Source organism: Liolophura sinensis, chromosome 1 (assembly GCF_032854445.1).
Source record: "Liolophura sinensis isolate JHLJ2023 chromosome 1, CUHK_Ljap_v2, whole genome shotgun sequence".
Classification (NCBI taxonomy): Eukaryota; Metazoa; Mollusca; class Polyplacophora; order Chitonida; family Chitonidae; genus Liolophura; species Liolophura sinensis.
This window is the reverse complement of record NC_088295.1, coordinates 58,314,851-58,385,847: the sequence shown is the minus strand read 5'-3', so window position 1 is coordinate 58,385,847 and position 70,997 is coordinate 58,314,851. Positions and strand designations below refer to the sequence as shown.

At 40.2% G+C, this 70,997-nt stretch overlaps 6 protein-coding genes across 12 annotated transcripts in view; 2 read left to right on the top strand and 4 right to left on the bottom strand.

The window, feature by feature from the left end:
• The window catches only part of LOC135462636 (calcium-activated chloride channel regulator 1-like), a 21,976-nt gene extending 18,531 nt beyond the window's left edge, over positions 1–3,445 (top strand). Inside the window, exons 14-15 of the mRNA XM_064739863.1 lie at positions 1,288–1,428; positions 3,141–3,445. Coding sequence (XP_064595933.1) covers positions 1,288–1,428; positions 3,141–3,445 — 446 coding nt within the window. The remainder of the gene's footprint in view (positions 1–1,287; positions 1,429–3,140) is intronic.
• Positions 3,446–10,678: 7,233 nt separating this feature from the next.
• LOC135462625 (neural cell adhesion molecule 2-like) lies at positions 10,679–16,362 on the top strand. Its single transcript, XM_064739852.1, has 5 exons — positions 10,679–10,988; positions 11,976–12,257; positions 12,528–12,815; positions 13,091–13,222; positions 14,474–16,362. Exons 1-4 carry the CDS (start codon positions 10,679–10,681, stop codon positions 13,219–13,221), a joined length of 1,011 nt encoding a protein of 336 aa, XP_064595922.1. The 3' UTR covers position 13,222; positions 14,474–16,362.
• Positions 16,363–18,441: 2,079 nt separating this feature from the next.
• Positions 18,442–37,840, bottom strand: LOC135462615 (calcium-activated chloride channel regulator 1-like). Its single transcript, XM_064739841.1, has 14 exons — positions 37,553–37,840; positions 35,621–35,873; positions 32,254–32,380; positions 31,548–31,768; positions 31,089–31,253; positions 29,649–29,823; positions 28,603–28,721; positions 28,164–28,332; positions 27,093–27,343; positions 26,565–26,742; positions 24,985–25,092; positions 21,540–21,797; positions 20,291–20,407; positions 18,442–18,621 (listed from the first exon to the last, which is right to left on the bottom strand). The coding sequence occupies exons 1-14, from the start codon at positions 37,801–37,803 to the stop codon at positions 18,464–18,466; spliced, it is 2,550 nt and encodes an 849-aa protein (XP_064595911.1). The 5' UTR covers positions 37,804–37,840; the 3' UTR covers positions 18,442–18,463.
• A 4,905-nt stretch (positions 37,841–42,745) lies between these two features.
• Positions 42,746–49,971, bottom strand: LOC135481793 (uncharacterized). Of its 3 annotated transcripts, XM_064761505.1 has the most exons (6): positions 49,794–49,971; positions 48,722–49,066; positions 47,639–47,983; positions 45,038–45,382; positions 43,954–44,298; positions 42,746–43,213 (listed from the first exon to the last, which is right to left on the bottom strand). In XM_064761505.1, the coding sequence occupies exons 1-6, from the start codon at positions 49,888–49,890 to the stop codon at positions 42,855–42,857; spliced, it is 1,836 nt and encodes a 611-aa protein (XP_064617575.1). In that variant the 5' UTR covers positions 49,891–49,971; the 3' UTR covers positions 42,746–42,854. The 3 variants fall into 3 exon arrangements, with proteins under 3 accessions (XP_064617575.1, XP_064617577.1, XP_064617576.1); XM_064761507.1 differs by lacking the exon at positions 43,954–44,298; XM_064761506.1 differs by lacking the exon at positions 47,639–47,983.
• Positions 49,972–52,944: 2,973 nt separating this feature from the next.
• Positions 52,945–61,373, bottom strand: LOC135477055 (nephrin-like). 3 transcript variants are annotated; one of them, XM_064757210.1, is made up of 11 exons: positions 61,121–61,373; positions 60,647–60,982; positions 59,852–60,163; positions 57,686–57,952; positions 56,854–57,144; positions 55,753–56,040; positions 54,986–55,147; positions 54,411–54,450; positions 54,101–54,171; positions 53,791–53,826; positions 52,945–53,346 (listed from the first exon to the last, which is right to left on the bottom strand). In XM_064757210.1, the coding sequence occupies exons 1-11, from the start codon at positions 61,158–61,160 to the stop codon at positions 53,258–53,260; spliced, it is 1,932 nt and encodes a 643-aa protein (XP_064613280.1). In that variant the 5' UTR covers positions 61,161–61,373; the 3' UTR covers positions 52,945–53,257. The 3 variants fall into 3 exon arrangements, with proteins under 3 accessions (XP_064613280.1, XP_064613288.1, XP_064613296.1); XM_064757218.1 differs by having other exon boundaries at positions 52,945–53,343; XM_064757226.1 differs by lacking the exon at positions 57,686–57,952.
• Positions 61,374–63,777: 2,404 nt separating this feature from the next.
• On the bottom strand, positions 63,778–70,071 carry LOC135461278 (cell adhesion molecule 4-like). 3 transcript variants are annotated; one of them, XM_064738286.1, is made up of 8 exons: positions 69,713–69,849; positions 69,192–69,524; positions 66,185–67,511; positions 65,886–66,047; positions 65,591–65,630; positions 65,286–65,386; positions 65,064–65,099; positions 63,778–64,579 (listed from the first exon to the last, which is right to left on the bottom strand). In XM_064738286.1, the coding sequence occupies exons 3-8, from the start codon at positions 66,441–66,443 to the stop codon at positions 64,494–64,496; spliced, it is 684 nt and encodes a 227-aa protein (XP_064594356.1). In that variant the 5' UTR covers positions 66,444–67,511; positions 69,192–69,524; positions 69,713–69,849; the 3' UTR covers positions 63,778–64,493. The 3 variants fall into 3 exon arrangements, with proteins under 3 accessions (XP_064594356.1, XP_064594355.1, XP_064594354.1); XM_064738285.1 differs by lacking the exons at positions 63,778–64,579; positions 65,064–65,099; positions 65,286–65,386; ... (1 more) ...; positions 65,886–66,047; positions 69,713–69,849 and adding an exon at positions 69,960–70,071 and having other exon boundaries at positions 66,450–66,931; positions 67,176–67,511; XM_064738284.1 differs by lacking the exons at positions 63,778–64,579; positions 65,064–65,099; positions 65,286–65,386; positions 65,591–65,630; positions 65,886–66,047 and having other exon boundaries at positions 66,450–66,931; positions 67,176–67,511.
• Between the last annotated feature and the right edge of the window lie 926 nt (positions 70,072–70,997).

Here is a 70,997-nt window from a genome sequence, read left to right as displayed (position 1 = left end):
CAGCAACTACTGTCCACCACATCTGAGTTATCATGCGCGTAGTGACAACCGTCCAATACAAACATAGAATTGTCCTCTATGGCGTGTTAACATGTATGTGCTACTATATGAACTAAATTCCATAGCATGACCATTATGATCCACGATAATGTAATTAGCATGGTACAGTTGATACCGGTGCATGTATCCTCGTTTATATCGTGCTGTCCACTTGGCAATTATCATTCCGATTTGATAGCTAATCTCAACGACATGACAATTGCCCTCCAAGAATTGGCAATTGCACACGTTAATATCTGCGTTTCTTAAAGAAAAACATTATTTACGATGAAGTACAAAATACTTTTAATCCCATTCTTTAATGGTTTGTCGGGGCTTCCGTGGCCGAGATGGTTAGCACGCCAGCGTGGCGCAGTGACCCAGGAGCCCTCACCAATACGGTCGCTATGAGTAAAAGGCCAGCTCATGCTGGCTTCCTCTCCGGCTATACCTGGGAAGGTATGTTCAGCAACCTGCAGATGGTCTTTCTCCGCGCACTGCCCGTTTTCCTTACCCTATAATGCTAACCGCCGTCGCATAAGTGAAATTCTTGAGTACGGCCTAAAATATCAGTCAAATAAATAAATAAATAAACAAATAACAGTTTTTGCTGGCTTCCTACCCAGTCGTACTCTCCGTGGGAAAATCTGCCAGCGCCCAGCGCATAAGTGGTGGGTTTATCATGGACTCTCACCATAAATGCTGGTAACCGTCGTATAATTCGTGAGTAAAATGTAAAACGCATGTAAAATTTTTTCAGTGACGACCTCATTCTTGGTTGGTCAAGCCATCTGGACAATAAAACCCTAGTCACTTTGGGGCTACGGATTATCTTGGATCGACCCAGCACTCTTAGGACATGTGCAATAGTCTTACTCCAACTCTCGGTCCTCTATTTAGGCTCCCGGATACAGTACTGACCGACTCGGTGGCCTTTATCAGACCACTTCGGATGGCCAGAAATTTATCATGGAGTCTGTCCGTGGTCTTATTATAAAACAACCGCACTGGCACCGTGTTTGGCTGTATCCATGACAAATCCCTGACGTTCCGGGGACATTTCTTATCATCCGTAGTTCATTCTTATCATATGTTGAATATAACACGGCTCAACAAATTGATGAGTGCGAAATTTAGAAGGTCTCGTGACGGAACGTGGTGGAATATATGAAACTGCAGAGTTAACATATTTATTTCCCTTCATGTCCGTTATACCGATTTACAGTATTGAACGATTTTATTTCGCAGTATCTTCTTATGTGTTGTGGAAATCCAAAGATTTTGAGACAGTCTACTCTAACCATTGGAATGCCACAAAGGTACAGGTTAATATAACACCAGAGGCTGCTGGTAAAGAAGAAAACTACACGATTACTGTCGAGGAAACAGGTATGATTGACGATATGGCAAAAGGCAGTGAGCCCTCACTCTCACCTATTGGTTGTAATTAGGCTTCCACGGTATATGCGGTTGGAAAGCCTTTTGTTATCACACGGATAGTTATTCTGTATTATATATAGTTTTCTCTCGTAACTATACTGAAATCGGAACCGTAACACACTTAACAAACCACTTAACTTAAGGTGTCGTGCACTGGGAACTTTTAATGCGCCATTTTGAACTTTCAACCTGACGTAGTCTTTTCCCGCCTTATTGTTATCTACTGAAATCGTTTAAACGTCTTCTTCTCGAGAACAACTGACTTGATTGAACACATTTGTGATAGGTACATAGACCATGGCCAGAAAATGTTTACAAAAATGACGCGTATATGTATATCTTAAAGGTCTGTAGAAACCCATTTGCATATTTAGTCACTAGACACAGTTTCGAATTAAAACATGAAAGAAAATCTGTATGGTGTAATTTAAGCTGGTGATTACGAATTTGTTAACATATTTCCTATAGTTTTTCTACAATTAATGATATTAGCCAAAAACCGAGTAAACGTTTTTCTTGAGGGGCGAAAAAGGGTTTAAATGTTCATATCTTAATACCGGAAGAAATGAACCAATATTGAATGTACAATACCAAGCCGCTTATTATTGGCTGCTACAAAAATTGCAATGTGCAGGGAGTGAATGAGTAATTGAGTGCTTCGGGTTTCACGTCGTACTCAACAATTTTTCAGTCATATGACAACGAAGGAATCCTAAGAGTGCATGTAATGTGCCTCGGATTTCCACCGCTCTTTTATCTAGTGCTGCTTCACTGAGACGCCTTACCGAAGGCGAGTAAGCCGCCCCGCCCGAGCGATTATACTGATACGGGTCAACCAGTCGTTGCACTATCCCCTTCATGCTGAACGTGAAGCGAGGAAATTACAACTTCGTCTTTTAAGGTCTTAAGAGTGACTCGATCCAGGATTGACCCTGGATCTACCGCTCCCGAAGCGGACGCTCTACTAAATGTGTATCGGGGGCCGGTCGCAATGTCCAGGGACAGCCTTACGCTCAGGCAGAAGCTGCTAACAATGTGTGAAGACATCTTGTAATGTCTTGATAGACAGCCGTAAAACTGCGGGCAGTTATATTTCTTAATTCTCCGTATTTGACTGTAAATATTCAATCGGTTATAGCACGTAAACAGAATTTGGAAAACGATTCTTTGTTTTATAGGCGCAATGAGATTAAAACGAGTGACTACGACATTGGTCAGAATTTTGGGTGACAAAATTTGATAGCCTGGTAATTTGTGACTGTTTTTAAGTCATTATTTCTTGAATGAGAGAAAACTGATTTTCCTATGATGAGAAAAGATTACAGGGCCCTTATCTCATTTATAGATTTTGTCAGGCTAAAGGCTAACCGTTGGATGTGCAATCTGCATATCGAAACTCATGTAGTAAAAGTGAATTTGCATAGTTTATGAAAATGATCATTGACATCCTAAGAATGTGTTGATAAAACCTAAGGTGGAGCCGTCTTCCCCAAAATAAATAAATAAATTACTGATTATGGCTTGACGCCACATTGTTTCCCAGAATACGAAGAAAGAGACGTAACTTTCCAGAATTTTTCCTCTTTATGTGTTGTTTTTGTGCCACTACGCATTCTTAGTGCTTTTTTTGTATGTTTTTGTTTTGTATGTTTTTTCAACAGGAAACGTGACCTATTATTTTGCCCTGGAGGCCGTGGACAATAGCGGTAACGTCAGCCCGCGCTCTAACATCGTCTCCGTGTCGCTGAAGTACCTGAATGACGGAGTAACTCATAGTCGTATTGTGCCTGAGCCCACCCTGAACTTACCCTTAATAGTCGGCTGTGTAGTCGGAAGCTTCGTTCTCATCACTCTCATCATTGCCGGAATTATTATCTACATATACGGGCGAAAAAAGGGACACTGGAGTGTCAACTCTGGAGTGGAGCTTCAGCAAAATGATAAGGGGCAGCAGATGAAGTATTAGAAAACACACTCGCGCTCAGTCACTGCTGAAAAATATTGAGCGAGTTAGGAGTTTTTCTATTTTATCTATGTCATTCACGTCACGAGCAAAGCAGAATTCTTTTCATTTATAAGGAATTTGTTTCCCTGAACATACGAATACAAGTATACACCTGTAGCACTGTACGTACACATTCGGTTTCAAAACGATTAAGCGTTGTGCACTTTGGATAAATACAGCGAGCGAAGTATTTCAAATCACAGCGCAGGTCTTTAACTGGTAAAACAATATACAAAGTCCAGTGTAACGAAAAAAATCAGTCTTAATATTAAAATTAGCATCACATTTTCTGAAAATTATATATAGATTTAGATTAAGCCGTGATTTGTACAAGAGCTGTCTTTATATTCTGTATGCGTATTAATGGTGCCTTATTTTTGTTATTCCATAAACACTATGAAAATATACTAATAAACATATTTGTATAAAGTACATTGACTTTTATATTTTGATAGAACTATTGTATTCGCTCACACATTTTTACTCGTACACTTTTCTTTGTGTTTTATATTCAGTATGCTGCAGTTAATACTTTGCTTATAGACTCTTTTATTCTCATATTAGTTCGTTAAAAATGATGTTAATAGTAAAAATAATTGCTTTAGAATGTAACTTTTTGATCTCTGCACTATTCATATAAGGATATGTTTTCATCAAGGCAACAAATGTTTAATAAAAGCATCATGGATGAAAAATGCCACAAATGAATTTTTCTCCTATGTACAGCAACAGAAAAAGAATCCAAATGCACCAACTTCCTTATGACATCTTCAGGGGGCAGGTCGGGGGAGTATACACTATAGATCAGTGATACGTCATCTTCGCGTGTCGTATCATCGTTGTTATCGCAAGTACCATTTATCGTTTATACGTTAGTATACCACATCATGGCATATGTACTCACGATGCGGTCAGTGTAAGTTATCGCGGAAGTTCACGATATAGATTTACGATACAAACACAAAATGTTGGATTTTTTTCTCAGTGATAAGGTCCAAGACAAGCATATTTACATCGCAGGCACGATGCCTCCTCTGGTGTATACACACCTCCCGATAAAACTATTCACGACAGAGAAAGAGAGTGAGGCATATGCAAGTCTGGGCGTTATCCTGTTTTTATCGATTTTAATTTGACAAGATATACATCAAGTCATCCAACACTTTGGTCACGAGTTTAAGGAGGTAAACAAACGTATCTTGGGGAAAAAACAGAAGGAAGACCAGATCTAGTATGATAGCTGTTTGAAAAAGAGTGGCTTCGTAAACTATACATCGAAGAAACCAACAGGGGGCCTCAGTGGCTCAGTTGGTTAGCGCGCAAGCGCGGCGTAATGATCCAGGAGTCTCTCACCAATGCGGTCGCTGTGAGTTCAAGTCCAGCTCATGCTGGCTTCCTCTCCGGCCGTACGTTGGAAGGTCTATCAGCAACCTGCGGATGGTCGTGGGTTTTCCCCGGGCTCTGCCAAGTTTCCACCCACCATAATGCTGACCGCCGTCGTATAAGTGAAATATTCTTGAGTACGGCGTAAAACACCAATCAAATAAAATAAATCAAATAAAGAAACCAACACCTTCTTCGAGCTGAAGTCGCAGTTTAATCAAAATGAGTAGGGATTTTAACTTAAATAAGCACAGGGTAGTCAAACTACGATGTACATGTGAGTAGTGTGCTTAAATGAACATGTCATCTCATACATGACAAAAAGGGCTGTTTCTTTCCGATTCCGAATACACTTTTCAAGATTATTTAACAGTGTCATCAATGAATGAAGTGCACATAAAAACTGACGTTGTAAGGTTGACGTTTTCGATCGTATTTAGCGAACTCAAGCACAGTGACTTCACCAATTATTCTTAAACTAAAAACGAGCTATATAATAATATAATCGCCTTTCTGGTTTTACTTTCCATTCTGTCGTCTTTAATAGTCGCACAAGAAGTTAAAATACAGCTGTGCCGATAAGAATGCATTTCCACTCAGAAGTATACCTTGGTAAAATGTTTCTGTGTTTTTTGAGCGCATATCCAGGTATATCGCTATCCTCGCATAACTCATATCATGTTATGTGTTTTGTGGCACGTCTGTCACTGGTTTCCACTGTTAACTATATGGCTGACGAACTTATATGTCTACTTGTGACGTCATAAAGGCCGAGGCAAAGTTGACATCTTCAAAAACGCAACTTTCTAAACTACTCATTTCAAAGACAATGTACCAAACTTTTACTTTTTGATGACATGTGATTTCGCTGGACTAGGACTTTGCACTGGCTATCGCGGGAGGTTTTCCATTTGGCCAGTCTGTTGTCTGTGTATACCAGGGCTGTCCTGTCAAGGGACGTACTCTGATGTGTGACAATATGTACTAGCTATCCGAGGTTAAGCCATTTGGCCAGCCTGTTGCCTGTTTGCAGTAGGCCAGTCCTGTGAAGGACGTTCTCTGATGTGTGACAATATGTATTGGCTATCCGAGGTTCCGTCATTTGGCCAGTCTGTTGTCTGTGTATACAAGGACAGTCCTGTCAAAGGACGTTCTTTGATGTGTGACACCATGTACTGGCTATCCGAGGTTACGCCATTTGGCCAGCCTGTTGTCTGTTTGCTCTAGGCCAGCCCTGTCAGAGGACGTTCTCTGATGTGTGACACTATGTATTGGCTATCCGAGGTTACGCCATTTGGCCAGTCTGTTGTCTGTGTATAGCAGGGCTGTCCTGTCCAGTCTGTTGTCTGTCTACACAAAAGCTTTCCTGTCAAGAGACGTACTCTGATGTGTGACGCTATGAGCATAACGTAATTGAGAAGAATAATGACAAAAAAACGATATCATCTTCACATGATTGTTGGAAAAATGTTATCTGTAGATAAAATGTACATTATTTATTCTGATTTTCTTTTAAAGGGAAAAGACCCTTGAGAACGAAACACGAATAATGTAATATCGCGACTACCCCTTGTTATGATGGAAGTGCGGCACATACATGCATAAAGCACCTTTATTCATCTTATTTATGTTAGAATATGGTATTTTCGTCAAGCAAATCTGCCAAACCAGTTGAATTATATTTATCATTTTTATATATTCATAAATACAGTCATAATTCAGACTTAACATGTGTGGATATAAAATGTTGCATTAAAATAAATTTATTACACGTGGATTGCATCCCTTTAGAGTATATTTACGCATAGCTGTGTCGGGCTCCCATTATACCAAAGGTTGTCCCAAATACCCAACATATACAGAAATCACTGTCAGATGTCATTTCACCCTGAAAGAAAGTAGATTAAAGATCCTCAAAGCCATATTTATAAATAACTTTTAAAAGCCTTTCATATAAAGTTTGGATCATTTTTTTTTTGTTTCCTCCTCCTTTAAGGCTAGACTGTTATATACAGCATGAATACAGCGCTTTACGGGTGTGTTCACTGATGTGTAACGCATCCCACCGGTTTCAAAATGTGATACTGTGTATGGGCGTTTGGGGTTTTGTCCATGGGTCATCGGTTTGTAAGGGCAAAGTAATACCTGTACAATTTTCACGAAAAAGCATGCAAATCTGCCTTACCTGTGGTGCATGCACATATATATATATATCGAGGTTTTGTTCATCATTTGTTGAGGTGTAAGCCTATAGATAGGTATTGCTCTGGCGAATGTATGCTTGTGAGATAAAATAGGTCACACGATCTAACAGAGGTATCCCGGGGCAATAACATTCTGCGCATTGACATAGAGTCATTTATACATATTCTAGATTAGACGCATATATAGTTTATGTATACAACTCAATGGACACAGAATGTATGAACAAAATGTAAGAAGAGCTTTCTTGCTTGCAATTGCAACAGCCTGTTTTTGGCAAGGTAAGTTATAAAGCAGTGTAGGTCTTATATGATTTCTGAATATATCGATATCAGCTACAACTGCAACTACGCATATTTAAAAATACCATAGTCGATGCACCGAGCTTCACGCTATACATGTCCATATCCACACCTTTGTTCCAGTGCTATCAGCTTTGAATTTCTCTCTCAAACCACCGGTGGATGTATTTGCCGGTCGTCCGTTTACCCTGGAATGTAAGATAACAAGGTTGACAGGTGACAGGTCTGTTCTCACCTGGACCCGTGATGTCGGTCAGACTTCATCCGCTATATACAGCTCCGGTGAATGCACATCGTCAATAGCTGTATCATCAGCCGGGTTATCAGGGGGATGTCAGCAAGTCGACGATAAAGAGGTTTACACATTGACGATAGAGAACGTCACAGAGGATACGGGTCGAGGTACATGGATATGTCGATATGGATCGAGTTTGGGTAATGTTACTCTGGATGTACAAGGTAAATAATGCATTTTATTTCTTCTGCTGTACTCAAACTTTCCATTTAGGAGTTAGAAATTAGCTATATACACGTATGACATTTGAAGGTATTATTTATATTCCCCACCCCCCAGCCCCCCAAAATTGTATGACCGTGACAGATTTACTTCATTAGAAAATATATTTCAAATTAGAATTATAGATTGCCTGATGAGATTAAAAATAGATACTGATCAGTGTCACATTAATATCTCAAGCGTGCCTCGCTGGATGTTAAAGGTACTTGGTTTTCAGGCGTTGGAACATAAGATATGCGTGTTCAAAACCTGGCTTTCAGCGTAGATTTTTGAGCAGCACATTTGGTCATGTGGAACACACGCAGTCACCTTTTATACAGAAGACCAGGGTCCGGCTTCATGAAGCTCGCTTTGCTGAGTGAGCCCTTAACTACCATAGCAACGTATGTTTTAGAGATATAAAGTACACTTAGCTAAAGACAACTTAACACTAAGTAAGCTTCACGAAACCTGCCCCTACCCTGTAAAGAGACGTTCTCCGGCGTATCAGAGCCATCCAGGATAGATATGAGCATTGAATTCTCTAGAAAGGAAGTGACTGTAACTAGACACAATGCACAGTTAATTTTCCATTTGTTTTCGTGTTATCATTTGTCCCCACAGAACTATCTACGAACCATTGAGACTGTAACTCCATTCAATTTTTTTTTCGGATTGAACTTTTTTACAAAATTGACAAACAGCTGATCGGGGTCAAATCAACACAGCCCAAGGTCAGTCAGTCTGGATTTGCACTACTTTTGCCTAGTGTTCTTCCGCCTCCATTTAATTAAAAGCACACAAATTTGTACATAGAATGAAACTTCATAGCTTGCCCTACTGAGTTTGCACTACCAACCCACAGAGTAAAACGAAAAAAGGCAAATCAAAGGAGCAAAAGAGATTATATCTAAGATTAGAAAGGGATTACATTCCTTCCAGATCGGAAGTATTGATTGTGAAATGTTCCCAGCTCTTTCTCTCTAATATATACTGTAATAACATGTTGGTGCAGACATCACACATGTCTGTCAGGTACAGAAGTAATGTTTAGATTGACCATAAAACATGGCAATTGCACAAAGCTGCTCAGACAAGACAAACTGTGCCTACAGAATGCCTCCCATCACCTCCCACCCCCGCCTCCACCACTGTCATCCTCCGGTCAGATGGACGTATGCTACGTGGCATTTGTAGACACAATAGATCCGCATATATGGTATATATACATGCACTGATATAAAAATTCTTGTTTAAAGAGAGAAAATATAAACTGTTTGAGTTGGTTTTTTGTTTCTGAATTTTTGAATGCTAGATTAGTTCCGTTTTACCTCTAAACATGTTCCCTATGTGTGTGTGTATGTCTTAAACAAACGTACATATCCGACAAATAAAACGACGAATTCATAACACATATACTGACGTCAATATTGTATATTTAAATAGGAAAATGTGAATTATTTGATTTGTTCTCCATTTTTGGATGGTAGAAAAGCTATACACGTACCTAGAAACACGCTCTCTACTTTGTTTTTTTTTAAACTGACGTACGCGTCCGACAAATAAAACGACAAATGAATTATTGTGGAAACCAGTCTGTAATCTACATCAAATTACAGGAGCTGTAAGTCATAAATATGATATTGAGGTATTAAACCTTGAGTATTGTTTGTTTCAGTGTTGTCTGACGATGGATTGTCAGTCACTCCACCTGGAGCAATCGTGGCTGGTCGTCCGTATAACCTGCAATGTAAGATGAACAGACTGACAGGCGACAAGTCGAGTTTGTCCTGGTACCGTATTAATGATCGTCAGAACCAATCCCTTATTTACTCCCTTAGTGAGTGCAAAGCACAAGTATCATCAACATCACCGGGTGAGCTAACAGGGCGCTGTGAAAAGATCAACGGTGAAGAGGTTTACACATTGAGGATCGCGAACGTCATAGAAAGCATGGACCAGGACAAATGGAGGTGTGAAAACTCAGGGCGGGTTGTGGAAATTAGACTGCACATTCAAGGCATGTACAAATGAAGACAAATACATAAGATGCAATGTACTGCTTCCTTCTGCTGAAGCTCACTGTCAGAACTCAGCCACCTCTAAGGCCGATTTGCTGCAGGATAGCAAGTCCTTGACCAATGGGTTCACCGGTTCGAATCTTACATGTTCAGACGCGTCCTTGGCCAATAGTGTCAAGGGTTCGAATCCTACATGTTCAGACGCGTCCTTGACCAATAGGGTCATGGGTTCGAATCCTGCATTTTCAGAAGCATCTTCGACCAATAGTGTCAAGGGTTCGAATCCTACATGCTCAGGCGAGCCCTAGATCAGTATGGTCAAGGGTTCGAATCCTACATGTTCAGACGCGCCCTTGACCAATAAGGTCAAGGGTTGGAATCCTGAATGTTCAGACGCTTCGACCACATTATGTACCACATTATAACTGAGTGACGTCATTGTTGGCATACTAAATACAGACATCTCATCTATCTGAATTAGCGTAGTCTTCTGAACTATGTCCTTTGGATGGTTTGGCTGTACGGGAAAAAGTCATGATATTCTGCCGGTAGGGTTATTTGAACACGAGTAGTGCCATTTTAATTCGCAGAGAGGCAAGTAGTCCTCCCGTGCAATGAAATGACCACGTCCTTTTGCACTGGAATATCACCCTGTTTTTACAATAACTTAAACTCGAAAACTACGTAATATTCTTTGCATGGTGTTTAGAGGTTTCAACCCACCATACTCTAACTCAGAATCCAACAAAATCAGTTTTATTCTTTTTAAATTCTGCATTTGTATACAGTAATGGTAACCAGTGTAACACTGACGGGCACCCCAAGTTCATTGTTAGCCGGTGATGCCCACACCTTCAATTGTATGACTTCTCCAAGCCAGCCCCCGGCTTGTATTACGTGGTACATACGAACTTCCGGTTATGTCCGGGAGTTAGACCGAGATGATTGCAACAAGGATTCCAGCTATACAGTGGCTACCAGCAGGAGACTGAGCTTTACAGCTAGTGCTGCGGATAACGGCGCTGAGCTGTACTGTAACGCCTCCAACAGTGTGACGAATGTTCCTGTACAGTCACAAGTCTACGAGTTAAAAGTGAACTGTAAGTATTCTTCTGTGAAAAGTGATATAAATATACATATGCTTTGGGGTTATGGTGGTTGTTTTTTTTTTGTTTTGTTTTTTTTTTATTTATTTTTGTTTTTTTTGTTTTTTTTGTTTTTTTGAGTGACGGGGTGTGTGAAGCAATGAATTCATTGTTCAACCCATGTCTTGGTGGTTCTTTGGTTTGAAACGCTGTGAAGACACTCGCATCAATTTGATCGCAACGAGGTGTGCAGATAATATCTTTGGATAGAAACCTTAAATAGGTCAGTCAGTAAATTTCTGTTCACACAGCTTGAAGCAAAAAAAAAAAAGGCAGACAATCGTTGCTGTCCCAGATACCATTCATCCATGGAAGTGTTCTTCTTCAAAACAAACTTGAATAGGCTTCATTCGTGATGGTAAACTAGTTGTACTGGCGCCATTCCTTGTGTGTTTCATGCCATTTAGATTTTCACCCTACTGCTCTTTAATCTGGCACCTCATCGTGTATTGGAATTCAACTCCTGCTTCTTAAGCAGCGGCTTTACGTCAGGAGGTTTGGCAGGTGCCTAGCAAAGGCCTGTGGTTTACTCCGGGCAATCCGGTTTCCCGTAAGCCTGACCTTCAATGTCTAAATCCAAGAGGCCACGAGTGCTGCCATAAAAATCAATCGTGTAAATAAATGAAGTGTACCAAATTTATTTCTTTCTCCAATTATTTCTGTTTTCTTCAAGGTTTAAGAACAGTCTGCTTTTGATTTATTTCCACTGATTTTTGTTCAATTTATTTTTTTCACATTTTATGTCAGCCGTTTCGTTTATTTGTTTATTTGTTTGGTGTCTTTGCGCTGAACTTAAGGATACTTCGCTTGTACGGAATATGATTGGAGGCAAACGGGGGAACCGATGCCGATCCTGACAGGCCTTTCTACGTTCTCAAAGTTTTAAGAATGACCTATTTTTGATTTCATATAAATTGTCTAAACCGTTGTATTATTATGTAGATACGCCGGAGATCACATGTGACCAGAGTCACGTGACAGTCTTCCAGGGTCAGCAGGTGAACATCTCGTGTAAAGTCAAAGCCAATCCAATCGCACGTGTAACCTGGGCTAAGAACAGGCTGAACAATGCCTTTACAGCTACGCGCGATCCTACCCAACGTGACGTCATCTTATCGACATCCAAGATTGAGATCACCAAGGCGATGACCTCCGGAGTATATGAGATCGAGGCAACGAACAACGCGGGATCTTCCAGGGCGGAAGTTGAATTCACCGTCATAGGTAATAGTTTCATAGTTCTGAGACATAGCATTCTCATATTGGTGTGTAAAAAAAGAAGAATTATTAGCTCTAGATATTTTGTTTATTTGTTTGATTTTGGTTTAAAGTTATATTCACCTTAAACACTTTTCAGTTTTATGGCTGGGTGAAATCTGAGTGGTTTGGGTAAACTATCACACTGTCGTCCCTGCTCTCTTTTTTAATCTCTATGCTATAAGTTTTTATAGTCCCAGGCAATATTGTTACACTTCAACATTTTGTCCAATTCAGATAACCAGAAGATCCCAAAGAATTTGAAGACAATATCGTGTATAAACAACCAAGCAACACTGGTCTGGCCGTCTGGGATTAACAGCTCTCTGGTAGAGTACTACAAGCTGGAGTACAAAGGAAACGGGGAAGAGTGGAAGCAAGAACTCATCAGAAATCCAGGAAGGGTAAAACTGGTCGAGACCACATTGAACGATCTACAGTCTGGGGTGTTATACCAGTTTAGACTTCAGCCAGATTCGGACATTGCCTTGCCGGAATATGCCAAGGCTGAGTGCACTATGGAAAGTGAGTTGTGTTAAAATTCTAGTTCAAGCTTGGCTTATTAAAACATCTTACATATACTCTTAATTTTGGGCTTTCTCTAATAGTATTGACCTGGAATTTATTTATTTATTTGACTGTTTTTTACACTGTACTCAAGTATATTGTACTCTACCATGACGGCCAACATTATGGTGGAAACAAACCTGGAAGAAACCCGGATCATAATTAAGTACTTCATGGTTTTTCTTGTAGGAATTAGTATAATTGAGTAAAGTGTGTATTTTTGTTTTATCCAGATGCAGGTCTGAGTACAGCAGAAATGTTTGGTGTGGGGTTTGCAGTTGGGTTCGTCGTACTCGCCATCTTAGTTGTTGCCGTGGCATGTTTTTTGCGGCGAAGAGCCAAGAAAAAGCTAGCACTCAATTAAGGTACAAATTTTCTAATGCATGTTATACATATGCGTGTAACTGTCTTCACCAGTACCAGTAAATACTTCTCCTACAACCACATGCTCAGTAATACTTAAAAAATTGCAGTTGGATAGTTTCCCTTCATTATTGTTCTTTGTGAGATTAGGTGAGACCACTCTATGGTAATTTAGGGTTGTGGAATTGCAATATGTAAGACTAAATCATACAGAGTAAAAGCAGTGACGACCGTATCATAGTTGTGGAATTGCCACGGACAATTGGTGAAATATGCAGTCATGTCAATATGGGATTTCTAATTCGAACTCTTTAATCGCTGAAGGTAAAAGAAGCCCTATAATTTACCATATGACTTGTCAGAAATTTTAGACTATTTAAACTATTTCTGATCACATTTACTATAATACGGGCGTCTGATTTTAAGTTTTACAAAAAGTTATTTGGAGTAGATGAACCACAGAGAAAGTTGAGAAGCTGAACGTATATGGGCTAAACAGTTCCTGAAGGGAACAGCTGTTATTTGTGTTTCCGGAACACGACCTTCAGTGACAAAGAGTTCTATCTCAAAATTCCCTGTTGTGACCGAGCAAACACCCCGAAACAGGCCATTTTGTCAACATCAAACGGCCCTTTCTTAGTTCGTCATAGTCATGTAATATCCAATACAAAACGACGTTATAGTGGAGCCTGTTCATTGTATAGCACTCGTCACCAAACAACATGCGCCGATCTTTCGAGTACACCACTAGCCAATTTTGTACAGAAGTCTTGTACAACGCCGAGGTCGCTGGGGTCAAGGTGATGAGGCAGGAAGTCATGTCAGACAAAACTCTTTCTTAACCTTTACTTGTCATAATAACCTTATACATACGCGTTCTCGTTATCCAAGATATGTTTAATAATGCTTTGTCAACAACGTAAACTGAATAGATTTTATTGACAAATGCTGAATGAATAGTTCCGATCAAGGACACCAGTGATGAAACTAAAACTAAACAAGCCTACGCGCATTGCGCAGGCCGCAAAGGTCCAGCTTTTCTGGTGGCGACAGTGATGTAAAGCGAGCTTAGATGTACGTGTGACAATATCTGGCTCCGCTGATCTGAACAGTGCTCATCTGTGTGTATTCAAAATAGTGTCAAATCTTAATCTATGTGTGTCTCAGTTAATAATTGCGCTTATCTGTGTATATTCAAAATATCTTCACAGGTTTGTCAGTTAATAAAATATTTCGGTTTTATTTATTGCCAGGTCAACATTGTGAACCGGTCACCAACACGGTATCATCATTCAGACGGCTCCAGTACGGTGTTTTGGGGAATATCTCAGCGTTATGAAGGCAGGATGTTCAGGTTAACAGCTTTTACTTTTAAGGCATACTGCTTATTATCCGCGCATGACCACACGTTGCACAATACATTCTATTTACTTCCGGGAAAACATGTTACATGCTTCTTTAAAGACACATTGTGCTGATATCTATGCGAAGATATAGTAAAATTCTTTTCCAAGTTGGTGGGTAGACACGGTGTACTGTACCTACTGGCATTAGAAAAGACACTGTGTACTACTTGTTACCTGCCCCTGAGAAGACACTGTGTACTACTTGTTACCTGCCCCTGAAAAGACACTGTGTACTGCTTGTTACCTGCCCCTGAGAAGACACTGTGTACTGCTTGTTACCTGCTCCAGAGAAGACACAGAGAGAAGAAAGTATGTTGATTAACATAACCATATTTGCACATATGTGTTTATCAAAGGGTTTGACCCCGGGTGTCCCGGCTTCGAGGCGGAAGCTCTAGCCATTACGCCACCGAATCAGTCTATGGTCGATTACATTGCTTCATATACAGTAAATATGTTACACTATTACGTTCACTAATTGTAATCATGTTTCTTCGTGGGATCTTGTGTGACGGTTATCACTGTCTGGGGCCGGTCCCGATGTCCCACCTGGTAGAACGTCCGCTTCGGGGGCAGTAGATCCAGGGTCAATCTGGGTCGGACCACACCTAAGACCATAATAGAAGGAGTTGTAGCATCCTCGCTTGGCATTCATCATTAGGGGATAGTGTAACGATTGGTTGACTCGTATCAGTACAATAGCTCGGGTGGGTCGGCTTACTTGCCTTCGGTCTCAGTGAAGCAGCACTAGATAAAAGAGCGGTGGAAATCCTTCCTGCCACAAGGATGGGCCTTGCACCTGCATGCACTGACTGAAAAATTATTTAGTACGACGTTAAACCCTAAGCGCTCATTCACTCGCTCACTGTCCATGAGTCGAACAAGCCATTTCAGTTATTTCTTCCATGGAGTGATGCTTTTACAGTATGTACAGTAGGAAAACTTGTATTAGTCTCAAGTATTGCTTTCTTTTTACATCTCTCCACAATCACGATATACCCGTCATCGATATGGTGTGTACATATTTGGAGCTCGCTCCAGAAAATACCAATCCTTATATTACTCGTCCATTTCTTGTCAAATTAGGTAGCTTACTCTGGATAGTTCTTTTTCTCCCAACCATGAGTAGTCACATATCATATAAGTCAAAAGTGCATGAGTACAGCGTTAAAACTTATATATTTATTTATTTGTTTTATACCAGCTACAAATAGATAAATAAATAAAGAGAATAATTGATCTTTTACATACTGATTTCAGTGTCTGTAATTTCCCCATAAAATGCCATTTAAATATATTTTTTTCTGTTGAAAGCTCGTGGAGAAGTTTTAGCTACAGATGGATTCAGAAAGAACAGGAATGTGGGATTTTTCACCTCTGTGGAGATCTCAGTAGTTTACATACGTGAAAAATTAGAAGGCCCTTAGATGTTAAGACTACTCTCATATATATATACGCCACTGTATATTGTTTTGGATTTACCGGTATGGATTATATTGCGATAACACTCGGTAGTGAGCATAACGGGGAACATGTTGGCCTGTTGATTTATTGATCACATGTACCTTGTTCAGCAGTTTACTGGTTGTTAGCTCTGAGATAGGTTGGCTAGGTTCCCAGCTTAGCTTCCATACTAACCACTCTGAATCGTTACATTCTGGAATTCGATCCAGTCGCCTGTGTTGTTCGCAACGTGCCAAAGCTGAACGCGACGAAAACAAATGTAATGTAATTCTGAATTGATATCACCTCATTATTCAGGGATAACAAAGACCATGAAAGTTTTGTTTTGTTCTTTTGTTTTGTTTTTTTTTTTTGAAATATTGATTTTATTTATTTATTTTATTGGTGTTTTGCGCTATACTCTAGAATACTTTACTTATACGATTACTGCCTCAAGGTCTCGTATTCATTGAATTACACATATTAAGCCGGATACGAACAATAAGCGTGTATATACATGTAGCATAAAGATAACTATTAGCAAAATGGCTTAAACGGATACCTAAAACCCTTGTTTGTCATTAATATGGAATGTTTGGATTGCGGCCTACTATCTAAAAGAACAAAAATTCTTCCCAGCTTTCCTCTTTGGGCGTAAAATGGTCTTATTAAATACAGTCTTGCTAAGGTCTCAGCAGTTAGCCCGGAAAGCAAGTGTAGCCGAGTACAAGAAATCGCCAGTGAAGCTGCGATATTACCCCCATATCTCTACGGGCCACAGGAGAAATCAGACGTAATACTTGTCTTAAGTGAAGAAAACTCAATCATTCAGTCACTAAATGGCCATGAATGGCATTATATTCACGTATATTCTGACATATAAAATCTTCATGAAAAAAAAAAAAAACGAACAAAAACAAAGAAACAATGAGGCTGTGCTCATGATTTGACAATATCGACAAGATAAAACCTCGCCCGTTGTTCAGGCTGTTGCGTATAACTATTAACTGTTATAACTATTTCGGTATTAATTAATTTATTTATTTCCTGTTTTACGCTGTGCTTAAGAATGTGGATGTTCAATAAAGATGAGTGTGTTTCCTACACTTGATCTCCTGGCCCTAGCCATTTTGTTGACGCTCTGTTCCAGATTTGACTCTCCAGAGTCCCTTTCTTTGGCCATACATGTAGATAATAATTCCGGCAATGACGAGAGCGATGAAAGCGAAGCTTCCGACTACACAGCCGACTATTAAAGGAAGGTTCAGGGTGGGCTCAAGCACAATATGACTCTGAGTTACTTCGTCATTCAGGTACTTCAGCGACACGGAGACGATGTTAGAGCGCGGACTGACGTTACCGCTATTGTCCACGGCCTCCAGGGCAAAATAATAGGTCACGTTTCCTGTTGCAAAATCAACAAAAAAAAAAACAGTGCTGAAGAATGTCTAGCGCAAATGGCTTAACACAGCGGGGGAAATGGCCCAAGAAGTTAGGTCTGATACTAACTGATATGGTATTCTCGGAAGCAAAGTGGTGTAAAGGCATAATCAGTAATTCGTGTATTCATTTAGGAGAAGACAGCTGTACCCCCAGGGCTTATTTTTACATTCTTATGATGGCGACCATCGTCTTTATAACTGATAAGAAAGGCCTTATCATAAAAAATCTAACCCGACCTAAGTTTGAGCCGTTAAAGTGTCTGAAAGCAGCTGTTGTTTGGAACGAGAATAGGAAATGCATTGCCTGTATATGTAAGATTCGTTTCTCAAACGACCGTGGTAATCTGTTAGTTCGGCAGCAATTAATTGCAATTTTCTCGACTTTTCACACATAATAAATTGTAGAAAAAACTGTAAAACATAGGAAATATGTTAACAGGCTCATAATCAGCAGTTCAAATTACATTAGGTAGCGAACATGTTCCGTTCATGCTTCAGTTCGAAAATAAGTCTCGTGACTAAATGTGCAAATATAGGCGAATTTCTACATTTTTGTTTTAAATATGAGCTATTTTTGCAAGCTTTATTTTTCTGGACATGTTCTATCTAGGTATCCACAAATCTCAGCTCAAACAAATCATTTGTTCTCGAGAAGAAGACATTTGAGCAATTTCTGTAGATGGAAATATTGGCAAGAAAAGAGTAAGTCATGTTTGAGAGTTCAAAATTGCTTGAAGCTTGCAGAAAAATTTCCTCATGGACTTTGTCTACGATTTCAGTTTGATAACGGTTTAAGTACGGATACGAATACCGAGAATCAATAAAATAACACATATTAATAATCCGTGCGATAACAAAAGGCTTTTTAACCACATACCGTGTAAGATTCAATACAAGCATACTGTAAAACTGCATGGGAGAGACCAGCTGAAAAATTTACTATATTATGTTATTAGGGGCTTAGCATACCTGTTTCCTCGACACGTATGGTGTAGTTCTCTTCCTTGCCAGCAGCCTGTGGTGTTATGTTAACTTGTACCTTTGTGGCATTCCAATGATTAGAGTAGATTGTGTCAAAATCTTTGGATTTCCACAACACGTAAGAAGATACTGCAAAATATAATCGTTCAGTGATGTGAATTGGTATAACGTATGAATGACACCGCGAGAAATACATATACAGGTTTAAATTACTTCTGAATTTTCATATATTCCATCATGTAACTGAGACGTCCTATTCTGACAATTCGCTAAGTCGTGTTACATTGCACATATAACAAGGTTGAAGTACGGATAGCCAGAGATCTTCCCGAAGCGTCAGGGATTTAAGGGTTCAGCAAAGTAAAAGTGGTCTTATCATTTACGAGTAACACGGTGTCAGCATGATCAATATTACGGTGAGACTATGAACCGACACGGTATAGCTACTGTAGACTACGGTGGTCCGGGATAGGCCACATAGTAGGTCGACAGTATATCCCGGAAGCTGCGGAATAGAGCATTGTGTCAAAACTTTGCATACCATGTTACTATGAATGGTGAAGGATGTTCAAGATTCTTATCGAACGTGGATCCATCTTTAATAATGCCGTACTATAAACGGGATAAACCGTGTTGCCAGTCTCTGGTCCACACAGGATCGCCACGAATTTGCAACGATACCAGTACAATCTGCACATTTGGTCACCCCGTTGCTACTACGAAATCATTACGGTACAAGATACTTCCAAGCAATTTCTAGGATGGCTACACTCTAATTTGTTAATTTTAACAGAAAGTCTGTTGTCCGAGTGATGCTAGAATGTATTCTGTTATTATAACATAATACTGTCATATTCAACATGTTATCTCGTTAGTTTAACAGAATTTTTATGCCAATAGAATATGTTTGGTACAGAAAAATCTGTTACAATAACAAAAGACATTCTAGCATCACCAAGGCAACAGACCTTCTGTTAATACTAACAGATTAATTTTTTGACTGTACGAATGTTTTGAACTGTTCAAAACCGCCGGGGTGACCTGTGGGCCATCTCGGTTCACCATGGTTCATTCAGGTATCACGTCGGGATGTCTACCAATTGACCATGGCTTGTCACGGACCGCCAAGGACCGAACTTTGGAGTGATCCAGGACTGTCTAGGACTAGGGCTTTATTGTCCACATGGCCTCACGAACAATGAAAACGGGTAGTCCAGATATGATAACTGTCATATGGTGGGCGTGGTATACTTGAGGCTGTACAGGTATCATCTGCCACATGGTAAGTATATTGTGATGAATCATAATTCTCGCGCAATAGAGGATAATTTTCATGCGAATTTGTCAGGTGAAAGACAATAGTCGTCATGGAGTGGAAGGCAGTTACCAATACGTGCAGGATAACTCTCGTGTTGTGCACGGTAGTTCTCGTGGAGTGGAAGAAAGTCGCGACTGTGCAGGATAACTTATGTGGTGGACAGTAGTAGGTGGTTGCCGCTTCGTGCAGGGTAGGTGTCATGTGTTAGGACAGGTGTTGCCGTGAAGTGGATGTTAGTTGTCATTGGGTGCAAGATACCTCTGATATGGTGGACGGTAGTTGCTGTCCAGTGGAAGGTCGTTGCAACTTCGTGTAGGATAATTTTCATGTGCTGGACAGCAGTTGCCGTGGGGTGGAAGGTAGTTGCCACCCCGTACAGGAAACTAAGGATAACAACGTATACGAACTACAGGATCTTATACATGTAGTTATACCTGTACACGCAGCTGGACCTTATAACGTCTCTGTGACGTCACGTACCTGTCCCCTGATCTAGATCTGCCCCTGTAGCCGTCCAGCTGAGCGTCATTTCCTCCGCACCATCATCCACCGTCACCCGTAAGTCGGTCACCTTTCCAGGCGGAAAAGCGTCAATGCCTAGCACGAAAAAAGTTTTACAGTCATATGCTAAATTCGGTTATTACATGATTTAAATCCTTGGTTATGTATTCTGGCTACACCTGGCTGGCGTATTACGCCTGTGTGTAGCTTTTGTCCATACGCTTTACTCAGTATTTAAATCTGATTTTCTGAAAGATTATAGTGTTGTGCACTCTTGAGGTAAAATTGAATAAGCAAAATTTCAAGTTGATCAATGGAGCATTCTATAACCCCTTAACGTTTTCTTATTACATATAAAGAATGCAACCAAAAACTATAACTCTCATGATACACTCATTATAGTGTGGGGGAAAAGCTCAAACGATGACGATGAATCTTTATTTATCAAATTGAATATCGTTTTTGTTGACCATTGTATCAATGGTCCTAGTTGTCACCCGCCGGGTGTCCCACAATTTCTCGCGACAACGATGCATACTCTTTATCCCATCCATTGTGACGTAAAGTTAAAATTTTGTGACAAATATGTGGCAGACGATATGTACACGCCTGACAACAATGTTCAATTCTTGGTGAAAAATGAGTCATTGTCAAAGGCTACAAGCAGACAGGTACCTAGTACGAATGTTAAAGCAATTTCCTAATTGAATTTCCTACAGTCACATTTGTGATCAGTTTGATACGTTTTCGAATTGAAAATAGTCACATATATACATGTAGCCTGGTACCCCTCTTGGTCATAATCAATGGTTTCGCCTGGTGAAGGAAACGTCGTTGGCCACGTGCTATATAGAATAACTGTGTTGGAATCTTCCAATGCTGCTTAGCATGGGTGTGAAAGTATTGATATTCTTGTTCAAGTACTTGTTGCCCACATTAAACGCATCAAGGCAGATTACAGAATAACAATAGCGTTCCTGCTATGGGTGTCTGACGACGGTTTAACAGTCAACAAGGTGGGAGAAGTTAAAAACATTAATTTAAATAAAAACCTCGCCCACCTTATTCGCTGTAAAACTGCCGCTAGACACCCATAGGAGGATCATTATTTCTTAATTTTATTGTATCTTGGGCAAGTTTCCTACTTTCATTTCCCATTCTACTCGAGCCATCCTCAGCCATTAATCTTTCTCTTGTGGCAATTAGAACTCTTCTTTCTCAGTGTTACCTTCTGTAAAGTTCTGTAGCTTAAAGGACCCTGCTGACGTCACGCGCTGAAATTCTTCCGTCCGTTGTATGTATCCGGTCTCTCTTCGATCTCGCTTTCTCCCGGCCGCTCCGCTTCCACCTGTACCGACGATCTTGTTTTTCACAACAACAGTCTCCGGCGAAGCAGTTACTTTGACTTTTACATTGTATCGCCCATTCTCACTGAAGTAGGTCACATATGTAGTGTAAATGCCATCATCCTTCGCTACGTCGCCACCTAAAATATGCAACAATGCATGCGGTAAATGGTGAATAGCGCCCCCACATTTTGGAAATGACTTCTTTTTCTGACAAGTCTATGTCCAATGTTTAATTGGAAAGAAACGTCAAACATGAACTAAGTTTCGACAGAAAAGTCATTGAAATTGTCTCTAAATTATCTTTACTTTTTTACATTAGTTTTTTCACTGCATTAAATGAAGTCAAATGATGTGGATTGTATGGTGGTCTTTATGGACCATGTTGATATCGTATGTATGTACACGTATACATGTCGCCAGAAACGTCATTATATACATGTTTTAAAGGAATGGCAACCCCATGCGCAAGCATGATATGTGCCAATGCGGGACAGAAAAAAAATCATCAGTTTATTATCTGGGTTTGTCTCCTTTATAAACACTGGTGTAAGAGGGAGGCTTTCGCATAGATACAGGACGTCATTGACATTTTTCTACACCTTTATCCTCAGGGGCTGCTGGCACAAAATAATCGTAAGGCTAAGTTTATTGTAAATCACAAAGATCTCTATCGTAACCTTAGCTTACAATCGACACCCTCTTGCACGAAGCTACGATAGCTTTAGGCCTAACTTACAATCAGAAATTACAATCGGGTCGATACTTTTATAAAAACTTATAATATCTCCAAAAAACGCTATATACAAACACCTGCTTTAGATAGACGGTTCATTAGTACTTTTCGACTCGATTTGTAAAGATATGCAATGTAATAGTCTCAAAAAGATATTACGAGTATTTATTCACGGTTGTTGTTGTTAGCTGATGAACCATTATGATGAACAGAATTCTTTTGAAAATGAAGGCAAGAAAATTTATTTACTAGTGCGTTGTCCATTAATACATGATACCGTTATGTACAAGCTAAATTTGGCCTCTGATCGCGATTACAACATCAAAAATTGACAATCGCCTTACAATTTCTTTGTGCAACTAGCGCTACTTATAAACTAAGATGGCGTAGCTACAATCTTTTTGTGCAAGCAGGCCCAGATCTGAATATGGTATGGTCTATAAAGCAGAATTTACAATGTAGTATTTTGTCTTCCAATTGGACTTTACCCAAGATCTGAGATCTGTTTCATTTTAGCTTTCAGAAATGCAATGTGGGCGCTAAGCTGGGAGCATGGCAAACTCATCTCAAAGCTAACTTTACCCATGCTTTTTCTCGTCTGCTTCAGAACAAATCTGAATCAGAACATTACATTTTTTGTAACAGATGTTAAACAGAACAGTGGCGTTGGTTGTTAAAGGAGACGAAAATATAGAAATGATAAAAGCGCGTTAAAACTTATCTGCAAACATGGTCTTTAATAATTTTGAGCATTTCTTCTTTCAGGCGAATGTAATTTTTTATTTTTAATTATTTGAATGTAAAGTTGCTGTTTATATTCAAAGATATGCATTTAATCTGAATTATGATCATATTTACGATTATATTTTAAATCTAAAATTCCAGGTTAATCACAACTGTACATGAAAAAAATTTCTTGTGTAACCGTATTTGTTAAACATGCGTTACATACTCATTTACAATATTATTACGCAAAGACAATACAAAAGGTGGTCCCAAATACCCATCATACAAAAATAATTTCTAGCTTCTTTTTCTCTTTGAAGAAAATCGAAAAACAATATTGAAGACCACATTTACAACGAACTTTTTGCACTCCTTTATCTCAACTTTATGTAATTTTTTATGTTTTCTCCTCCTTTAAGACAGGAAGCCGTATATATATATATGCTATCTGTTGGATGGCATTTGGTTGAGTTGGTGCAGTTATATTTCTCCCACCCCACTTTTATACAAAGTTTAAACAATATCACTCTAACCATTACAATCTTAGAGGTTGCAATATTAAAGTAAACCTAAATTCTGTCACTATATGTACATGTAAAAAAATATATAGGACGCGGTTATCACAGAGAAATGTGTAAAATATTCTGCAAAGTTTTGAAAGCCGAGAAGATGAAGCTCAACATTGGGGATATGTACTGACGGACAATTCACTCCAAGTAGCCATGTTGTAAAAGCCCTTATGAACTTGGCCAATCAATAGGGCTAAACGTGTCACGTGATAGTTGGCTGTCACCTGACAAAATCTATTAGCTCTCGATTGTCAGTGTGGTGTCTTATAGCGGATGGACAGATACCGATGCAAATTAGATTTTGCGGTTAGTTTAAGTGTTAAACTGATACATTTTGGACCACACATGTGCAAGGGACTGAGAAGGGCTGCCCATGTCACACTGCATACATGTTGGGCAGGATACTGCAGTAATTTGTCAGGGTGTGCTGGCAAGAAAAACACCTCGGGAGAGCCGATCACTACTTGAAGAAAGATATTGTGACTTTGAATAATTTTTCCTTAGCAAAGTCAGACTTACTACGAAAATATCTTCTCAAAATCTGAATGAAAGAATCTGTTATCTATCAGAAGGTAGTGCTATGTTTGGTAAATTCACTGAAGTCGGTATAGCCAGCTAGGCCAAATGCTTACAATCATGCAGGACGAGGACGAGCAGAACCGCTAGAACACGACGCTAGAGTTCACCAGCATTGCACTGACCGAGCGCCAAACTAAAACAAACACCGACCCTTTGAACACGGAACAGAGCTGATACTCTCTGGATGAGTATTAGGCGTTTTTGTTTGTATTTTCTTATTATAACATTGTTTCATGCTGATGGTAAGGGAGAGCGCCTAGGTTTTGTGACGTCATTATAGATAGCTCTAACATGGCAAAATCGCATCAGCATATGAATGGCTAGGTACTTGGAATTGTTTGTTATTTATTTTGTTGATAAACGGTGTAGAATTTTTAAACATATTTTTAGTACATTTATTTCAATACTACCTTATTTAATAATTCAGCTTTAGTGGCTGAATTTATGTTCACTATAAGTGAGCCTTGTGCAGCGAGACATGAAACTGAATTCATTACAGTTACCTTACTAGCATTAAGCACTGTACAAATCCCATGAGAAATCAGACGTTTTGCCAATTTCCATTTGTTACATTATTTGAATTTACTGTAAGAAATATTCCGCTGAAAGTTAGACCGCGTATGGGTCTGTCTTGTAACTGTTTTAAGAATTACAGTGTAACCGTTTTTGTTTCAGACGTGAAAACTGGAGGTCGCGTTTGGAAGTGTGGAAACTCACCAGCTCCATTATCTTTGACGGGCAGCTTTAAATTGGAGGCTGTTCCGTTTGAATTATTGGGTCTTTCCAATGTGGCCACCACATCAGCGTACAGCACAGGGGACAGTCCTGTGTTACAAAGAAAATACATGTTCTTTCTTGGAACTTGAGAACTTTATAAAATAACTTCCTGATGTCATTCAATTTCATATGTAAGAGACAAGCTCAGGCGTTGTATTTACTACTGGGCTATTTGGTGAATACATTTTTAAACATTATAATATAAATTATAATAAATAAAAAACAAATAGAGAGAAATGGAAGAAAACTTGACCAGAGGTCATAAGAGACAAAAAGTAGGTAATATAGCCCACCAGGTATATCCAATACAAGTTAGCAGAGTTGATGATTCACAAAAACCACGTGTACGTTAAAAAGTTACTACAGTTCGTATTGAAATTAGTCTAAATTTTTCGTATTGGATGAAGGTCTCCCCACAGAACACAGTTGCCATAAATATTCACAATGTATAACACCAGTTAATAGGTATGATTGTCAAGGAACATTAGTTCAGAGCATGTCAAAGTATATAGATGTAGGCCTTTAAGGTACAAAGCTAGCTTTGGGCACGGATTTTATGGATTCCTCTCTCTCCTTTAGTGACAATAAGAGGTCGACGATGCTCATGCAAATACCTATTTACAGAATCTAACGTTCATTGTCGACCACGTGTATATCTATAGGCCTACGTCAAAAGTTGTAACTTTCGACAGTAACCTACCCTGGGCTCACCGGTTTCATCTACCCATAAAACTTATTGCGATGGCAAAGGGTAAATTTTTTGTTCATGGCGGTACACAAAGATCACATAAACATTTAAATAAATAAATAGATAAATAATAAATCGCTACGTAGCTATGGTAAGTTAACTTCTGGTTATTGCCCGTGTGACGATTCAAACTTCCCTGTTATACATCTGGCGGCTTGATACCGGAAGCATTTAAAAAGGAAAACCTCTAGCGTAACTCAAAATGCAGAATTCTAGACAGAGTTATCCATGTGAATGTTGCTGTTGTGTTCCAAACTTTTCCCTAGCAAATGTTTATTTAGTTGATTGGTGTTTTATGCCGTACTGGTCCAAATTAAATACAATAGACAGCTTTGGGGAACTCTTAAGCTGAAAAAATCGACTTCATTTTAGATCTCTAAACATTTCTGTAACTCTCAACGGGTGATACGCTCTCTTTTTTTTTTTACAACAAGTGAGGTCCCACCCCTTGTTGATACACACCTGAAAACTGATCTCATACTCGCTGTCGTGTTACGAAAGAGGGATGTCAGAGCAGACCTATTACAAACTTTTTCAGCAATGTTAACAATGAAGTCGATAAAGCCTTTCCCAAAGAACAAGAACGATAAACCGATCCAAACTATTCCTAAACGCTATGAACGTGAAAATGAATAATGATTTTCTCGCCTTTAGCAAAGTGGGCATATGCTGTGCGTTCTTTGATTCTACATTGTTATATATCTATCTCGATATATAGGGTAACTTTTAATTGCCTTTTGTAACCACCCCGTTTTACAGACTAGTATCTTACCTTTGGACACACTGACGTATAGTATCTGATGCTCATATGGAAATTGGACAGTTCTCTTAGTCCATGCTGCCGAGGTTAGAATTGGGTCACTCCGATCTGCGGTGCCTGATATCACAGTTATTGTAACAGACTGTTCCATTGAATTCGGGTTTCCGACGCTCAATTTCCAATCGCCTTTCTGTAAGAGTGGAATTATGATCACATGAAAGAAAACAATTCAGAGTCTGGCTCATCTTTTGCTCTAGTTGCATCCTATTTATTTGTTTTTCTAATTGGCTTGGTGTTTTACGCTGTACTAAAAATATTCTATTTATACGACGGTGGCAAGGATTGTGGTGGGTCGAAACCGAGCAGAGCATGGTGAAACCGATAATGACTATTAAAATAATTCTCCATTGAGGCGTAACCACGTCTTTTCACAATTATAGTCATTCTTAAAAAAAAAACAACAACACAAAAACCAAGTAATTATGAATTTACAATCAATATGGCTTTATAGCTTGCTAATTGTAAAATTATAAAACATACTTCTGCCATTCCGGGAATTTGTATCTGGGTCAAGCTGAATACAGTATCTGTGATATATTCGGAATCATTGCGGGATATTTTACGGCCAGATGGTGTCGTCACCTCGATGGTGATATCGTGCGAAGAGTGACCAATCAGAAACTCTGTCTTCCTTCCGATGGATGAATCGATGATGACAGTGTCCTCGTAAGAGTGGTTTCCCATGATTGTGACCGAATTACTCAACAAGAGTATTGGCCTGTTGCGAGCCTCTGATGGAGTCAAATGCGAAGAATAGTATCCAACATTACTTCCATGGGTTACCACGCGAATTTTTCGGCACATTTTCTTTTCTTGACAAACATTTGCAAAAGGTTCGTGGGATAATGGATTTAGTCGTCTAAAATATATTATTCGTTTCTGATAGTGATGTTTGCATCCACTGGCGGTGTTCGTGATAAAAACATGTTTATATTCTTATAGAATGAAAAAGGGACACAGCGTGGACATACAGTGCTGCATAAAAATTGTTAACAACCCTAATTCCAAGGATAGATATATAGAATAGTAGCACTAATGCCTGATCGACTCGAATCTATGTTGCCATTGTTTGGTGCTTACTGCAAGATTAGTGTGAAATACCAAATCATTCGGCACCTTGGATGTTCAGAAATATATTCCTCTCGAAATTACCTTTACCTACATGGAAAATAACTGGACGTAAAAATATATCCATTTGTCTCAAGTATGACGAATATGTTAATTTATTTTATTGATGTTTAACAAGAATATTTCACTTATAGGACGATGACCAGTATTATGGTGATAGGAAACCGGACAGGGCCCCGGGGAAAACCAGTCACTATATGCAGGTTGCTGCAACACCTTCTCACGTACGACTGAAAAGAAGAAACCAGCATGAGCTGGACTTGAACTCACAGTGACGACTTTGGTAAAAGGCTCCGGCATGGGTCATTGTGCAGCGATGGCATATTAACAACTAGGCCAGTGATCACCTAGGCACATGTATAGCGTTATTATTAGAATGTGTCAAAGCTGATGTCGGTGCTGAAAGCTGTATATGTTACTAACCTGTTCCCCGTTGTCCTATGGTAATTAAGGCTTCATTTAAGGCGTTGAAACCTACTCTGTTGGAAAAGTAATAAATAGAACCTGACGTGTCTTCCACCAGCTCTTCAATCCTTTTATCCGCCTTTTCCGTAACGGCGATCGCGTCAATAATAATGTGTTTGGAGATAGCCTGTAATCAATTAAAAAGATGATAACTGTCTGGTGTGGCGTAAATCGTGTAATATATTCATATATTTGATTCTACTTGAATTTCTTATTAATAAAAATATTGTTAGTGAAATATAATTTGAGCACGGAGAAAAACATAAATCATTTAAATAAATAAATAAGTAAATAAATTTTTAAAAAATCAATTAAAAAGTTGTTTATTGTTAGTATAAATGTCAACGTTTGATCCATAAGAGATCTCTTTGAGCAGAAATATAAGAAAGAAACCCACCTGATTTTTGACCTGAGTCACATACGGAGAGCCGTCCTGGCCGTCCGTCACTAACAATATGACGCCCCCTGCCGGATTCTCTTCTCCGCTTGACAACACCTCTATGGCCTTCTTCAAACCTGAAACAACATTTATTTATTCATCTGATCGGTGTTTACGCCGTGCTTAAGAATATTTCACTTATACCACGGCGACCAGCATTATGGCGGGAGAAAACCGGGTAGAGCCCGGGGGAAACCCACGACCATCCGCAGGTTGCTGGAAGACCTTCCCACGTGTGGCCGGAGAGGAAGCCAGCCTGATACTTGAACTCACAGCGACCACTTTGGTGAAAGGCTCCTGGGTCATTACGCTGTGCTAGCGCGCTAACCAACTGAGCCACGGAGGCTCCCACCTGAAACAACAGTCGTGTTGTGATAATAAAATTCACAACATTAACGCAAGCGTGATTCTCTATCTGTGTTTGAAGCGCCTTAAATCGTCAGACAGACAGACAGACTCACAAGCAACTGATCTACATGCTAAAGTGTTCTATATGATACCAGAGAGTGGTAGTTTTTAATTCCCCCCCCCCCCCCCCCCGCCCCCAAACATATATAACTGATTTTACTGTGACGTTGCCTGTCTATGAATAAGCAACTTATTGAAGCAGTTCTGCACGGATTTAGATGGCATCCGAAACAATTCATTACTGACACCACTCTTCATGATTTATGGATAAAATATAAATGCTGTGTTTTACCCCCGTTTTGAGGTGATCCAGGGAATAATTTTCTGGAGCTATTAGAGTCTGTCACCAGTGTTGTCAGGTGAGCTCAAACCTAACTCTTCCTGGATTCCTCTCCTGTCGTACGAGGGAAGGTCTAGCAACAACCTGCCGATAGTCGTTGTTTTCCCTGGGCTGCGTCAAGTTTCACCTCACCATAATACTGGCCGTTTTCGTGTACATGATATATTTTTGAGTACGGCGAAAAACATCAGCCAAATAAATAGCCAAATAAATGAATTAAAAACAATAAATAAATAAAAACACACCTAATCCTTACCATCTCCTATACTTGTGCCCCCATTTGCTCTCCTTGGGATGAAATTCAGGAACCCTTTACGTGTAGAGATTTTCACCTCTGTTAGATACGACTTGATGATAGCAGTGCTGTTAAACCATACCATTCCAATAATATCTCCATCTGCAGCCACGTTCTGGATATAAATCGTAACAGCCTGTAGAAAGTAATACAGTAAAACAGAGGGGAAAATTCAGGCTTGACATGGTTAAATACACTGTTACCCATAAAGTTGAAATAAAAATTGTTCAGGCTCTATTTTCAAATTTATTTCTCCTTGAGCGCCTCAGTAATCATATTAGAGCAGGTTAATGATTACATAATCCCCACAGTCCCCACAGCCTAAGTGAAACAAATTCATGCAAATTTTAAATTATGTAACAAGACCCTCGGTTGGGAACTATACGTTCCCAGACGTTTGATGCTTTCATTACCCCTGCTCCAATCTTGTATGCAAGGAGCTCATGTTTTTCACAGCTGGCTGTTACCTTCCTACCAATCAATACGCCGAAGAATGCTCGTACTCTCAAGGAAAGCATCCAAACAAACCGACGTCACTGAGTGCGATCTGTAAAATCCTCCGACGTCATCGACGGGCCATTTGATACCAGGATTAACTACCAGCTTCCCGAGTAATCAGATGATCTCAGATGTGTGACAGAAACCGGAAACGTCAAGAAGACGTCTTCGTCCTTTGTGGAGAAGACATAATGGAATCAACGTTTCCCGCCAAACTATGAATCGAACACGCCTTACCAATCAACACAGCTCTGGGCTCCCTAGCTACGCTGGGCCAGAGCTAGAACACTACTGCCCGGGCACTAACGACATGTTGTCTTTACGGACGAGAGCCGCTGCATCGTTAACCGTGTACATGTAGATAGAAGAAGGGTTCAACGATTACGTGGTAAGAACTACAACCCCCCACCCCCACCCCCACCCCCGCCCCCGAGATAATCGTATTCCGGAAAGGGCTCGAGGTGGTGGTTGTTCAGTGATGGTATGGGCTGCGTATTCATTATGGAGGAAAAACGCTACTGGTGGTGCCGTTAATGGGTTAAAATGAGAAGCCGTATATGTCTGAAAAATGATGTGACAATTTGGGTCGCCGTTAAACCGAGATATAAACATTTCATTCTGGAATTAGAGTGGAACAATTGATATAAACCATTCCTAAAAATCTCCAGACATGAGACTGAGTCCAAGCTAGCGAGAACTAGATTCGACTAGGCGATGCTGGAGGTCAACAATGAATGATTATGGCTTAACACCACATCGACAATATTTCAGCCTCATTGTGGCGAGCTCGTGGTCAAGAGTCTGACAGTCACGGCTTGCCAGCGCTGTTATCATCCTATTCAGCGGGGGCTCAGCTGCCTGGAAAGTGAAATTCCCATAGAAGGAAACGAGGAATCCACACACCTGTCCCAGTTTCAGCAGCTTGTTTCCTACCATACTACCAGAGGTATCCAGAACAATCACTGTCCGTTTGCTCCTGTGCTTGACGAATCGAAACTTCGGCACCGTGCTTTGAACTTCACGTGGTGGATTTGCGCCCTCGGCAAAATCTTCATGGCCCCTTAGAACCTGTAACGTCAGAAAAAATCCCTTCCATGAAAGCACCAGGAAACAAAAACAAATAGAAGAAAATGGTTCCACTGTGTAAACTAAATTTAGGAACAAATGTGTAAAACACTGATAAACTTACTACGTGACGATTAGAAATTTTGCTATGAATTTTGTAGATAAATTTTAAGTACGGTTCATTTTAACACATTATTTTAGATTTTATCTTATTATAAACAACATTACAAAATACAGAAATAAAAATGAGGTAAAGTAATTCTAACCCGAGAAAATAATTAGTCCAATAGCTCATACCTCCCAAACGCTCTTTCCGTCACAATTCTGGTTTTGTGCATTGGGAGCCTGGCGATTGTGTAAAGTGTTGGGAGAGTTTGTGTCGTTGTCACAAAACCAGATCACGTGATCTAGCTTATGGCTGTACATCAGTGAGCCGTACTTGCCAGAGACCTTTTGGTCGTCTTGGAACTGACAGGAATCCGTTGGCAAACCACTCTGGAAGTCACACTCCTCATTTTCTTTGCAGAATTAAAACGCTTTCCTGTTAAATAAGCACATGCTAAGTGTCAATCTGCTTATTAAATGGTTTGTCGGTTGAGAGATTGGGTGAGTTTTAAAACGTGTGAAGTCATCTTCCAACCAAACTTATAAGTATTTCTTGGAAACTACGTCGCTCTAAATTCAAAACAGTGGAACAAATAAGGTTTCTTGTCACAAAAATCCAAATAGTATGTATTTATAACATTTTAAATACCTGCACTAGAGAAACATGTTGGGACGTTGTACAAGTATTCCTAGTCGTTTTGGTTGACAAGTGTACAAAACTCCAGTATACTTCAGTAGACGTGGACGTCTGAATCCGCTTGTTTGAAAGTGTATAAGCTAATACTTACACCAAGTAATAATTTATATTTCAGGTTTTAGCCAAATTCAAACAGCCAATGCAACTGTCCAAAATCAGGCAGTTTTGATCATCCATGCCCAACTCACAATTAGGTATTACCTGTCAGAGCCTTGGAACATCTTGTCCCCTCTATTTCGCCGTTCTCAGCAGCATAAAATTTCGGAAACTCACCCGGGTACTCGTCAAACACACCGTACCGTAAATGAGCCCACTCGTGGACAATAACCTGCCATAAGTTAATAATAAGGCACTCAGTATAACATAAAACAATACCTCAAAATATATGAAAGTAACCGGAAAACGGAGGATGCTACGTTCTTCATAGCATCTCTATGGTACGCTGACCAGTAAAATCGATATAAAATGTTTGAACATTTCATAAAAATATTGCATTTATAAACACATCAGATAGAGTGGACAAGTGTGTTTATCTGTTACACAAGAAAATTCCTATTCTAGAACACAAAGTGAACTTTAGTGAAACATCTGAAACTAGAAGGCAATTCTAAAACGCAAACGTCCAGAGCAAACCTGTACAAAAGCGCGTGATGAGTTCAAATAAAAAAGGAGTACTCTTATAAGCATTATTACAAGCTGAAAGAAATATATATCAATGTCCTTGGCAAAAGTGAAGAAACTGTTGATGTGAACATAAAGTCAGCCACTAAATCTGAATTAATTCCCAAAAGTAGTTTTGCAGAGGTGATGTAAAAACTGTACAAGGCTTATCAGCAGAATACATAGCAAATAGTAGTCACTCGTTCGGTGACGCCATTGAGCCATGTTAGCTGCCTGGTATGACATCACAAAAACTAGGAGCTCTCCTATACCTTGGGTACGAAACAACATCGTGTTCCAGTGTACGTGATTGGACTTGAAAATGAGAAAAATCAAAGCAAACACCCCAGATACCCAGCTCACGAGTTTTATCACAGCTCTGTTTACTAACAAATGTTCTCTGAGTTTATCAGTTTATCAGGGCTGAGAGGTAAATATTGGAGAAGTTGCACGTAAATTACTGCCAGTAGCTCGGAATTCAATTTTTCGGCTTCCAATAGGGGAGTTTCGGTTCAAACTCTTTTGTCGCTAAAGGTAAAAATAGTCATTCTATATTATGTGATTTGTCAAAAATGTTAGGCAACGTTTGTTGGTATTAATTTACCCATCTCCCGCCTCGCCGTTTTGTGAATAGAGCATTGACACTGCCGTGCCCCAGGAACTCATTAAGGTCAAGTTCAGTTCTTCAAGTTTCTCCATTGTTCCTTTATTCTAAATAACTTTTTCGGAAGCCTTTTTCAGGCACCCATGTTATAGCAAATGCGATCACCACTATCGGCTGGCATTTCTGATAGGTAGCGTGGTACAGTAGAACGTATTTTTACATTCAGCGATAAGAGTGTGAACTCGATACTTCTCAATTCTAGCGGAATGTATGCACTTTTCATTTTACTCCTTGTTGGTGCAATCTTTTTTTCTGAAAGTTGATCGGAAAATATAAAATTACTCAGTTATTCTAGTGTTATTTAAATGGTTATTTTTAGGATATTTTAACACTGAATTTCTCTGAAAATTCACTAAAGCAGTCTATAGGTTGATATGATCAAGCTGTCAATCAAACAGGTAACTTAGAGCCATTCTTTGTTCCCTACTTATTACGATATACTTATTGGGCACTTTATTTCTTCTTTGGACGAGCCTAGCTCCCTTTCTCGGCGACTCTAGCCGTTCCTCGTCAGCGCACAGTGTACATCGAAGCTGGGCAAGACAGCATGATGCCTTTTCATAACTCAAGAGGTCAACATGCCGTCGACGGGTTAGTAAACCGTAACCAGGCCGATAATGCCTCCTTATCTTTTGCCTTCATGATCAGGGAGAACGCTCGCTGTGGGCACCAGTGTCGTCTTTCAACATTCCTGATCGTCGTCGTCTCTGTGTGCACAGGCGGCAACATTAGCTGGCTGTAGGCATCAGGGAATGCGCCCTACATAGCAAGACCTTCTCATTTAAAAAAAAATTTTTCTAGCCTATGTTGGGAAGACATTTCCGTAATACATCTGACTTCGCTAAGAGAAGATAATACATGACGATCGCCTTCTGGTAGGAAATTTTAAAGGAAAATGTCTGAATGCTGCATGAAAGCCTGTACCGTGCTAAAGTTGATGGAGCAATCGGTCTTGCCCAGTGAGTTGAGGTTCGGATTCAACAACAACATGAAAATTTTTCCTTTAATTCCTTAGTTATCCAATTTTATACACATCTCTCCCTAAAGTGGCCAGATAGACTGTAAGAGGTACAGACATGCGAAGCACTAGATAGAGTCGTGGCATACTTGTCTGTATGAAATAAATCAGTGTTATCTTACCATGCTATAACTACAATATATTTAACTCTGGTTGTCACCAATAGTAATATAATTATTTCGAAAAGATTTTTAACGTCGGCAAGACAGCATGTCTCCTATGTGTATATATGTTTAGGGTTTTACGTCGTACTTAGCACTTTTTCAGTCATATGTCGATGAAGAGTCATTAGATGTGTGTGATTATACTGTGTCTTCATCTGGCAGAGCGAGTCAAAAGTGCTGCCGCCACTGAAGTTTCATGCCGAAAACACCAGACATGACATCCGACCCAGTCACATTATACCAACACCGGGCAACCTGAGTTTTGATCTCTGGTCCAATAAAAAGCCTCCTTTCCTTCTCTTGAATATTCATGATGACGTCAGTGTGCTTAACGTTTTACTCCTACCTTATGATTAACGTGCATTTCCAGTCTCATCTAAACACGTACATATATCGAGATAATCGTGAATTTTAAGGTCTGTGAAAGACAACTTTAAAAAAGAAGAGTGTGGGATGTACTAGAGGGTTACATCATGCCGACATGCGTGGCTGTAGGCTGTCAAAATTTGTTTGGAATGCCATGCCCTGAAGAGCTACCCGGCAAAGCTAAGCACGATGACGTATTTAATGTTAAAATGGCGACCTAAAAGAGACATCTAAGCTTTTGATGTTTAAGTATCAACTACCGAAATAACAAGCACTGCACAAACTGAGATATTTTCTTTAACCTTAAGTACACCCCTTTCATTTAAGGTATAGGTTACATAAATGTGTTCTTTCCTTTTAAAGCGGCAATCGTTTGATTTCGATTACAATCACAGAGCTCTATCTATTTTTCATTTTCAATATTCGCACAATAAACTATAATAATATCATATATGATGAAAATAAAAGAAGAAGTTGGAGAAATAGTTTGTAGATAACGAATTGTTTTTAAATGGCTCCAATTTAACGATAATTTATAAAAAAAGAGATTAAATAGGGTATGATGATGATGAAATTGGTGAATTTATCATCCATGCTGTCAATGACTCATATAATTGTAACCATTATGTTAAACTAAAAACAAACATACATAAACTGTTGAAAATAATGATAATGATTATGATGACGACAACGAACCTTTTCGTATGTGCCGTATTGTCCGGCTATGGTGCGATTCATCAGGTACTCGGGTGTAAGCTGCATGTAGAGTCCACGTTTCCCGCAAGGAGTTCCTCGGAATACGACCGGCTTGTCTCCCTGTTCTGGCTTCAGGGGACGTACAGCGATGTCGCTTACGTATATGGTTTGATTAGTCGCAGGGACATAATTTGGTTTATTTGACCACCCCTTGGGTATTAACACAATAATCTCTTCGAGAAAAGCACGTTTTCTGGAAGAAATAAATTGCCGATGATAAACTGAGAAATTACATTAAAATTCTTTGATATGCAGAACTTTGTTTGGTCCTACGAAAAAATCGATTCAGCCGTCACAGTAAGGGATCTAGATTGTTGTGACTTTGTGACTTAAATTAAAGGAATTCATTCTTATTGTCATTGATATTCAAGGGATTATTTTGGCTCTCCGCCGTAGTACTTAAAGTGAAACGCTTAACAGCACTTAACGTCTTTAAAGAGCAAATTCCACAAGGGACCAAATGGAGAAAATATATCAGAATTGTTTGATATATTCTCATCGATAAGCCCTGAACATTCTTTCACCCGGACCTGTTTCTATCTGGGAGTCTATTTTTTGCGTAAAACTGTTCATTTCTTTTTCTTTGATTGTTGTTTACCGCCTTACTTAGATTTTTTTCAATCACTCGGTTGTGTGATTGGGGGAAGCCTGATTACCGAAGGTTTAAAAATGTTATGTTGAGCAAAGTAATAAAATAAAACAGGCGGAATAGGGGTAAAGCAGAATTATTTTCAAGATCCAGTGAATTCAAAGAACACCAACCTCAATCTTTCTTTAACAACTGTTTTCCTTGAAATGTATATGATTTAATGATAGTGCATTAATGCTTGCGTGGGAGTGTATAGTGGTTAAAATCACTCGTCTTTCAATTATTAGGCCTCACCAGGTTTCGAACCGACCGTGCACACTCTCAGTGCTTGTAGGACGTTGGTGATAATTATCTGTGGACGGCGCTCGCGTGACTGTTTGTGCAACAGAACCTTCCTTGAAGATCAAGTATACTCCACTAGTTTTGTCATACTTCTTACAGCGCATGCGTCGCTCCCGACGTTCGCTTTACATCACCGCCCCTACTAGGGAATTTTGTACAAAAATCTTGAACAACGCCGAGGTCATTGGGGTTACGGTGTTGAGACATGAAGGGATGTCATGAAACACAAAAACTTTGTCCTAATCTTTGTGTCTAATAATACTTTATTCACATTGATTCTCTCTATCAGATGTGTGCACATGATTCTAACCAACACCTCGAACATTTTTTTAATGAATGCTAATTAAATAGCTCTGCAAGGACACAAGTGATGAGGCTAAGGCTAAACACGTGTTACGCGCGGGCCTCAAGGTCAAACCAGCCTAGTAATGGTAGTGATGTAAAGCGAACCTGTCTGGAGAGACGCATGCCCTCCAAAGAGCATTTAGTGTGGTGTGATATCTGTGCGCCATCGCATTATTTAAAAATCCTGATTACTGCGTTAATCAGCAAATAAAATAAATAATATATTTACCCTTGCTTGGTTAAAAAGATCAGTTTGACAATAACCGCAATCCCAAAGTCTGAGCCTTTGAGACTGGGTGATCAGCGTGCTTTAGAGCAGAACAGTGACTCAGGAACCCCCTGACCGAGAAGGTCATACAATAAAAAGTGCATAATTGCGAGTTTCAAACGGGCTCTTCCCGGTTTCCTACCACCTTAATGCTGACCACTGTCCTATAAATGAAGCATACCTGAGCAAACGTAAAACACTTTGAAATTAACAGCAAATAAATAGATCTCCAAGTTAATGTGTTCTTTACATACATAAAGTATTTATAACTATTTCTCATATTTTTAAACCGTTGCATATTAGTGCAATAAACAAGAACATCACCTACTTGGTTATTTCATAAAGAAATGCCGATGCTTTGGTGAAGACGTCTTGGATTCTGTCTAGCAGAGAGGTGTCCTCGGGAACATTGTCACTAATGGCGATAAGGATTTGTCTGTATCCGTTATTTTTCAAATAAATGGAACCTCGTTCCTGGACTTCAGCCTTCGGCCTGTGGTCAATACTGACCAATATAAAGATAATCACAACAGCACCGTTCTTCGAGAAACCGCCCTTCAAACCTGTACGTCGCACCATCGTGAGGTGTTTTGGCAGACTGTGTTTACAGCTGTCTCATAAAAATGATGCCTTTGCCTTATGGGCTGGGCTGGACTACACCAGATATGTATATGGCCCCTTATTGCACGCATCTTTGCACAATATCAAGGACAATACTCATTCTTAGTGATGCACTTTCTACGGTTTATAAATAGGACAAGAAAGTTAGTTCTATGGTGGCATAGTGCTGCCAGCGTTTTACAAACATTGATTAAAAGTGTAAAGCTGGAGAAAAAAACTTGCAACACATGTCGAAATTGAACACACATACGGAAGTTTAGAAATCTGAAAAACACTTGATTGTTTTTCTTTTTTTCTTTTTTTTTTTCGACGTCTAAAGCTCTTTTTGGTGGAATTGATGAATACAACTATTATGAAACACTAAAATGATTTGTTTGAACTACCCAAGATGAAAGAGTCATAAAACTATATACATTATTTCTATTAACCCTATAGTTTTCTCAGAATGTTTCATATTATGGTTGTAGAGGTGACCTAGAAGATTGAGGAATTGGGGTAAAGAGTGAGTGAGTGCTTTGGTTTAACATCGTACTAAACAATTTTTTTGTCATATGACGACGAAGAAGTCGTTAGGTGCATGTAGTGTGCCGCCTTGTTGCAGGGCGGATTTGGACCGCTCCGTTATCTAGTGTTGCTTCACTGAGATGACTTACCGAAGGCACGTAAGCGGCCCTGCCCGAGCCATTATACTGATACTGGTCAAGCAGTCGCTGCGCTATCCCCTCAATGCTGAACGCCAAGCCAGGAAGCTACAACTGCCTCTTTTAAAGTCTTAGGTATGACTCGACCCAGGATTGACCCTGGATCTACTGTTGCCGAAGCGGACGTTCTACCAACCGTGCCATCGGGGCCGGGTTAGGGTAAAGAAAAGTAATACCTAAATAAATTACAACGAAATTTAAGCGTACAGAAGTAATCGGGGAGTAAACGTTTCCTGACTTAGTGTTCCCTTTCGAGATCAAAGATAACTGACCAATAAGTATGCTACTTGCTTTTCGGTGGTGTGCCAAAGCTGATAGATGACCGCCTGCGTTCGGTCATACCTTGACTTGTTTAACTCAGGTTCCGACATACACTTTTCCAAGTGTAACTGGGCTAACATTCTCGTGTTCTTTTTCGATATAAATTATTCATTTCTTCAGAGACAGTAGGTCTGTTTTGGCGTTCTGCTTTCGAAGTGAAATTGTTGTGGATAGAACCACCATTGTCAGCAACTTGGTTGATCGGAATTTTATTTGACTACAAAGTAATACAAAACCGGAAGCCTATTTATTTATTTATTTATTTATTTATTTCATTGGTGTTTTACGCCGTACTCAAGAATATTTCACTTATACGACGGCGACCAGAATTATGGTGCGAGGAAACCGGGCAGTGCCTGAGGGAAACCCACGACCATCCGCAGGTTTCAGTCAGACCTTCCCACGTACGACCGGAAAGCAAGCCAGCACGAGCTGGACTTGAACTCACAGCGACCGTATTGGTGAGAGACTCCTGGGTCAGTACTCTGCGCTATCGCGCTAACCAACTGAGCCACGGTCCCTTTTTCAGTTTTTCTAGCCGTTTCTCTTGAAACATGCTCATGACGGCTGTGACTAACTTTCATTCTTCGTCATGATATGGATTAGTTTATTTTATATTCTTTAAAGCATTATGCGTCCTTGACCTAATTAGATGCTTAGATGAAAATAGATATACATGTGCAAGAACACTGGGGCGACAAGCAGTGAGTGGAAGAAACAGAATGTCGGAAATTCAACCATATATCATCAGGCTGTCGGTGGTTATTGGGTTGTATGTCTTAAAGTACCGTTACCACTCTTTCTTAGCGACTGTTACAAAACAATGCTATGTTCCGAAAGTAATATGTACTGAAGCATAAGCTGTACCCATAAGCTGAAAACTACTGGAAGATCTAGATTGAGTTTGGTTTAGTATAGTTCATTTTGATCAATTTGAAAAAAACAAAGACTATAGCAGATGCAGTGGGTCGCATGGATTATTTTGATCGACGGCGACGATCGATTTACTGTTTTCTCTATGCCGCAAAGTACGGACCACCATAAAAAGTCCCTACAAGGCTATCAAACCAAATGGCGTTCGTCATTGACATTGGTAACGTGACATAACACCAATCCAAGCTCTCAACTGAAACCAACAGCTGTGTGACCTTATGCCCCTGGGACGAGCGTACCTGAATACGTGTCTCACATGTGCCGACAATGGTTTGTCGGGTGGAGTTGAGTCACTGTAGAAATATGTGACGTTCTTTGTTCTCAGACTGACTCCGCAGTATCGGCTGAGAAATGAATACCCACCGATCGGCAATTTGTGTTAGATGTCTTCCCGACCCTCGTCATGTTTACGATCGTACGGACAAAGGAACATCTGTATTCTTCGGGGATCAGATGTAATATGAGCCTGTTATATTGTAGGTAACCTCGGTATCAGCTTTCTGTTGTGTAGTTTTGCGCTTGATACTTTTGAGAACACACCCGGACACACCATTCACCTATGAGGTATTAAACACGTTATATGAACATAAATATATTTATATATACGAATATATAAATGTAGATATTATACAAGTTTTGAAGATGATTTTGCGGCACATTGCTAGAAGCAGAGATACAGGAATGCATCGCATTATCCCAGTTAAACTTCGTCTAAAGTAAGTGGCACACACCGTCTATTCAATGTACCTGAGTAAAACACCTGCGTAATGAATATCTGAATATAATAGAAGGTACCACGTGAAGGTTACGTTTTGCTCTATGGGCAGTTCTTTAAGGTGAGAGACTTCGAGGTATGTGATAAATAGGATTACATAATCAAATAAAATATCGGCTTACTTTGTCTCTCTGAGGGTAGTGATTGCGAAAGATGTTGAAAGAGATACGAGTGACATCGTGTGGAATCTTAAATGTCACTGATGTATAAATACACAGGCTGCCCAACAGATTTGTGCGGTGTCGGTTTGTAAGGCATCAATTTGTGGAAGGAGCCAGCGGATGAACAACGAAAAAATAGTGGTACCTAAATATTTGCTTACTAGGTATGTCAAAAATTGCCGAAAACTGGATTTAAAATGTAGCCTAGCCAAGCATGACGGCAAGGCAACGTCTTGATCACCCTGTAAAATGCACAATGACAAACCCTCCCCCAAAATAAACAAAACGCAATCAAAACAATAACTGTTATATAAATGTATAATAATTCATTAAAGTAAAGAAAACATGACAATGGAATACAGAACAAAACTACTAGCTCATAGATATGCTGGAATTGCATCTAAAAACTTAAACATCTTAAACAAAATGTACAAACATGCATTTTTAACTGTTGTTTACATAATTTGTATAGCTTTAAAATTTAAAGTAAATTAAACTAAAATGCCTTAAATAGTCACGGGAGACACGTCTCGATCGCATTTCTCCTGCAAAGTGGACAAAACAGTAATTGATAAATACTTCTTAATATTTCATGAATCATTTTGAATAAATTTACTATTCGAACACTGAATCATGATAAAAATAAGTCAGGTTAATGAAGAAAGCAAATATGTGTTGCGGTTCCAGATTAACAAATCGAGCTGAAAACATCCACCTGATAATGGCATGCACGAATAGAAAACAATTTTCATGGACCCTCAAAACATATGGAGCGTGTGTGTTCCAACTTGGTACAGTTTGGACATCATATGCAGGGTAGTAAAACGATTAGTGAGTGCTTGGTTTACAGTCGATATTTGTCGGTCAGTATATTTACTTTGATCTGGTCAATGAGCAAAAAATATCCATATCTTCATTTTACTAACTGGAAATGAAACTTATAAGCTTATTCATGATAGTCAAGTTAATCTAATGAAATCAAGATTGTTCCACATTGTCTCCGGCATGTCCCAATGGTGTCTCCGTGTGGCAGACCGGTCTTGACAATTATTAGAAAGCTGTACTGCTATCTGTGACGTCATGCTGAAGAAAACCACATCCACAATCCACAGACAACGACATCGACAAGGGCCACATTTACAAAACATCCCAAGTTATATGTCTCGTACATTTACAGCTTTCCTCAATAGGCTTCGTGTAGGTCATAGTACCCTAAGGCCACACAAGTTTACAAAGTTTTATGAAGTTTCCGTCAAAACTATAGCCATGTCATTCTGCTGAGGGCTGGACAAGAAATTTTAGGTAAATCCCGACACGATAGTCAGTCTCTTGATTACAAGGTAATAACCTGACACTCGGGGTCATCTGTGGCACAGTAGTTAACCTTGTATCGCAGCGCAATGACTCAGGATTCTCTCACTAATGCTCTGAGGTTCGTTGCCGCCATGGAATAAGTGAAATATTCTTGAGCAAGGCGTAAAACACCTTATATCTTGGAACTCGGTGTAGTGATTGCATAATAAAACATAACGAACCCATCCAGATTTCATACGGCAACAATGTGGGGCATGTTATAGTAAAATGATTTTGAATGTGTTGCAGTTTTCATGCCTGTATTCTAAAGGTAAGAATAAACAAAAACACTTAATATTTCTGGTTCGATATTCTCGCCGAGCATCAAACTTGGAAGTGTGAAGCTTGTTGTCAACATTTTGTTGAGAATTATTTGTTGACAATCAGGAGCTCAATAAGTCAGTTCCACATCATATAATATATCTGGGACATCTATACATTGAAAGAGGCCATTTACTTAACGCAAACTCCCCTCAAGATGGTGGGAGGAAACTTGGCAGAGTCCGATGAAACCCACGACCATTTGCAGGCTGCAGGCAGACCTTCCTGGTAAGAGAGCAAAGCATATAAAGTAGAACGCAACAAAATCATTACAAAATGGAGGTCATGATACATATGGATCGTTCTCTTAACGAGGAGACTGCGTGCAAGACGACAGAAACAGCTAAGTGGGAATTTGCGCTCATAACTGGTAAAAGTGCGTGATCTGTCCTTCACTGAATATGGGAACTAATACCTTCAAGAGTTTGTCAGGTACATCCACCTTCAATAAATCAGATCAGGTACGAATACTGCCACGCTATGACACCTGCCTCCATACTGACATATCCATCTTCCCCGGCCCGTGTCTCCTGTGACGTTCCGTATCGTCACTGTGTAAACCTCTTCCTCGTTGACGTGTTGACATCCCCCTGATAACCCGGCTGGTGATGATGGTGATACCGGTATTGACGCTGTACACTCACGGGTGGCGTATATACGGTATGAGGCCTGACCAACATCACGGGTCCAGGTGACAACAGACCTGTCACCTGTCGGCCTGGTTATCTTACACTGTAGGGTAAAGGGACGACCGGCCACGACATCACCTGCTGCAGAGATTGACAGACCCGGGACAGAGCGCACTAAAATATAACAAAGGGCGGGGTACAAATGATCTGCATAGATAATCCATGACCATAATTGAAAATTTTGTTTGGATGTTGTTTGCTTAGGCACAAGGCTACACTGTCAACTTGAACAATATTTCTCTCATAACAACAGAGGTGAGGAATCCTTTAACTGCAGTCCAATTCTAGTGCCAACATACATACAGTGCTGACTCACGTGTATGTCATGCTGCAGACACCAGATGTGAAGACCCGCACATTCACTGTACAATAAAAACGAACCACCAACACGTGATAAGCCGTCGATTATGAGCACTGTTTCAATATTTAACAATATTCTACATACATGTATCTGAACAACAAGCAAACAAAAATACGTATTTATAGTCTAATAATCAGCTCCTACACATGACTTTATTTCATACTGGTAGTTTACCACACATGCACATAGTTAATCCACAAATAAACAAAACTATTAAATTTTAAGTCATTTGTGTCCCCTTTGAGTCTTCATGCAGGCAATGACAGTGTTAGTAATAAACGTGATGGAGAACATATAAGGAATGAGTGACATGGGAATCGAATTTGAGAGGAAATTTCTTGAGGAAATCCCAAGTGTTACTGCGGTGGGTCTTTCTGCAATGTTTACAAATCACACTATGACACGTTTATCTTGTACGTCCAGATTGACATTGCCACTCTTCAGTCTATGCTGACATAACCATATCTCATCTGATTATGTTAAAAGTCGTTACCTTGAACATCCAGAGCAGTACTGACAATCCTGCCTGCATACTGACATCTCCATCTTCCCCGGCCCGTGTCTTCTGTGGCGTTCTCTATCGTCACTGTGTAAACCTCTTCACCGTTGACCTGTTGACATCCCCCTGATAACCCGGCTGGTGATGATGGTGATACCGGTATTGACGCTGTACACTCACGGCCGGCGTATATACGGTATAAGGCCTGACCATCATTACGGGTCCAGGTGACAACAGACCTGTCACCTGTCGGCCTGGTTATCTTACACTGTAGGGTAAAGGGACGACCGGCCACGACATCACCTGCTGCAGAGATTGACAGACCCGGGACAGAGGGCACTAAAATATAACAAAGGGCGGGTACAAATGATCTGCATAGATAATCCATGACCACAGTTGAAAATATTGTTTGGATGTTGTTTGCTTAGGCACAAGGCTACACTGTCAGCTTGAACCATATTTCTCTCATAGCAATAGAGGTGAGGAATCCTTTAACTGCAGTCCAGTTCTAGTGCCAACAAACATACAGTGCTGACTAACGTGTATGTCACGCTGCAGACACCAGATGTAAAGACCCGTACATTCACTGTACAATAAAAACGAACCACCAACACGTGAGAAGCCGTCGACTATGAGCACTGTTTCAATATTAAACAATATTCTACATACATGTATCTGAACAACAAGCAAACAAAAATACGTATTTATAGTCTAATAATCAGCTCCTACACATGACTTAATTTGATACTGGCAGTTTACCACACATGCACATAGTTAATCCACAAATAAACAAAACTATTAAATTTTAAGTCATTTGTGTCCCTTATGAGTCTTCATGCACTCAATGACAGTGTTAGTAAAAAACGTGATAAAGAACATATAAAGAATGAGTGACATGGAAATCGAATTTGAGAGGAAATTTCTTGAGGAAATCCCAAGTGTTACTGCGGTGGGTCTTTCTGCAATGTTTACAAATCACACTATGACACGTTTACCTTGTACGTCCAGATTGACATTGCCACTCCTCAGTCTATGCTGACATAACCATATCTAATCTAATTATGTTAAAAGTCGTTACCTTGAACATCCAGAGTAGTACTGACACTCCTCCGTGCAAACTGACATCTCCATCTTCCCCGGCCCGTGTCTTCTGTGACGTTCTGTATCGTCACTGTGTAAACCTCTACCCCGTTGACGTGTTGACATCCCCCTGATAGCCCAGCTGGTGATTGTGAGGAAATCTGTATTGATGGTGTACATTCACGTGTGGCGTATATACGGTATGAGGCCTGACCATCATCACGGGTCCAGGTGACAACAGACCTGTCACCTGTCGGCCTGGTTATCTTACACTGTAGGGTAAAGGGACGACCGGCCACGACATCACCTGCTGCAGAGATTGACAGACCCGGGACAGAGGGCACTAAAATATAACAAAGGGCGGGTACAAATGATCTACATAGATAATCCATGACCATAATTGAAAATTTTGTTTGGATGTTGTTTGCTTAGGCACAAGGCTACACTGTCAACTTGAACAATATTTCTCTCATAGCAGTAGAGGTGAGGAATCCTTTAACTGCAGTCCAATTCCAGTGCCAACATACACTGAACAAAAATATAAACGCACGAACAAATATTTTCTGTTATTTTTATATCACAAAATATAGTACATATCCCAAAACAATGGGACATAGTTTTGAACAATTCAGCTTTAATTTGCGAGCATTGCAATCAATTCTCAAGCAATAGCCCTGCAGTAATGGCAGGAAGAGGACAATGGGGGTCAATGGGCCAAGTTCACAGACGTCAGTAACGCGTGTGACCACCATTAGCCTCGCGTAGAGCTGTACACCGGCGACGCATGGACATCAAAAAGTTGTCAATTGTGGGCTGGGGGATGTTGTCCCAGTCCTCCTGGAGTACCACTCGCATTAGGCGAATGTTCTGGGGAACTGGAACCCGGTGGCGGACACGCCTATCCAGAACATCCCAGAGGTGTTTAATGGGTGACATGTCTGGTGAATACGGCGGCCAGTTGAGGACAGGAATATCCTCCTCCTCAAGGAAGTCCCTGCATATCCTGGCAGTGTGTGGGCGGGCGTTGTCGTGTTGGAAAGTCAAATGATGGAGCACCACAAAGGGCGCAACAATAGGTCTAAGGATTTCATCTCGGTAACGTTGTGCATTAAGGTTGCCGTCGATGAAATGCAGACGTGTGCGCTGTCCATGACAAATGCCTGCCCACACCATGACACTTCCGCCACCATAAGCCACCCGTCGCAGGACATCAGCGTCAGCATACCGCTCACCAGCACGGCGCCAAACCCGAACTCTGCCATCAGCATGGTGCAGCTGGAAGCGAGATTCGTCATTAAAGAGCACAGTCCTCCAACGAGCAAGTGTCCAGCGCACATGAATATTGGCCCAGTCCAGTGGTGTCCGACGTCGGGCTACCGTTAGGTCGATGCCTTGGTGTGGTCGACGTGACCGGAGATGAGCCTCCCGCAGCCGGTTCCTGACTGTCTGGGCTGAAATCCGCCTGTTGTGAAGACCGACAGACTCATCAGCAGTTCTGGTTGTTGAGCGGGTCCGATCACGCAGGTGTTGGAGCCGCATGTGCTGGTCTTGTGCGGGCGTGGTCACACGTGGCCGGCGGGCATGTGCGCAGTTGACTGTGGTACCAGTCTCTCTGAAGCGAGTCCCTCAGGCGGCTGATAGTGGAATGATGCACATTCAGTTGGGCTGCCACAGCAGTAACAGATAACCCAGCATTAAGCATGCCAATGGCACGCTCCCTCATGATTTGTGACATCTGTGGCATGTCGGCATGTGGCACAAATCCACACTTTGGGGTGGCCTTTTATTGAGCAAGCTGTACGGAATGTCTGCGTGATGCTCACGCACACTGACCGTCGCACTGTCACGCCCCATTGGTCACACGGGTTGACTTTTTCAGCATATGAGTACACCCACTCAGAATGGTCAATTGCAATGGGACCACTTGTGTTGTGCAACACGAAGCACCCATTAAACAAATATATCACTGGTTTGACCATTTCCAAATAATGGTCAGTTCGACTTGGATTTATAGGTTGGTGCGTTTATATTTTTGTTCAGTTTACATACAGTGCTGACTCACGTGAATGTCACGCTGCAGACACCAGATGTAAAGACCCGTACATTCACTGTACAATAAAAACGAACCACCAACACGTGATAAGCCGTCGACTATGAGCACTGTTTCAATATTAAACAATATTCTACATACATGTATCTGAACAACAAGCAAACAAAAATACGTATTTATAGTCTAATAATCAGCTCCTACACATGACTTTATTTCATACTGGCAGTTTACCACACATGCACATAGTTAATCCACAAATAAACAAAACTATTAAATTTTAAGTCATTTGTGTCCCCTATGAGTCTTCATGCACTCAATGACAGTATTAGTAATAAACGTGATGGAGAACATATAAGGAATGAGTGACATGGGAATCGAATTTGAGAGGAAATTTCTTGAGGAAATCCCAAGTGTTACTGAGGTGGGTCTTTCTGCAATGTTTCGAATCACACTATGACACGTTTACCTTGTACGTCCAGATTGACATTGGCACTCTTCAGTCTATGCTGACATAACCATATCTCATCTGATTATGTTAAAAGCCATTACCTTGAACATCCAGAGCAGTACTGACAATCCTGCCTACATACTGACATCTCCATATCCCCCGGCCCGTGTCTTCTGTGGCGTTCTCTATCGTCACTGTGTAAACCTCTTCACCGTTGACGTGTTGACATCCCCCTGATAACCCGGCTGGTGATGATGGTGATACCTGTATTGACGCTGTACACTCACGGGTGGCGTATATACGGTATGAGGCCTGACCATCATCACGGGTCCAGGTGACAACAGACCTGTCACCTGTCGGCCTGGTTATCTTACACTGTAGGGTAAAGGGACGTCCGGCCACGACATCACCTGCTGCAGAGATTGACAGACCCGGGACAGAGGGCACTAAAATATAACAAAGAGCGGGCACAAATGATCTGCATAGATAATCCATGACCATAATTGAAAATTTTGTTTGGATGTTGTTTGCTTAGGCACAAGGCTACACTGTCAACCTGAACAATATTTCTCTCATAGCAATAGAGGTGAGGAATCCTTTAACTGCAGTCCAATTCTAGTGCCAACATACATACAGTGCTGACTCACGAGTATATCACGCTGCAGACACCAGATGTAAAGACCCGTACATTCACTGTACAATAAAAACGAACCACCAACACGTGAGAAGCCGTCGACTATGAGCACTGTTTCAATATTAAACAATATTCTACATACATGTATTTGAACAACAAGCAAACAAAAATACGTATTTATAGTCTAATAATCAGCTCCTACACATGACTTTATTTCATACTGGCAGTTTACCACACATGCACATAGTTAATCCACAAATAAACAAAACTATTAAATTTTAAGTCATTTGTGTCCCCTATGAGTCTTCATGCACTCAATGACAGTGTTAGTAATAAACGTGATGGAGAACATGTAAGGAATGAGTGACATGGGAATCGAATTTGAGAGGAAATTTCTTGAGGAAATACCGAGTGTTACTGAGGTGGGTCTTTCTGCAATGTTTCGAATCACACTATGACACGTTTACCTTGTACGTCGAGATTGACATTGGCACTCTTCAGTCTATGCTGACATAACCATATCTCATCTGATTATGTTAAAAGTCGTTACCTTGAACATCCAGAGTAGTACTGACAATCCTGCCTGCATACTGACATCTCCATCTTCCCCGGCCCGTGTCTTCTGTGGTGCTCTCTATCGTCACTGTGTAAACCTCTACCCCATTGACGTGTTGACATCCCCCTGATAGCCCAGCTGGTGATTGTGATGATAGCTGTATTGACGCTGTACACTCACGGGTAGCGTATATACGGTATGAGGCCTGACCATCATCACGGGTCCAGGTGACAACAGACCTGTCACCTGTCGGCCTGGTTATCTTACACTGTAGGGTAAAGGGACGACCGGCCACGACATCACCTGCTGTAGAGATTGACAGACCCGGGAGAAAGGGCACTGAAATATAACAAAGAGCGGATACAAATGATCTGCATAGATGATCCATGACAACAGTTGAAAATATTGTTTGCATGTTTGTTTGCTTAGGCACAAGGCTACACTGTCAACTTGAACCATATTTCTCTTATAGCAATAGAGGTGAGGAATCTTTTAACTATAGTCCAGTTCTAGTGCCAACATACTCCTACCGCTGATATAGTCAGACTTGACACCATTGAAACTGAAACGTAGGAGTTACAAATCGGAGGGATGTACCCTTGTAACATAAAATAATGAAGATGTGACAAGGTATATTACAAATAATTGGCCAGAGATGTCACAGTCTAGTTGCAGTTTGCACACAGTCCGGGTGCAGTTTACACACACCCAGGTGCAGTTTTATTTATTTATTTATTTATTTGATTGGTGTTTCACGCCGTACTCAAGAATATTTCACTTATACGACGGCGGCCAGCATTATGGTGGGAGGAAACCGGGCAGAGCCCAGGGGAAACCCACGATCATCCGTAGATTGGTGCAGACCTTTCCACTTACAACCGGAGAGGAAGCCAGCATGAGCTGGACTTGAACTCACAGCGACCGCATTAGTGAGAGACTCCTGGGTCATTACGCTGTGCTAGCCGGAGCAGTTTTACACACAGTCCAGGTTCAGTTACAAACAGTCCAGGTGCATTTTATACATAGTTCAGGAGATTTTGTCGGTTCATACACACAGTATACTTACGTTGCCAAAAGCTGACAAACAGAGTTAGTAATTTTGTCATTGTTACTGTCAGCTTGGTAGGCCTGGTAGGCCATGCGCTCGATGCACAGATCTCCATTCCAGAATAGAAGTTCTCTGTTACTGCACCATACACTGGGCAACAAGACAGCTAAACTGTTGTAATTTAAGTTGCGTTACTCTGTCCGTGAAAATATCCACATAACCAGACTAACCCATGCTAGATACATACATAACAGTGTCAATCCGGAAGTAAAAATAAAACCTACATTGAGGCCACAGCTTACTCGGATTACACGATGTATATAGGTATGTACACGTCGGGTCAGCTGCAATAGCACAACTAGTACTCAGACGTCAGCTTTACAATCATTCATGATGCTGAGAGTGAGTTCATCCTTCGGCATTTTCATATTAGGTTGTTTTTTTTTTGTTTTTTTTTCAAGAATGAACCCTTGAAAATTTGACTTCAGTCTGCAATATGGAACTTATGCAAAACCAGCCAACCAAAGAAAGTAGGTCCACACCTGTTTGCTGGGTAATGTACAACATTTTAGGTACAGTCAAACCACTTCAGTTCTTTGTTCAGAACATTTCTACTCACTGCGTATAAATACATTGACACACTTGCGGTCAACGTTACAAGATGACCTCTGTGTGTGTCCAGCGGCAAAAAGCTCAAGTGACATTACTGGTCCCAACATAGTCAGAAAAGGCCACAGTAAAATCCAAAGTTTAAATGCATTTTACTCAGTCGAAAAATATTCTAAAAAATAAACCAAACTATTTTTCCGGACAACATTTATCGATCTTTCATCTGACATGTACTTCTTTGCCTTTAACATAGCATCCCATCAATAACCCCACCTTCAGGTACGAAACTGGGCTCTGTAAAGTTAGGGAACGTTCTGGAGTCTGTCGATAATCAACAATCAGACAAGTACCTGAATGTTATGTGTGGCAGGATCAAATTGGGCATTCCTTTACTATCTTGGTAGTCGGTTACTTTGAAAACTGTAAAGATACGTGTGCGTTTATAATCATAATAATGCGGCCTTCATTGTCATTTGTAGCCAGAGAACAAGATCTCCCTAAGATGAGGCAATAGCGTATAAATGTAGGCGTCGAAACTGAGGACTGTCAGAGAATCAGGCGTCACTCATGATGGACGTTCCTGGGTAACACACACAAGATCATTTACCAAAACAACATTCAGTACAAGCCTCGAAAAAACAAAGTGTAAATAATTAGACTGTCGTTTGAGCGTATGCACCATTAACATTTATTCACACAAAGACCACAAATGTTTCCTGTCACGCCGACTTTACCATGAGACAAATAGTTTTAATTTTGACGCAGTGGGTTATCCTTCAGATAGTTATATATACCAAAAGGTTCTGCATATAGCCTGTACATGTTTCGTATTGTAAAATTTGTTAGATCTTGTGTGTTGTGTGACGATTTGAATTAACGTCAGACGTAATTACTACAAGAATTTGTGTGTGGTATTTCTGGATTCTTTCCCTCATCATGGAGAGCAAAGAGCAATGTCACTCTTTGCATGAGCGTCGTTATGCAAATGCCTTTATTTAACTTCTAAACATCACACCGTTCTGGATTTCGCAAATCAATTATCTGTTAGACATAATGCGTAGAATACAATAATTAGTTCGTTGACATATGCAGACATTTTCTTAGTCGTCCAGTGTGTTTCAGGGTTTGCCCACACACAAAGCATATATATTTATTTATTTTTTCATTTGATTGGTGCTTTACGACGCACTCAAGAATATTTCACGGCGGCCAGCATTATGGTGGGAGGAAACCTGACAGAGCCCGGGGAAACCCACGACCATCTGCAGGCTGCAGGCAGACCTTCCTGGACGGAGAGCAAAGCATATACAGTAGAGTGCGACAAGATCATCATGAAATGGAGGTCATGATACATATGGATGATTCTCTTAACGAAAGGACTGCGTGCAAGACGACACAAATCACTGCGTTGGAATTTGCACTCATAACTGGTACAAGTGCATGATCTGTCCCTCGCTGATCATGGGAACTAATGGCTTCATTACTTCACCAGTACACCCATTAGAATCCAGAACGTGGGAACTATGCCAATCCAGCTCTTTTGGATATGTTCAAAAGTTTCTCAAGTACATCCATCTTCGTTAAATCAGGTATATTGCTAAGCTATCACTCGTATCATATATTTGTCCGACGGCCACGTCTTCTTATCGAAATTAAACAGAACTTAACCGTTATCCAATCAGATCGGATTTATGCATACAGAAAATTTCAGACGCACAAATCAAATGCTGTGTGCATTGCAAGTGCCTAAGACTACATGGCGGACAACGCTGAAAAAACGTATTTTGACATCACGTTCAAGGCAGGAAACCAGCAACTAATGTGTCTGCTTTTTTGCCCCCACTCGTAGAGGGAAGGGAAAGTATTTGTTGAGTCAGACCTACAATTGATACTTTACGGTTTCCAAAGGGACACGCCAAAGTCTAGTCGGACTAAACTTGATGGGTGGGCTAGAGGCCATGTATGGTGTATTGAGCAAGGCGATCTATTATGTCTGTATACTACCATAAGCATATGGACATTGGCACCTGTTTACTAGAATGTGGAGCATTGTCTTGAAATGTCCGAAAATTTGCTGAACTGTGTGTTATGGACAGTTAAGACAATGTGTTGTCCACAGAAACACTCCGATATGACTGATCCCGGAAGGTTCCGTTCATTTCCTCAAGTTTTCACTCCCTTAAGCACTGTGAATTCGAACTTGGATTGTGGCCAGTGGTTGATTTGTTGATGTCCTTACTCGTGATTACAGAATTTCCTTCGACTTTCATCATGAAGCATTTCACGATGGGATCTGTATGTGATGCAACACCAAACAAATGTGTTACGAAAACGGAAACGCCAAAAGTCAAATGACAACACGAAAATAATGCATTTATCCAATAAACACCTAGCATAGTTCTCTCCCACGTGCAAAATGTGAAGTTCTCTCCTACAATCGGCTAAATTTACATTCTGCTTTCTTATTAATCTGTTTCCCACATTTCCTTCCAACACCACAGCTGTCTGATCAAAATGCCTATCAAAACGGAGCGGAGTATGAGGTTTGTTTCAGCTGGGGAATGTTTCTTTTATTTATATGCAGTCGAATTGAGAGTAAAATAAGACGGCGACCACATAGACCAGTTCTCTATCAAGAAACAATATTTAATGTAAGACAACATAACGGCTCGTTTTAAGAATCCCGTAGAGATTATGATATACTTGTTATTATAACATTGATATATTATTGTAACATTTAAAAACTTTCTCACTATTTCGTAACGATATGTTTAATTACAAGTACATGTATGTCGTCTTCACATATACAGATTATGATTCAGGAATTAGTATTTATCTTGTTATGGCCGGATAACAAAAATTGCATTGAGTCTTCAGAACACAGTGGCATTCTCGTACACTCTGTTCTCACGAGATGTGGATGGCGATGTTGTTCCTGTGAGCCCCTCGTAATGTGGACCTGCTGAATGAAAACACATGTAAAGGTATTACAGAACATGAGAAAAGCAGGCACTTATAAATATATGGGCGATCTGTGAGGAGCATTGCAGAATTCAGCCAAGGGTTTCTTTTCGGCATTTTTACGTTGCTTATAAAAATCAATCATTTTGAACCTCAACTATGACGTTAAGGCGTTGCTCAGACAAGCAACATTTAAAATTAACCGTATTCAAATTAAGAATATAGGACGTTTTGTGAAGAGACAACAAAGAGTAAAAAGGATAAATTTCTTGGGGCGAAATCTTCATTTGCAAAAGAAAGAAGCTAGAATGGAATGAAATGTGGTTAAATTTATGATTTGGTTTGGTGTAAATTACTTTACTTTTACAGAATTATTTGTCAGGTTTTGTTCAGAATAACATCTTGAAGCAGAACAAGGACATGGTTTTAAATCAAAGTATCGTACCTGAACTTGGTCTGGTGTCCAGATCTTCATACTGACCTGCAACAAGCAACCGAATACAAGCTGTCATTATGTTACGTTATAGAGAATCAGTGAAGATCAGAAATCAATGTCTTAATTTTTAATTTTTCCATTGATAAAGAGAAAAAAAATCGTGTACTAATATGAACCAAAGTACATGTACTTTAACAGCCTTTACAAAATGGCTCACACAGGCCCAATATTTCTTTACAGCAGAATGTTCCCAATACTCAAACGGAAAAAAAGACAGAAAAAAAACAAAAAAAGAAAACACGTATAATGTTAAATTTACCGTGTGGAAATTGTTCGAAGCCAGCCGTGTCGGCAACACCTCTGTCTTCCAATGTCCTGTCTTCAACAACCCTGTCAATGTAACAATACGCAGCCATTTCATTTTCTTTTCTCCTGTATTCTATATCTGTATGAAAACTGCTTGATTATTCACTCACTAATTACAGACTGCAAACAAAACTGGGGATTTTTCTTGATTGAGGGACAGCCACAAAGTGCTTGATAAATCGACACATGAGAACATAGTAACCATAGCAGCGGCCTTGTCCGATCACGGACTGTTAAAAAAGCACATAGTGTTAATTGTATACCTCATGACTTGTTCTGTATTCTCCTGGTCAAACCCGTGCTCTGAGGACAAGTAAAGATATGGAATTATTGTCAAATGTCTGTGTTTCGTACAAATTTTCCTAAAAGCACTGAACATTTCCACTTTGATGGTGATACGATATACACTGGGATACACCCATGTTTAATCAATTCGACGCTATTGCCAGATGTCGTAAAGAAGTTAAACATGGGATTTTTATTAAACTCTGTTATTAAACTCTTCTGTCATAGCTTCTCTACGGCACAAGAACCAATCCCTATTACATTTGTAATTTGGTTGTAATCTGAATTTCAATCCGTATCCAGAATTTTAAAAGTCAATCTTCACTATGCCGAGATAAGATACAATTAAAGACTTCTGTCCTCTTTCTCTGTTAGATATTTGTACACTGGTCTGCGCCGAAGGTGTGACGCCATGTTAGTAAAACTAAAATGTTTTAATGTTAACAGGACCATCATGACATTTGGCTCCAATTGACATGCACATGTCTTACATGTACACATTAAAAAGACTTATTAAAACAACTGTTTAAGTGGGTAAAAGAAAGAAACTAGCCTTTGTTTGCTCTTGAATGTGGTTTTCGCCGCCGCCAGCAACTCACGGAAAGATAAATGATAGTGACGACTGCAATACCAATAACAACGCCTATGGCAAGTATACCACCTTTACTGACGCCGGCTTCAGGGACATTGTTCTGTCCACGGATTGGCCGTGAAGCTGTAAACGATTCAGTGAACAAACGTGTAAAAGAGGACTTCGTAACTCTATCGAACACGTTTCAGTCAAGAGTGTAGGTCAATGGTATAACATTACACAGTCTGTTGCTGTGATACAGGTCTAATTTTCGCTTCATCTTCATCCTATCAAATCAGGTCCAATAGGACACAAGAGGGCGTTTTTTGGCCTCCTCCGCGGTGATCAATCACTAAGTTGTGAAATTTATTTCATTCTTCTAAACTTAGTCCCCGGAAATCCTAATGCATTCACCAGACTCGGGCTCGGTCTTTATTTAAGTGTTCTGTTTTTAACATGTGAAAGAGTACGCAAGCGTTGAAACCACGCTCAGGCGACAAGACCGAGTTCCACAGTTGTAAATGCCTTCCGGGCGGTTAATGTGGTAGTTCACAAACCGATATTAGTTCATAACTTTAAGAAGTTATACATTTACAACAACATTGTATTTATGTATTTGTACTTACCTAATAAACTACAAATAAGTGAAAAGGTGTTTTGTCTTGAATATTTTCCTAGACTGCAGTTCAAACTGACCCATCTGTGTGCAAAAGTATCTCGACGGTATAAAGATTACAAATCTTACCCACCTTGAATAGTACAGTTTGTTGTAGCGTACTCCGACAAAGCTATGCCGGAGTTTGGCTGAAGTCTGAACTGATAGAACACTCCAGCTTGTAGATTGTTCACATTCGTCTCCACAAGTTTTATCCTTCCCGGATTTCTGACCAGTCCTCCCTCCCAACCCTTCTCTCTTCCTTTGTACTCCAGCTTATAGTACTCCACCAGAGAGTCTTCGATGCCAGACGCCCATACAAGAGAAGTCTGGTTTTCCGTACAGGATATCAGCCGCAACTCTTTTGGTATAAACTGACCTTCTAACAATGAAAAATAAATAATACAGTTGCAACAATGCTGATTTCCAGCTGGCATTTTTGGTTTATAACATCATTTCAGGTTGAATAAAATTTGTCTCCTTATACTGGGATGGTCAATGATATTTCTCTCATGTCTCTTGCATTATTTTCAAACAAGATAGCATGCCTTGCGGTTTTATCCATACCACTTCTGGTTTGTTAAACTGGATAGACGATAAGTCTATGACATATTGGTAATTGTACATCTTTTCAATTTGTAATCAAATCCAAAACATCAAGCTAAATTAGGTCTCAGGTGTCTTAAATTTTGGTTTATCGTTTAGTTTGTTGAATGCGCTCCTTACTCCTTACAGCAGTTGTGTCGCTCTCTCTACAGCATCTACATCAGTGTCGCCACTAGAGAAGCTCGACCTTTGGACGGATGTGGGCTTGTTTCGGCTTAATGCCTTATCACTGATCTCCTAGTGCGGACCTATGATCAACGTTTATCAATAAATCACCGTGACCACAACGACTTTGGTGTTGTTTGAGTTTTTTGTAAAAAATCGTTAGTGGTGGAAGCGATATAAAGCAAACTTTAGAATGCGGGACATGCTCCACAAGTTTGTACAATAATAAACCTACAAGATACAACACGGCTTCCGGTCTAAGGCTTAAATTCCTGGATATTTCAAAGGTAAAGCTTTTCATTCAGAAGACTTACGTCAAACTGTATAAAATGGGAAGACGTTTTACCACGCAGATATATACATGTATACTCGTATCTCTTTTTAGTAATTTTACAGCGTATTTTAGTAAATAAAATACTTGTACCTATCACACTTATTTTTATTTGTCTAGTTGATGATCCAATACTGTTATTAGCCTCGATCTGATACACGCCGGAAAGCCTCGCTTCTGCTGACTCATATTCTACCGTCGACATGGTGACGTCACGCCGAGCAGGACCTCGGGAGTTTGTCGTCACAGCGTTATCAATTCGACGACCACTTTTATACCAGTGGATGACGACATCATCGTTGGATGTTACGTCACATGACATTTTCAATCTCTGGCCTTCGAACAGTGTCACTTGAGTTGAGTTACACAATATTCGGGGTGAATCTGTTAAAAACAAACAGTATGTGACATAGACAACGAACCGTCCCGCATTATATATCATATCCATACAAAATACTTTTCTGCCACAACACACACTGGATTGCTCTGGCACCTTTACATCTAACTAATGTACTCTAACTTCCCTGTCGTGCAAAGTTTGGTGCCTCTATTGTTGCCTAAAACTGTTAACGGTGACGTTGACTATGCTGTTGAGACAGACAGGATATATTCTCTAACTTAGATTTGGTTTCGGTACAAAGGCCCCTGAAATTTTCAAAATGTCTAGGCCAAATAAACATGATATTATTAGCAGTTTGCGGATGACGCCCACAGCTTTTGCTCGTTTTTCATTATTCCGTCAACTTTTGGAACAAATCAAAATTACAAATTGTAAACTGTACTGGTCAATTAGGCTGAAAGGTATATTTTGTCAAATTGCAAAATTTTCCAAAGCAACAAACACTAACATAAATACACATCACATCCAGGATTAAACTGGGAGACACACGTTTACTGTCTCCATTACCAGGTCTCTGAGCCTCACATCTGATAACATCACCATCCTGATATCCATCAACCCTCACTGTATACCGCTGTGTGGTCAGGTATCCGTAGTTGGAACCTCGCTGTGAGCTCACTTTTGATAGCTTTGCTGCTACTATTGGGCTGCTGTTGTTGTACCAGGAGAGGACGGCAGCAGGATTGGACTCACTAGTGTTACATGTAAATGTCACTGTGCTTTTTTCTGTGACGGTAACTGTGTTTTCCGATTGTCCGGAATCTATACGGAGATGTACGTCACCAGGACCAACTGTTATGAACACAAAAACTACAATTGTCGTTGGGCATTTATTGGCTGTATGCTAAAGATAAGACAGTTCACCTAACAATTCCTAATTAGTTTTAAAGCTGTCAAAATCATACCATTGGGAAACATTAAATTCATACTCTTGTCTTACATGTCAGTCTCACTTCTAGAGTTCTCCGTCACCTTTATGCTATCAAGACGTTTGACTGCTGAGACATGCTTATGGTGATTTCAGTTTTCATCGTTCATCAGTAAATAATCATCGAATTATTATTGTCAAGAACAGCGTCTTAAACAAAACTGTTCATGTGCGGCATCTTAAGTACAGAAAATATTCCCACTTGTTTTCTTTAAATGCTAGAAACGCTCGTCTTATACTATTTGACAAATGTAGTTTCTTCATGACTTTCACCCTCATCTCGTTTTATTTCTGCCAAGGTCAGCAAGGCCTTCTTCAGTTACATATAAAAAACACTTTTTATGAATGTTTATCTGATAATTTAAATATAAAGACACAATCTTTTACAATTGCTATGTACAAAAGCAGCCCAGACTTCAACGAATGCCTGTACCTGTCCTGTACTTTGTGAACCAAAACAGCAGTTTACGCATGCCTGCCCCAATTCGAATATCCTATAACACACGTCTTTGCTGTGGACTTAGAAACTCATTACTCAATACAGGTCCCAATGTACTTAAACGTCTACACGCAAAAAAAAAAAACGGACATGCTCGTAAATATAATGCAACAATCTCCATTCTCCCATGAGTGTTGAATTTTTATCTTCCAAAACTTACACAGCACATTAAATGTTGTGCTCTTCTGCCCCGACCATCTTGACAACGACCCAGTCTGACTCCCCTTACACACACACGTCTTCTGGTTCAGTGACGGACTGACGGTTATATTGATACTCATGTGCTGACCTTCACCATTACCAGGGACTGTGTTTGCCTGACCACATCCCCGAGACCAGGAGAGTGTTGGTCGGGGATTCCCCTGTCCCACCTGACAGGTCAAGGTCAGTGTTTCTCCAGGCTCCACGCCTGTGTTGTTAACCTAACCCGACAGGAGGACGCCTGTCCGTAGAGGATTTGACAATAGCCTAAATTGTAATTTATTGTGAACTATCCTGCATATTCCACACACACAACAGGTAACAACTAGTCACAAGAGCATGTTTTAGTATTACTGTGAACAAGAACATTCCACATCCATAGTTAAATTATGGACACTTTTTTTTTGTACAACAGCTAGCAAAATGCTGTATAATTTATTTATCAACTTCGCTGATACCAAGTGTCGGATAAGAGGAGACCCGCGTTCGATACCAAGTAGGGTCATGACTAAGACTCTTAAAAGGGTGCTCTTAGAATTTCTTGCCAAAGGTGATAGGCTATGCCAATAGCTCAAGTACAGTCAAGGAATCCTGTGACTTTACACGTAAGTGGTGACATGACCATCGTCTTTCACATGACGTTCCATGTACATTCCAATACAGGCCTTTACAAACTTGAAGTTAGAAACTTGAATTAGTTTACCTATTCTGGTTTGAAGTTACAAGTTAGACGCAGAGCTTTTGACTTTTAACTAAGATCTAATATTCTGCCTCCTACGTAGTCTAAATAGTGACACGCAAGTTGTCATAAAGAAAATATAAAACGGCCTGACAAAAAGCCAGTTACACTTCGTTGAACAGTGGCAGTCACACAAGATATCTTGTTGGGTTTTTTTTACTTTACTTTGAACTTATATATACTTTCTTATTTAAAGATCCATTTTTAGTCTTAAAACTGATTCAATTACAAAGTCAACTATCACACATTATTTTCCTGTATGGAGTCTACATATCCGGCCTTTTTCTTTTCGAATACAGCCTAATTACACAACATAATACTTACACTGTACATTGAGTGTTTTGACTCGTGACTGTACAGGCGGATCCGTCACACTGTTGGAGGCGTTACAGTACAGCGCAGCTCCGTTCTCCTCGGCTCTAGCTGTAAACCTCAGTGTCCGGTTTGTGGTCTGCACCGAGTTGGAGTCCTGGTTACAGTCATGCGGGTCTAGCTCCCGGACACTACCAGAACTCCGTATGTACGCCCTTATGCAGGCCTGGGGTTTACTGGCCGATGACACACAGGTTAAGGTAGTGGGATCACCCGCTAACACTACATCTGAAGAGTTCGTCAGAGTTACCTGGGTTACCATTACTGAAATGAACATAAAGAAATTCTGAAAGGGTTTTTTGGCGAATCTTGTCTCCTGTCTTAATGTTTTATCACAAATATTTGTTAATGAAATCCCAACTTTTGCATTTCTATTTTAAAAAATACGCTGCATTACTGTAACAGATTTTATCCACTTAGCTCTAGTTACGCAATTATTTCGTGGACCCATTTAATGTCTCCTAATAGACAGTGCTCCTTAGGGCACCGGATTAGGTGACACTTGTCAAAACCTTTTTGTAGTGTTTAGTTTTCCACATACATTGTATTATATACATTCACATGTACCTTGTACTTCCAGAGTAGCATTGAGACTCCTGGCTGCATACTGACATAACCATCTGCTCCCGACTGTGTCTACAGTGACGATCTGTTTCCTCACTGTGTAAATCTCTCTGACTGACTAGATGTAGGATGTAGATATAATAAAACTTTTAAAAATTCTTTCAATTGAGTATTTGCACTTGCCTTTAATATCCAGTGTAACATTGTTCTCCCTGCTTCCATACTGACATCCCCACCTGCCCCGGGCCGTGTTTTCCGTGACGTTCTCTATCGTTACTGTGTAAACCTCTCCACCGCTGACGTTTTGACATCCCCCGAATAACCCAACTAGTGATAGCTGTATTGATGGGCTACACTTAGGGGTGGCATATATACGGGATATGACATTATCAGCATCATGGTACCATATGAGAGGTAATAGGTCACCTGTCGGTCTGGTTATCTTACACTCCAGGGTAAAAGGACGACCGGCCACGACATCTCCTGGTGCTTTGATTGACTGACTGAAGACAGACAAAACTGAAACAAGGACGTCAACAAGCCTGTGTTTTAGTTAAATATCCAGTTGCTTATGCAACCGAAATTGATAATAAAAACCATACAATGTACATTTCAAGTAGTTTACACTCAGGTTTTGTTGTGTAAATCTGTACTTACTTTGCCACAAGCTGAGAAGTGCCGTAAATAGGTCTTTCATTATTTCTGCTCGTCTCTTGTGCCAGTTACATGTAAGACGTATGCTTAGTGCATCTGTGCAAGCTGTTCCAGGTTCAGCTACAGTATATTGTATGAGGCAATTTAAGTGTTGAAAAGCAAACGGCCTACTGTAGCCCGTGAAACCTCGACACAGTCTAAATACTCAAAAATCCAAGGTATAACATTGTCAATCCGGAAGTAAAAATACCGATTATTGGCTAAAGATAACTCCAGTAAACTGACACTCTTTGCTTGTTTTACCCGTGAACGATATTTTTCGGTAATGTCTAAAACATAAATGACACAAAAATCAATTACATATACAAGTATATACAGTTATATTTAAACACTATAGGGACATAGACGCCAGATTGTCTAACCGTCGCAAATTAAGTTGAATACATCACTGTGATAATTTAACGCATATTCTTGCCAAGTTTTCACATTTCACTTTTCATTTAAAATGAGCCTAATGTCAACCCAGTTGACAACAAAAACTCTTTGTTTGTTTTACATGTTAACATGAGCCTTTTTGAGTAATTCTAGACCTGTGATGTTTATAAGAATACATTCTCCAGATATTCTTTTCTTTCCATTTTCTGCTCTTTGCCCATCATGTATACATGTAGGTAGGTTGATCCTCTCGCGTATGGTTACTCTTTGAACACCAGTTTGTCAGTGATCTCGCAGCTCGTCTTACAATTCAACAATGACTTACGTCAAAAAGAGAATGTTTAAAGGCAAGAAAACACTAACGTGAGGAATATGCCAGATGAAAGGCCTTTAAACACTGCCCACCAAAACAGTGTGAATTATGTAATAGAATTTTATTAAATTAGCGTGAATGCCTGGAAAACTTGTAAAACTGGATTATACGGTGAACCTTTCTGCTCATATTGGGGCTAGTGGCGTCACATCAGGTTTCTGGCAACTAAACACAAGGACTACATGATTACATCTACGCATTCACCGCATGAACCTTGAAACAAACTATTTCAAGTACAACTGATGGATATGACGCCACTGATGATCTCTGGATCGCTACAGACCAACGTAAAGCGCTGCTTTAAAACCATTTTAGTGTCCATAGCAGTATGTGAATGAGTCAGACAGGTTTGAGGTACATGTGCAAGTACAGAGGATGCGTGTTAAGGTGCGACATGTTCAAGGGTTACAGAGGTCATGAAGTAGTTTATAAAAGTAGTCGTTGTATTGATAAGTTCCACATTGATAAGCACTATATTGCTATGTTGTATACATTTGATTTGCTCTCTATTGATGTTTTATAGTCATATGTTCTATACTGATATGCTCTCTATTGATATGTTCTATATTCATATGCTCCATATTTATATGCTCTGTATTGATATGTTCTATATTTATATGTTCTGTATTGATATGTTCTATATTGATATCAGGAACAGAGCCAAAGTCCATAAAGTTCAGAACTTTACGAAAACATTACAAGTGCTACTCCTCGGTCTTTCTTTAAAGGAGAAGGAAATTCAAAAATATCAAACAAATACCCAAAAGAGTATGCATTTCCATGCACGTGCATGCCATAAAAATTCTAATATGTACCTCAAGTTGATAAATTATAAAAAAAAGTCAGCGCCAAAATCCCCTGTGGGCAACTCTATTTTGCGTAAGAGCTAGTCCTGAAGTCTTCTGTCTAAGGAGGAGAATTTCCGTCCGAAACCGCCGAAGTGCAGTTCGTTCATTTCCGGTAGAAAATGACCTGCCAACCGCCTGTGCTTCGCGTTGCTTCGGTGATTTCCGCTTGACGATCGGGAAAATCGGAATCTAGAATGTAGGTTCCGAGTGTACACGAACAAGCCGGCAGTTTTAACGAATTACAGGGTTTTAAAGAATTTAACATCAGTGTGCTTGATGGACTTAGCGATTTATGCGAGCTTTGCCGTTTTCAGGCTTTACGTGAATGGCGAGGAATAATCGCAATATTATGCAGCAGGCACAACAAGTGAAAAAAATGTGTTCTTTTCCGCTTATAGTGCCATTTTAAAAATTTTCCTCTTTAAACGCTATGTTGCACCTTGGCGTCTTACAGTGATTGTCAAACTGTGGGTTTCAAACCACAATGAAAACAATCCAATCCATTCAGTACGTTGTGACAAGATCTTTCACCCCTTGACTCTATAGTATTTCATTCTCCGCGAGGGTAACTGTCTGAGTAACTTAACACACCTACAGATACAGCTGGCTGATCTCTTTATGCACACGACATATAGCAATCAACAATGAATTCAACCCGTGAATAATACTCGAGGAGATTAGTCCCTGTACAGTAATCTGATTCAATCAATGCCTCATGTCCCTAGCTTGGAAGCTTCTGACCGGTTTGTCCCAACATTACAGAACCTATGATTAATAGGATCTGCCCCACCTACGAAGAGACTCAAGTACAGAAAGTGCAAGAATGGTTATGACAAGAATGAGGAGCCTCCGAGGATGAGAGGATTAACACGCCAGTACCCAGGAGCCTCCCACACGGTCAATAAAGCCTTGAGAACACCACAGACTTGCATGTTGTAAACAAAAACAAGCTGACATGATCGGTTTCAGAAATTGGCCTTTATTTCCCTTAGTTTGACCATGGCATGTGGCCAATGACCAGTTCTAGCTGTCGGCCATTACCTTTACTAATGTCCCTACTCATCCGTGCATTGTTCTGGGCTTTTAGTATAGCTTTCATCGTCAGTTTCAAGCATACGATGATAAGATTTCCTTGCATACATGACGCGTAATCAAGAAATTGATTAAAGCGTGACATAGAATAAAAATAAAACAAAAAACATTCACATGTTTAAAAATGAACATATTTATAAAATGCCCCAACTGCATGAGATTTCAAGTTCGTTCCCCCTCTCGTTGGCAAAGTTTACATTACCGCTGTATGTTAATGTCTCTCATCAACTGGCTTTAGTAGACTTTATTCGTCCTTTATTCGGCGTTTCTTCATTCCGCAGCCTGTTCGGTCACATAACCTTCATAGAAGTTTGACAATGGTAGTTTCCATACACACTCATGCTTTGACTTTATGTGTACATCCAAGTTCGAATATAGCCACAATATGGCTGAAGTATTGCCAATCTGGGATTAAGCCATAATGGACCATTTGAATTAAATCCTGACAAGGATTAATAAGGTGTTAATTATTAATGTACGAGTGTAATGTAATCGCTATCCAACATTTCTTATAACATCACAACACTTCCCTCATTGGGCCTCTCAAACTGTAACGGGTTATGCCATTAAATACGGGTCAGGAATTGTTTCTATTACATGAGCTGCCACCAAGAAGTACATTTTATGTTCATAACACGGTTGCATTCTCGTAGACTCTGTTCTCACCAGGTGTGGATGACGCCGTTGTTCCTGAGAGCTCCTCGTAATGTGGTCCTGGTGATTGTAAACACACGTAAAAGTCCGTACAGAATATGATCAAAATACTTACACCCGCCGTACGCCACATTAAGCATGAGGTTTATTCCATTTATTTATTTCGTGTTACACTGTGTATGAACATAAACAACCCATTGAGCTTTTCAACTCAATTGAATTTTTTCGATGGACATTTTCCAACATCACGTTACAAATCAGAATGTCTGGCTTACGAAAAGCAACTACGAGAAGAAAAGATTTTTGATGTTATGACAGTGGTTCTAGAACTGCCAAGTCAGCGAATGGTAAAAGCGGAGAAACACTTCTTCTAACAAGGATTCACTTAAAATAGCTTATAATAACCTGTAATATGAATCAGAGAGAATAAATGTTACTAATTTTGTTAATCTCACCTATTAAAAAGTACGCAAAACCTTTTACTCAAAATGTCATATTCAATCAGATTAAAGATATTGGGTGATGCTCATCAGAAATATCTTACCTGGGTTGGGTGTGGTGTCCAGATCCTCATAGTGACCTGTGACAAGCGAAGATTCGCCATCAGTGAACATCTGACTTCAATTCATTGTGAAAGTTTGAATCCAACACAGTTTAAACATTTACAATAAGTAATATTCACCAAATGCTTTTACCCAAAGAATTGAGTTCTTTGTTACATAATGTTCCAAATATCTGTGTGCGTAAAACATAATGTTGAGTTTACCATGTGAAACATGTTCAAGGTCAGTCGTATCTTCCACAACTGTGTCTTCTATACCCCTATATTCCACAACTCTGTCTTCTATACCGCTGTCTTCTATGACCCTGCCAAAGTCACAACATTCAACAAGGTCATTTACATGTATCCACAAGGGTATATTCCTAAAGATTTATGCATAGTTCATAACACATCGGCATTAATATCTTGCACGAAACTGCAGATAAAATTACAAACGAGAACATCATAATCTTAGTAGAGGACATTTGTGATGAAAGAATGCTGGAAGACAGATGGTGTTAAATATGTACCTCAAGACTTGTCCTGTACCCTGTTTGTCTGAGGTGTCTTCTGACAACAAGAAAGGCAACAGAGGAATTTAAGACGTACAAGTGCGGACATATTAAAACAAGAGGCTACTGTTATGTGCTATTCTCCCATTTTACACCACACATTTTGTACCATTAGAAAAAGGATAACCAGGTGTGGTTTTTAACCAGACTTGAATATAAGAGATTGTAACACACAAGTACATTTTTAATAGAGACAAATAATAAATCGTTAACATAACTGTATAGAGAGGTATGCATAACGGTAAGACCTAACCTTTGTTTCCTGTTGATGGCGTTTTTCGCAGCTGCCGGCAAGTGACGGAAACAACAATAATGGTGACGACTGCAATACCAATAACAACACCTATGGCAAGCATACCACCTTTACTGACGCCGGCTTCATGAACGTCCTTCTGTCCACGGATCGCCTGTGAAGCTGCAAACACAATATTGGCTATTTAGAAAAAGATGCCGCAAACGTATTACTGACATTATTATTGCAGCCAAAACGTCACATCTAAGGCTAACAATAGCTATCATCAAATAGGCCGAAGTAAAATGTATAAATCTCACCTTGAACGGTGCAGTTGGCTGTAGCATATTGTGAAAAGGTGATGTTTGAGACAGGCTGAAGTCTAAAATGGTACAACACTCCAGATTGTAAACCAGACACGGTTTTCCGGACAAGTTTTACTCTTCCTAGATTTCTGACGAGTTCTCCTTTCCATTCACCCTGTGTTCTTTTATACTCCAAGTTGTAGTATTCCACCAGAGAGTCATCAATCCCAGACGCCCAGATCAGAGTGGCCTGGTTGTCATCACATGATATCATCTCTATCTCCTGTGGTATAAACTGACCCTCTAATAATAAAAAAGTCTAATAAATAAAAAAGATAATGGTTTTTCATTTCAGATCGCTGACATCTGACTGAAATTGTAAGACATGTTTATCACATAGAATAAAATACTCCCTGAATAAATACATTTATTTTTGCCACATATTCAAAATTTTCAAATAAAATACTATACTAATCACACTTATTGTTATTTCCCTAGTTGATGATCCAATACTGTTCGTAGCTTCGATCTGATACACGCCGGAAATCTTCGCATCGGCTGACTCAAACTCCACTGTCGACATGGTAACGTCACGCCGAGCTGGACCTTGAGAGTTTGTCGTCACTGCGTTATCAATTCGACGGCCACTTTGATACCAATGGATGACGACATCATCGTTGGATGTTACGTCACATGAGATTTTTAGTCTCTGACCTTCGAACAGTGTCACGTGAGTTGTGTTACATGTTATTTCTGGGGCATCTGTTTAAAAAAAAAGTAGAAAAGGCATAAACAATATCCGTTCCACATGCACATTATATTATTTCTAAACTACCTTTTCAACGATAACATCCATCACACTCATCTCACTCAACGTTACATCCACAACAGATATCATTTGTAACTTAAACGACGCCTAGAGGGAAATGTGTATTCTCGTCTTGCTTTCATATTTTGCAACACGTCAAAATAAATCTGCGAAAACAATAAACAATAACATACTTACACAGCACATCCAGGATTAAACTGGGAGATACACGTTTACTGTTTCCTTTACCAGGTCTCTGAGCCTCACATCTGATGACATCACCATCCTGATATCGATCAACCCTCACTGTATATCGCTGTGTGGTCAGGTATCCGTGGTTGGGACTTCGCTGTGAGCTCACTTCTGATATCTCTGCTGCTGCTATAGGACCGCTGTTGTTGTACCAGGAGAGGGTGGAAACAGGACTGGACTCGCTAGCATTACATGTAAATGTCACTGTGCTGTTTTCGTTGACGGTAACTGTGTTTTCCGATTGTCCGGAGTCTACCCTGAGCTGTATGCTGCCAGGTCCGACTGAAATGAACACAGGCTGGTTAACATCGGTAGGTGAGCAAGTTAATGAACGTTTAATAACGTAAATGCAGTACGATTAAAAATCCATGACGTTACTTATAGAAAGCGGGGTCTCCGTGGCTAAGCGGGCTTGCGCGCCAGCGCGTTACACTGATTTATTTATTTATTAGTTTGGGAGAATTATGGTGGGAGAAAATCGGGCAGAGCCCGGGGAAAACCCACGACCATCTGCAGGTTTTTGGCATACCTTCCCACGCACGCAGCGCAATGACCGCGAAGCCTCTCACTAATGCGGTCGGTGTGAGTTCATGCTGGCTTCTTCTCCGGCAGCACGTGGGAAAGTCTGCCAGCAATCTGCGATTGGTGGTGGGTTTCATCCGTTCTGTGTCTAGTTTCCCCCCGTTGTGGAAGTGAAATATTCTTGAGTACAACTGAGTGAATGAGTGAGTAAGTGCTTTGGGTTTAACGTCATACTTAACAATTTTTCAGCCACATGACGATGAAGGAGTCCCTAGAGTGCATGTACGTGTACTGTGTTTCCTTGCTGCAGGATGGATTTTTACTGCTCTTTTATCTAGTAATGCTTCAATGAGACGACTTACCGAAGGCAAGTAAGCCACCCCGCCCAAGCCATTGTACCGAAATGGGTCATCCGGTCGTTGCTCTTTTCTGTAAGTACTGGCGCCAATAGAGGAGCTATAACTTATGTATGACCAAACCCGGGAATTGACCCTGGATCTACCGCTAACAAAGCGGACGCTCCACTATTCTTGATAACGGCGTAAAACACCAATCAAATCAAAATCATATCCTACTATACAAAGCTTCTATGGCGACGGTTTAGGTAAGCGGCAGCGTGACAGTTCTCAATATTTGTGTGTACCCTGTAAGTTGTAACCCTACTGGTTGGCATGAGGAGAATTTAGAATGAATGTCATATTCAGGTGTCTGAATGTTGTGTTAAATACCGTTGTAATGGTCAAATCTTTAGAATGATTTTTTTACTTTCTCCCTTAAAGGCTGATATGATGTTTTAACCATAGTTATGTACTGATCAAGGGAGACAACTCTTGCACTTTACACCATTGTAGTCTCCCTTGCCTCTGCAAGCGCAAGACATGATAATGGCGACTTCCACAAGCAGTAAAGGTTTCACAGCAATTTAAAGGGCTTATATAAACGTTATGTGACAGCCTAATGTTGATTACTTGTGTAAAGAAATTTTTTCTTACAGTCAGTCACACTCACCTACACACCCATGAGTATGCCTGTAGTGCCAAGCCAAGAGAATTGTATGTACCAAAGAGTCATTTATATACATGCAATAAAGAAAATGACATTAACAGAAAGGTATTTATTTATTTATTTATTTATTTGGTTGGTGTTTTACGCCGTACTCAAGAATATTTCACTTATACGACGGCGTCCAGCATTGTCGTGGGTGGAAACCGGGCACAGCCCTGGGGAAACCCACGACCATCCGCAGGTTGTTGCAGGACCTTCCCACGTACGGCCGGAGAGGAAGCCAGCTTGAGCTGGACTTGAACTCACAGTGACCACATTGGTGAGAGACTACTGGGTCAATACGCTGCGCTATCGCGCTAACCAACTGAGCCACGGAGACCCCCTTAACAGAAAGGAGTATGCATTCTATTATGACCCAGAACATACAACCGTTACCTTGAACATCCAGACTAACACTGGCACTCATGTCCGCATAGGAACATAACCATCTGCCCCGGCCCGTGTCTACAGTCACGTTCTGTATCGTGATTGTGTAAACCTCTTCACCGTTGACGAGTTGGCATCCGCGTGGCAACCCGGCTGGTGATTGTGATGATAGCTGTATTGATGATGTACACACACGGGTGGCGTATATACGGGATCTGTTCAGATACCAGGCCGTCCCATTCATGTCACCTGCCGATCTGGTTATCTTACACTGCAGGGTAAATGGACGACCGGCCACGACATCTCCTGGTGCTGTGATTGACACACTTGAAGCAAATGGGACTAAAATAAAACGTATTACAAACTCGCGTTTTAGTTCAACGCAGGCCTCTAATAAAAAAAAATATGAGGTATAAACATTCCTCCACGTTTTGAACAGATATTGTAGTTTATTAGCATTATGTGTTAATACGTAATAATTGACATTTAGTCCACGATCTTTTGCTTTTTACTGCAAAGGATATACTTACGTCGCCACAAGATAACAAAGAGCGTTAATAGGCCTTTCACTGGTTCTGTGGGTCTCGTTTGCCTGATGTGTTTGACGCACCAATTCATAATATGAAAAAAAAATAGCTTATTACTTGAAGTGCTGTAATCCAAACGGCCTACTTCTGCCCCTGGGAATCTCAAAACCAGCCTGAACTGAGATTAAAGCCGGTAATAAGCACAGACCACGGGTAACCCAGATAAGACCAGGACTCCGTTTATTCTCACCTGTAAACGTCAACCTCTACATGTACATGTACACCTTTGGAATCTTTGGGTTCATGAATAAGACGTGAACTGGTTCCCAGTACAATAATAATAAATAACATGTAGACAGATTAGCCGTACAATAATTGTGAGTAAAAGAATGTCTATGTCAGGTCCTGAAAAGTAGCCCTGCGGAAAGACCACATTCACAGCAAGTGTCTCGTCTCGGTTTACTAGGGAAATTTGGCTAAAATATGCCATATAGTTCTCACCTGAAACCATTCAACCACAGAAAGTCGGTCGGTGTCTATACATACTTGTCAGTTGAGTCAGGAATGACCTTTATACACGTGACCAGGAGAATAGCTTTTCACAGATATTGCTCAAATTTCCATGCATTGAAAATGCCAGCCTCATATTTTTTTTTAATAACAACTATCCCGTAATGCATTTTAGTTTCTATTTAATATGCTTTACAACTGTAGTGACAGACACCTAAAGTGGACTAAAGTTTAAAAAGTCATAACTTGCTTTTGTATTTTATATGTATGTCCAACTAAGAATAAACATACCCACTGATTTTTCAGGTTTCGGTGACAATAAGCAGCTGATTACGATCGTGTGTCCGTCTGCGAGGTCTAACGTTGGTCGAAGACCGCTTGTTTTCCATCGATACGGTGTGTATGAGGAAGTTCGTCAGTAACTTACCAAGGGACGGTGGTTTACATCGGTTCTCTCGATCCTTAACACTAACTCCGATCGTACAGGTTAAAAATTCTTGGGTAAGTAGCAATCAAATTAACAATTATAGTACGCACATTGACCATGTATAAACTACGAAGAGATTCGTTGCTAACTATATACTTGGTTTTATATGTTACCTAGCTTTAGGACACATTCACCAAATGAAGTGTATAAAAGGCATGGCACACGCTCCGATAAATTTGATCTTTTCGATGCTTTTCTGAAGGTCCGTTTGTGTTTAGCGATCTTCTAATATTGTACAGAACTATTTGCCCTCTTTTTAGTATATATTCTCAAACGTAATATCAAACGTAA

What these genes read in the sequence shown, in the direction of transcription:
- LOC135462625 (XM_064739852.1), top strand. Translation starts at nt 10,679, where the DNA reads ATGGTAACCAGTGTAACACTGACGGGCACCCCAAGTTCATTGTTAGCC. An exon ending in CTACGAGTTAAAAGTGAACT is followed by an intron (nt 10,989 to 11,975) that starts GTAAGTATTCTT and finishes ATTATTATGTAG; the next exon opens with ATACGCCGGAGATCACATGT. An exon ending in AGTTGAATTCACCGTCATAG is followed by an intron (nt 12,258 to 12,527) that starts GTAATAGTTTCA and finishes TGTCCAATTCAG; the next exon opens with ATAACCAGAAGATCCCAAAG.
- LOC135462615 (XM_064739841.1), bottom strand. Translation starts at nt 37,803, where the DNA reads ATGGTGCGACGTACAGGTTTGAAGGGCGGTTTCTCGAAGAACGGTGCT. An exon ending in ACGGAAAGAGCGTTTGGGAG is followed by an intron (nt 31,254 to 31,547) that starts GTATGAGCTATT and finishes CTGACGTTACAG; the next exon opens with GTTCTAAGGGGCCATGAAGA. An exon ending in GCTACAGAACTTTACAGAAG is followed by an intron (nt 20,408 to 21,539) that starts GTAACACTGAGA and finishes TTTTCGTGCTAG; the next exon opens with GCATTGACGCTTTTCCGCCT.
- LOC135481793 (XM_064761505.1), bottom strand. Translation starts at nt 49,890, where the DNA reads ATGGAGATCTGTGCATCGAGCGCATGGCCTACCAGGCCTACCAAGCTG. An exon ending in TACTACTCTGGATGTTCAAG is followed by an intron (nt 47,984 to 48,721) that starts GTAACGACTTTT and finishes GTTATATTTTAG; the next exon opens with TGCCCTCTGTCCCGGGTCTG. An exon ending in TACTGCTCTGGATGTTCAAG is followed by an intron (nt 43,214 to 43,953) that starts GTAACGACTTTT and finishes GTTATATTTTAG; the next exon opens with TGCGCTCTGTCCCGGGTCTG.
- LOC135477055 (XM_064757210.1), bottom strand. Translation starts at nt 61,160, where the DNA reads ATGAAAGACCTATTTACGGCACTTCTCAGCTTGTGGCAAA. An exon ending in CAAAACACTCAATGTACAGT is followed by an intron (nt 57,953 to 59,851) that starts GTAAGTATTATG and finishes TGTTCATAACAG; the next exon opens with TTGGTCCTGGTGACGTACAT. An exon ending in GGATGGTGATGTTATCAGAT is followed by an intron (nt 57,145 to 57,685) that starts GTGAGGCTCAGA and finishes TGTTTTTAACAG; the next exon opens with ATTCACCCCGAATATTGTGT.
- LOC135461278 (XM_064738284.1), bottom strand. Translation starts at nt 69,800, where the DNA reads ATGAATTGGTGCGTCAAACACATCAGGCAAACGAGACCCACAGAACCA. An exon ending in CTTTGTTATCTTGTGGCGAC is followed by an intron (nt 69,525 to 69,712) that starts GTAAGTATATCC and finishes GTTTTATTTTAG; the next exon opens with TCCCATTTGCTTCAAGTGTG. An exon ending in TGTTAGTCTGGATGTTCAAG is followed by an intron (nt 67,512 to 69,191) that starts GTAACGGTTGTA and finishes TGTTCATTTCAG; the next exon opens with TCGGACCTGGCAGCATACAG.